The sequence below is a fragment of the Anastrepha obliqua genome, chromosome 3 (assembly GCF_027943255.1).
Source record: "Anastrepha obliqua isolate idAnaObli1 chromosome 3, idAnaObli1_1.0, whole genome shotgun sequence".
In the NCBI taxonomy this organism is placed as follows: domain Eukaryota; kingdom Metazoa; phylum Arthropoda; class Insecta; order Diptera; family Tephritidae; genus Anastrepha; species Anastrepha obliqua.
The window spans coordinates 58,201,132-58,273,220 of record NC_072894.1 but is presented as its reverse complement, the minus strand read 5'-3'; the positions used below and the strand labels follow the sequence as shown (position 1 = coordinate 58,273,220).

Genomic DNA, 72,089 nt, shown 5'->3' with positions numbered 1-72,089 from the left:
CTTTTGAGGCTGTACATGAATTGACTCATTCATATGAATGAAAATGCTGGTCAGCCTGTTCATGTGCCATCGATCGAAAGAAATGATGGTCGGAACTCCATTCAAATAAGCATATCTCTAGAATTTAGACAAATTATAAGATGACGTTTTTTCTTGTGTATTATACTAATTAACGGATAAGATGCATTGGATGTACCTCTTCGAAGGCAATGCGTAAAGGATTGAATGCAAGGTGGTTACTCTAACCAAATATTGTCGGTGAAATATTCTTTAATTCCCGGCTTCTTACGCATTTTCGCAGAAAAAATAGTGCATTGATACCACCCTATGGAAATCCCTACCAATCAGTCATTCGCTGGCGATGGATCGACTTCTCAATGATAATGTGTGGATTTTTCTTCCCTCAAATGTGGCAATTCTGTTTGTCAACATATACACATGGTAGAAAAAGTCTGCGTTCACCCACTGTTATAAAGTATTAAAATAATTTAACGTGTTTATCTTAAAACTCTCAGTTATTTATTTTCACTTATTTCAAAGAAAATTATTCGTAGAGGGTATGAAAAAAATTTTTTGGAGTTTGAGCTGCGTCGTGTTCAGATAACGGGATTGTAGTACAGTTTCTTAAATAGGCTGAGCAGAAAAAGTGTGCGTTCATTTCGAATAGTGACGATTATTTGCATGGCAATTACGTTAAATTTAATTTTAAATCATTCATATAGTTGACGCGGTTAAGAACAAATCTAAAGAGGGAAAAATTGATATTAGAAATACATTTTTTGTTACTATGGACCAAAGGCGAAAAGAAATAGATATTGGTGAAAGGAAAATCATTGTAAGTTTGTGGCAAAATAGTAAGAGCTATCGGGAAATCGCGAAAATTGTTGGGAGGCAATACTCCTCGGTCCAAAGAGTGATAAACAACTTCAAGCAAACGAATTGTTTGGAGTCTAAGCCTCGTTCTGGGCGTCCAAAAAAACTGACGGAAAGAGAAGAACGCAACATAACTATTCTTGTGAAGTCTAATCCACGACTAACAGCAAGCCAAATTTCAAAAGGCATAGAAGTAAAATACCAAAAGAAATTATTGTACATCCAGATAGAGTAAGAAAAATTCTAAAAAATATCGGATTTAACGGCAGAGTGGCCCGAAAAAACCCTTCATATCGCGAGTAAATCGACTTAAGCGGATGGCTTTCGCCAAGGAATACGTAAACAAGCCACTTGTGTTTTGGAATAGTGTGATTTTTTCAGATGAGAGCAAGTTTTGCATTTTCGGGATAAAAGGTCGTAAAATTATTTGGAGGAAAAACGGAACGGCACTTGGAAAGCAAAATCTGGTACCTACGGTAAACCATGGGGGAGGAGGTGCCATGATATGGGGGTGTATGGCTAGTTCGGGCGTTGGAAATACACAGTTTATTGAGTCGATAATGAACAGACATGATTATCTCGATATTTTAAAAACGAATTCGAGGGAAAGTGCAATCAAACTGGGACTCGGTGAAAGATTTGTTTTCCAACAGGACAACGACCCGAAACTCACAGCAGAGATTGTTAGGTTGCGGTTTTTGTATAATGTTCCAAAACAACTTCACACACGCCCACAATCACCTGATCTTAACACCATTGAGCACTTATGGGACGTTCTAGAAAAAAAAAACGAGAGCGTACAATAACTAGCAAGGAAATGCTTAAGAACGCGCTTAAAGAGGAATGGGAAGCCATAAGTCCAGAAATAACAGCCAAACTAGTTGGATCAATGAAAAGACGCCTTCAAGAAGTCATAAAAAGGCGTGGATATCCAACTAGCTATTAATTTTAAAACATTTCTATGATCTTAAGCCTTTTATTTTATTATTATTGAAGTGAACACAAACTTTTTCCGTTTATTTTGAATGGCCTTTTTAATTTTATGTGATCTCATTTTAAATTTGATTTTGTTATTGGTAGCGAAATACGTGTGATAGTTACGTTTAAGTGAACTAATTAAATAAAACTCATTAAAAAAAAATTCTGAAATATTTATTGTTTTGAACTTTTTGCATAGGTGAACGCAAACTTTTTCTACTATGTGTAAATGTATGTAGATAGATTTCGACCTTAGAATCATTTCCATCTAAAAGTATAATTTTTTGGAAAAACTGCTTTCTTAATCTAAGAGTTCTTCAGTTTCATTAGACGATCTTTGGTCTTTGCTCTTTGATGCAAAAAGCGATTAATTTTTTCATGTCATACACTAAATTTTGGACTGATCACAGATTTCATTTCAGCTGCAAAAAATTATCTATATATGTATGTAGGTAGTTAAAATTCCAAACGCTATTTACGAAAGTGCGCTTCTTCTAATGCATTACTTTTATAAAGATATTTATATTATTAGCTCCGGTAAACCTCTGACCGCATTTATGCTGGAAAAAAGCATAACTTTACTCGACACCTCCCAGATATAAGTATACATATGTATGTATGTACAAGGTGGCGCGCAGTTGTAAATCGCTTAAAAATAAATTCAAATATAGTTAATAATAAATTAACAAAATTTCATTTATTTAGGTCAAAATTTTAGGCAACTCAGGCATATTTGAACTTTTCGTTTTTTCTTACCGTGAAGGTCCATTCAGAACTTGAGTTGTTTTTATTAATACACCCATCCACCATTGGATGTGGCAGCATAAACTAATAAAAATAGATACAGACATATACAGCGATGAACAAAAGTATTGTAATGAACAAACTTCCAATTTAACATTATTTTTTGTCCACTTATGACGTGATTTTTAATCACAAACAAACTCGCTAGGTAGAAGGACACATTATCTAATATATTATATTCCCTTTAATTTATTTTAATATCTGTTTAGATTAACACTAATTACAAAAGAAAAAAGTTCTTATTTTAACGAAACGAAAGTATTGGCACTCTTAAGTTTTATCGGGCTTCGTATAAATTTTATTGATCTAGCCATTTTTTTCAAAAGTGCCGGTATATCTTGATAAGGAATTACGTTTTTGTGAAAAATTAAACTGCAAACTGCAGGTACTACCTTCAGTTATTGCGAATTTTGCCTATCTTTTTTTTGAAAAATGATATAAAATAGGGCAAATTATGCCCCAAGATTGATGAAAAGCAGAAGCCGCACACTATACGGAGCATAGTTCAACGCTTCAAGAGCGCATCATCTTTGCAAAGCGTGAAACGTACGTGCGAAATTATCAGGAAGGCAAAAACCCCAAGAATATCCTCCACACAAATCGCTGGGGAAGTTAAGTCAGGTATGGGAAAGTATATTCATCCAATAACAGTCCCGAGGGTATTGTTTGAAGAGAACTACAATTAACGTGTGGCTAGACACAAATCTCTCATTTCAGAAGTGAACCATAAAAAGCTTTTAGCCAACGCTAAGGAATATCTGAACAAGCCAAGAGACTTTTGAGACAATGCAGTCTTTTCAGATGAAAGCAATTCAACATCTTTCAATCTCATGGCCGGCAAAGAGTGTGGAGAAAGCCTAACACCGAACTGTAAAAGCAGAACTTTGGTGCGACTGTAAAACAAGGGGGTGGAAGAGTCATAGCTGGAATTCATTGGCCTCATTATGGATTAGAGATATTATATGAAAATCCTGAAGAGAAATGTCAAAAAAGCGCTAAAAGCTGAAATTGCCAAACTCATTTCCATCCCAACGCGATAATGACCCGAAACATACTCCTCATGGTGTGCGTATATGGCTTGCGCTCCACATTAAACATACATTATCGCATCCGCCTCAGTGGTCTGATCGAAACCCAAATGAACACTTGTGGGAAGCAGAGTTGAAGGAAGCACTGATGGAGGAATGGCAGAATATTGGGGCAGAAACCAGCCAAAAATTGGTTTCATCGATGCCAAGATGGCTGGAAGCAGTCATCCATAAACAAAGTTTGGCTACAAAATATTTATTTGTTTAATTTTACCATTTTGTTATTTTTCTTTATCTTTTAATGAAGTGTGCGAACACTTTTTTTTTAAACTAATCTTAATGAAATATAACAGATAATAAAATAAATGGAAGGGAATATAATAGATAATGTGTCCTTCTGTCTAGCGAGTTTTTTTGTGTTTAAAAAATCACGTCATAAGTGGACAATAAATAAGGTTAAAGTGGAAGTATATTGCTGTGACAATACTTTTGCTCATCAGTGTATATGTATGTATGTACATATGTATATATGTATGTATACTTATATGTATGCTCAGAATGAGGAGTTCATTTAGCTGTCTGTTAATATTGAAAATGAGCTTAAATGGTCAATAGCCATGCGCACCTCCCACATAATGATAATTTTGAAAAAAAGAAAAAAACTTGACACCTCAATTATAAATAAATCAAATTTGGTCATATTTGGAGGAAAGAAGAAACTCACACAAAAAATTGGGTGTTAGCAAAATTTTGAAAAATGGCCAGAGTCACGCTTATTTTTGGGTAAATGCGTGCATCTCGATGACGACTAAACAAATCTCGCCCAAGCTTGGCACATGTATTGTTACTAACTTCATTTAGGTTCTACGTATGTGAATATTATTGATACGTTAATAGTATTTTCATGCGTTCAGACTGACTTTCTAAGAAAATTTTACTAAAATGCGCTCGGGTACATGAAGTTCGGTCCGAAGCGAGTTTAGCACTTCCCTACTTGTTCTTAGATACAGATGCATGTATGCCTCTATTTTATCTCCCTAGTTGTATAGTAAGCAAGCACTTAATTTTTGAATGCCCCCCTTTACTATATCTACGCATGTTTTTATGAGCCAAACATCATATCGTCATCAAGGAATGGCAATGCAATATTTTTTAAAACATACATATATCCATAGACAAAAGCAATATGCATGTAATTTGTTTATGTTTTTGTTCTATTTATAGTCTATTGAGACCGCGTAGGTTTGTATGGATGCATACAAGTTGGTCCAAGCACAAGTATCTTTCTAAAAATAAAATAAAATTTACTAAGCTTCACTACTTTTATGACATTATAACTTCAAAAACAAACAAAGCAAACATTCTCACTAGTTACAGGACACGATTTCAGTTCTGTGACTCATCATTAGCGTATCCTGTAAACCAGCTTATCTAATTTTAATCGTCGGTTTCCAGCTCTTTCTGATGTATTAGTAGTTTGGAGTTTCGGTGTGAAGATTGCTTCGTGATTTTCGGGTTTTATTGCAGTGCAATTTATTAGAAGGATTGTTGGGCTGTATGGCATGGCGCGTCACATTATTATTATGAGAGGATTCAGCACTGTGACTTGAAAAATCTGTTGTTCCACCATGTATGATACTGACAGTAAACATTCTTAGAGCACAAGGTGATCTGTGTCCAAACAGGGTTGGGCATTTTGAACTACCACTAAAGTGCTCTATCACTAATTTTTTTAATGGTAGTTAGAATAAGGGTTTCATTATGACTAAATCTTCAATTCACTAAATCCGCTTATCTCGCTAATTATTTAGTGCACTATGTCCAACTCTGTGTCCAAAGAAGATATAACTTAAAATATAGCCTGCATTCGGGGCACCCTGCATATATGCAAGTGTTTGTTCATTATCATATGCCCTTAAAATAGTGGCGAAACGTCATATTTCCGGCATCTATTCGATACTATGTACAGTCATGCCCACCCATGCATATGGAAATGTGTAAGTATGTATGTACATAGAAATGTCCATATAATAGATAAATGTATTTTATCATCGCAGCTGTGAGACTTACTAAACAAACATTTTCGAGTTTTACTTGTAGCCTATGATCAGCAGTTGACTGCCCAGCTAATTATATTGTTCGCATTTTTTGTGCATGTGTGAATGCAATAGATCATTTTCATTTCCTAATGTATGTATGTACCTAAAGAAAAGAAAAAAAACAAAAACAAAAATTAGAGAGCGACCGAATTTCGGACACGTTTAGCCATAAAAATTCGGTTCGGTTTCGGTTTGAATTAGGTACACAAATAAAAAGCCAAACCCTTCTTATTTTTTATTCTTTGTGAAAAAATTCCAGACAAGAAATTGAGATTTACATGATATCGATGTGACTGGCAGCAATAATAATAAAACCAATTATTTTTCATTAAATAAAGAATTGGATACAAACACATCTGACAGAAATCTTTAGCTGCCAAGAAATTATAACATTTTTGAATACTAGTCTCAGAGCCCATATTTTCTGCCAAAAATTACTTTCAAATATCTATAAGCTCCGCCATCGAGTGTACTGGGCAATTGATCAGTGCCGCAGATCGGCTTTATACAGATTGGATGTGATTGAAACGTGCACACTTTTTCTTATTTTCTATTAATGCAAATACTGGAATTTTCAAAAAGTATAGCTTAGGCCCTAAGAAGTATTCGAATCGGTGTGGCTTCAGCCGGAATTTATCACAGTTCTGCAAAAATTAAATTAAATAAATCTAAAAAAAATAAAATGCAATAAATAAGTATCAAACATAGGTAGAATGAAGTGAAAACAAAATAAAGTAAAACGAAACCTACAAAAATATTATGTTTAATAAAATACTGATTGGCAGGTGTTCGAGTTGGAAAGAGATGGTTCTTACTGTCGAAATGATTTAAAAAACTTACATTTAGAACACCCAGTAGCAATATATTTTCTAAAGTATTGTTATATAATAATTTTTTTTTTGTAATTTTATAATATATAAAATAAATCAAAATAAAATCAAATAAAGTAAATTTAAATAATATAAAAAAATAAAATAGAATAAAAAAGTAGTAGCCAGAATGCTAAATATTTTAGGGTTGTATTATATACATATATCCCCTACAAATAACAATACAATAAAAAAGTGTCAAAAATAAATAGAATGAAGTGAAATCAAAACAAAGTAAAATGAAACAACAAAAATATTTCATAAAGTACCGATTGACACGTGTTCGAGTGGGAAAGAGATGGCGCTACTGTCGAATTGATTAAAAAAACTTACATTTAGGCCACCCAGTATACTTTCTAAAGTATTGTAAATGACCTACACATACGTATGCATGCTATTTTTATAACTTACATATGTATAAGTTATTACTAAATTAAAAGGTTTTCTGTTTTCGATTTATGACAAAAAATAAATATGTACACGTACATATATGTACATATACGTTCGGTACATATGCACATAGAACCTTATACCATTGAATGGTTGTTGATACGTACATCTCTTTCATCCCCTCCCCCGTTTAGTAGTAGTATTGCATATAGGTACACACACATATACTTATATGCATACGTACAAATATTGGAATATGCAATTTCCCACACACATTCCTACATACATACATATTTGTATATATCTGTTTATAATTGGCTCTCACACCCTTTTTGGGAGTTTGGCCGAGCTCCTCCTCCTATTTGTGGCGTGCGTTTTGATGTTGTTCCGCAAATGGAGGGACCTACAGTTTGGAAACGACTCCGAACGGCAGATAGTTTTTATGAGGACCTTTTTCATGGCAGAAATACACTCGAAGGTTTGCCATTGCCTGCCGAGGAACGATAGCTATTAGAAAAAAACCTTTTCCAATCGCTTGGTTTTTGTGTCATGCACTCGAACCTGCACACTTCCGAATAGTACTCACGCACTAAGCTATTCGGCTACAGCACCTCATAGAGAATAGTGGTATATATGTATGTATGTACATACATTCGCATAAAAAAAGTACGCACATATGTACATACGCTTGTAGCAGGTCCTTATTCGTACAAATCTTCTACCTGACACATAAAACCTTACTCCAAACAGCTGTTTGTTACATGTACGCGTAGTACACACACACGTACACATACAGCTTTATATTTCAGTCAGCTGCATAAAAATATGTATGTATATATACCCCATACGTTTGGTGCGTTTCCAACGTTTTAACATTTCTCAGTTCAAAACAATCTGTGGCACTGTGAAGTTCGCGTCTGTGTCAGTTGGAACGAGATGTGAAAGATTCATTTAAAGTTGCTCAAGATGGCACCCGGAATTTGTAAATTAAAAGATCCACTTGGACTTCTATTGTTGTTATCGATCGTACTCTTGGTAGATCTTTGCCGTTCGGATGATTCAAAAGTACGATGCAGTGCAGCGGTCGACGACGCTCTGGTCACGATTTGCATAAATGGTTTCAATACCAAGAATTTGGGTAAGAACTTTGTTCAGTACATTAACTAGTTGGCACAGAAAATACATAAAAAATCCCAATTATCTTGGAATGTGAAAAAGTAGTTTGAGAAATCTTTAAACGTGAACAGAAAATGAGCATCGTAATCGTTTTTTATGTTTTACGCACTCAACAGGTGGACCTCTGCGGCGTCGTAGACAAGCAGGCTTATTTCTGCCACCACATATTCTGCCTAACCAGTTCGTGCAGCTTGATGCAATAATGCATGCGAGAGGCAAACGCAAGCTAAGTTTGAAAAAGATGCTAAAAAAGGAATCTCGTTGGCGGCGAAGACATCAAATTACTGGTAAACGCATGCGTCGCAATTTGACCGTTAGAACGGGCGTTGCGGACGAGTGTTGTAAAAATGGCTGTACATATACGCAAATTGGGTTCTATTGCAAAAGACTTGCGGAAGGGAGAAATTGAGTGTAGTTGTCAACATGAAAAACTGTTCGAAAAATTGTCTGGAATACGTAAACATATTTTTTTCATCATTTCTAAAAGTAAAATGCAAATAGTAAAAAAATAATAATATAGCTATATAATAGTTTACTTAAGGATCACGTCTCTTGTTTAACCCACCTTCAATCAAATGAGCTCCGTGTGAATACATCTAATATTATATTTAGTACCAAAAAAACCATAAACACACAGTCCTTTATACTTACATAGTTATTGTTTGTTTATAAATCAAGTATCATACAGTGTCTTGAAAGTAAATAATAACAATTCGAAAATAAATAAAAACTTAAAAACTATTCTTTGATTGAAGTATGAACAAAAGGTATATGAGGTCAGAAGAATTGTGATGATAAGAAACAAAAACACTTTTACCTTCAAAAAATCGCTTCTGATGAAGTTTTCTTTGTCCAATTTGACCAACATTTCATTGATGAAGTAAGTAAATAAAACCATAAGTCTCAAGATCGATTCGTTAAAGTTCAAAGGCCCGATCTTCCGTCTCCTCGTAGTTACAATCGCGAGCCACATTACTGACGCATTCAAGTTTGCGGTGACATTTGTTCTCTGTCCAGCTCTGTCATAGGCTTATAATAGGAACTTGAATAGAGATCAATCAAATTAGTATAATGTAATACGTTTTGAAAAAAAGGTTGCAAAGGGGGAACAGAGGGGTGTATCCTCATCTTAAAACTGAAAACCTCACCCTCTGGAGACTCATAGCTTTTAAGTAATTTATTGTTAAAGTTTTGTAATTTAGCGAAAAGTTGATGTTGCTAGTCTACTCAAATAAGAGCGAAGTTCGCATGTAGTGGCGTTCACTGGAAGGTTGTTTGGAAATCTGCAGTATTTTTTGCTTAAGTTCAGAATCGAGAAACATTTTCGAAAATATAAACATATCAACTTGAATTTTGACAAGATCGTCGACTAGAAGGATTTTTGTAAATTTATATTATAGAATTTTTTAATAGAACTTTTTTCCACGTGGGTGGCCTTCGACCGTGCTTCAAAAAAAAAACCCTCATTAATTCAACTCCACAGTATTTTTGGGTAGAACTCCTTTCCACGTGTGTAGTAAGGATGCACAATAAGGCTATGTTCAGAAACGCATTATAATGCGCAGTACTTGCAGCGCTGGCAGCACTGTCAATGTGACAATTCATGCAACTGATAGATTTGTTGAAAAATTGCAAATAGATTTGTTGCATTTATGAACGCGCTGTGCAGTAAAATGGAATTGTTACTAAGTTTGGTCATGGACGATGTATGTGAGGAAAAAACCGATAGTCTTTTATTAAATTTAAGAAAAAAAAAACCGTGTAAAGCTTAAAAGAAGGACATATCTTGTCAAAAGTTTAATATCAAAATGGAAAATACCCAAAAATAAGTCTTTTTTTGAAGCCATGATGTTGATTCTCTACCGGATGAATGTTTTCTTTTTTTTATTCGCTTATATGTGATGAGTAAATTAGAAAATTTTCGCTGGGCGATGTTTCTATCTATTTTTAAATCTTTATTAACTTTTTTTACTTCATCTACGACCTTAGCCTAGAGCACGCTCTTTTTCCTCCTTCCCGACGTGAACTCGTTCTCTATGCTCAGTCGGACTCTGAGCAGTAATTTTATCTCCGATGTACTAAAGTAATCACTAAAACCAAGAAAAGTATAATAAAATAAAGTTTAAATATCGTATTTTTCATCAATTTTTGTATTAAAAGCTAAAATAAATAATTATATACCCACTTTTCATCAGACATCGTACTAGCGTATTTATTGGCAGTGTGAAAATTTCTGCTGCAAATAATGCACGACTTTTGATACAAAAATGACGTTTAAGAACGCGTTGCATTTGCAGTACTGCCATATTTGCATTTTTGAACGCACTGCTCACTCTGAAATGGTATGTTGCGCATTATAATGCATTGTTGAACATACCCTAATTCCCATCAGCAGCACTGACTGAAATACTTAATTTTTGTGCATATTTTCTTTTGCAGGCATCCGACAACACTATACTGTTATCAATTCTAATGAATTGTTATTCTCGTTTTAAATTGGAAAGTGACGATATTGGTAAATGCACTTGCAATTAATTTTAATTGAAATATTTCGAATACAGTGTACATTTTGTGAATTTTAGAGAAGTTTAGAAAAATATATATTATAATGGGCCGACCTTGAGTGAAGTTCCCGAGGTCACTTAGAATACCAATAATTACAAAACTATTATAATATTTTCGGAATAATGGGGAGTTATACCTAAAGATTGTTCCTGAAGCACTCTCTTACACTTTGCCTAAAATTGTCTACGTTGCATTATACAGGGTGGGCCATATAGCGTTTGCTTTTTGAACACCCTATTTTTTTGAGAATGGTAACACAAATGACATTTCAAATGTGTTCATAATTTACTTAAAGGTTTAACATGTACGAACGATGGGACGCTATACGCTTGAAAAAAATTGGGAAATATTGAAAACATATTTCCAAAGTGGTGAGTCTTCTTCTTCTTTTCTGATTTTCACATCGGTGGCTACGTCAAATAGCAAAATTGTCGGATTTGGGGCTCAAAAAATCCACACGTTACTGTAGAGAAGCAAATGCATCCACAACGAATCACTGTTTGGTGCAGTTTTTGGTCTGGCGGCATCATCGGGCCATTTTTTTTTCGAAAATGAGCGAGGAGCCGCGGTTACAGTAAATGACGAGCATGACATGCTTAACGAGTTGTTTCCAAAAATTCAACAGGATGAAATGGACGACATTTGGTTTCAACAGGACGGTGCAACTTGTCACACTGCCAAAGTTACACTCAGCCGAAATTCCGATATCAATTGGCCGCCTCGGAGCTGTGATTTAAGCCCGTTGGACCATTTTTTGTATGGAGCCGTTAAGGACAAATGCTATGCGAACCATCCAGAGACGATTCATGCTTTAAAACACGAAATCGAAGTTGTCATTCATGAAATTGGAGCCCAAACAATCGAAAATGTGCTTAAAAATTGGGTTGATCGAATGGCCTACTGTAAAGCCAATCGTGACAGTCATTTGAACGATATTATTTTTCATTCATAAATGACAATGTTCAATCTTCAAAATAAAAAAAAAGTTTGAATAAATATTGATTAGTTTTTTTTATAGCCGATTCAAAAACCCGACCAACGGACGCTACGGACCCTTAACGAGCGCCGTTTGAACTTAAAGATATTTTCACTTCGTCAACAAATACGAGGGACACAGTTCGCAAAGAAATGTTCCTATCGACAGTTAAGGCAATTGGCCGGCCGATTCTAAACTACGCTACAGGGCGCAGCTCGCATCATTACGGATCATATTTGTTTTGGCGTTGGGCTAACTGTACCCAATACTAGGCGCGCAATGGGAAGCAATGGCCTATAATTTTGCATGTTTGACAGCCAATTGGTATTTTTTGTGGCGTGCACCTTCAGTCATCGTTGATAATTTTAGTTTTCCAGACTGAGCATTTCCCATTCCTTGCAAAAAGGATTCACGCAAAATCTTTGCGCCTATTCATCGTATAAATTAAACAATGATTTCAAACAATGAAGAGCGCGTGCACAAGCCATGGAGAAACGATTTCAAAGGCGAGCTCTTTAACAGACCGTTTTTTCGCTCTGAGCGAATTTGATAAAATCAGCTGATGGGCTGGCATCATTTGAGGTGTGTTTACAAAAAAACTCAGATTGTATTAGTGGTACACGAAAAAATCAGCAATAGCACTTCATTGCTCCAAAATTCAGCTGCTGAATATCCAAAGTTCCCCTAACAATTTCCTTTTTCGCCATAACTAACAGCGTTTTCTTTTCTACATGAAAATGTTGCCCTGTGCTGTCACTTTCGAATTTTGTGATCTTTTGTAAAATGAATGCAATCTTCCCAAGGGGCCGCTTTATCGTTTCTCCAAGGGCAAACATAAAGAAATGTGAAAGTGCAACATTTCTTGCCCTCTCTGGTATCGACGGTGTAGATAATTGCCCTATTAATCAGCTGATCAGTAACAAAAGTAGCCCCCTATTTGACTCTTTCTTGCTCACATTAATCGGCTGTGTCCGAGCAGCACAGATGAGGTCTACACATTTTTGACATTTCATTTTAGCAGTCGTGAATTGAAAAAGCGAAAATTGAGATTGTACATATAACTATTAAAATATTGTAGCTGCCCGTGATATTTGCAAATTGAAATTACCAAAATCAGTAAGAGAAATTGACAGACAAAATAGGACAGGTATAGGTATTAGGGAATTAACGAGGTGTACCTTAAAAGAAACTTCAATAAATATTAAAAAACTACTTTTTCTTTTGTTTTATATATTGTATTTATTGAAAATAAGGGAGATCATATTTAATTGCTTCAAGCAGGTACAAAGTAAAAAATAAATAGGAGAAACGTTGGACCAGGAACGAAAGGCACTTCCTCCCATTTTATATTAAATTACAGAAGCCTGCAAAACCAAAATATTTCAATTAACATTTAATGAATCATAAGCAGCATACACAATTCAAACCGGCTTTAATAACTTACCTCACACGCCCACAGCTTCAAGCTGGTTTGTTTTCACTGATGCACTTTTCCAAAAGGCTTTCGATTCTTGCAGCTTTCTCCATTCTTTCCTTGTGTCGCTTTTCTCTGGCTTCCTCCTTCCTAGCAGCAATTTCTAGCATAGTTTCTTGCAGCGTTTTCCTCTTTCTTTGCTTTTCTTTTGCTGCGACCTCTTTTTTTATCATACATTGGCTACTTATTTTTACTGCTCAATGGAATCATCTATTTTGCATATTTTTTCGAGCTCTTCTTCAAACTGTAGCTTTTGGCGTTTTGCACCTGAGGTGCTGTTATTTTCCACCGCCACTTTTTTACGTTTCATGATGGTCTTATACCTTTCTTCACACTGCTTCCAACTTTTCCCATCGAACTCTGCGCCAATTTTCATCCACATGTCCTTTTTTGTCTTTAATTGCTTGAAGGGACCAATGTCCGGCAAATAGGAGGCGTATTTATCCAGCAGAAGTCTCGTTTCGCCGTCCATACTACCAAAAAGGATCGTTTAAATAATTAGCATTTTTCACTTTTTTACATTTGATAGAAAAGTCAAGACATTCTCATTTTACCTGTAATTGTTTTGCTGCTAATAGGACTTTCTTCATTAGCTAGCATTCTTTTATTTTTTTATTTTAAACTGTCCCCCAAAAATTTCTGATTGCATTTCAGGGTTACAGTTTGTGTTCTTTTATATTATAAATGTGAAGGGCTGCAGTAAACCTTAAAAATGGTGGCAGTTTCACAGGGTGAAGTGCGACTTTGAATAACTTTTGTACGTCGGCATGGCAACATTTTTGTGTAGAAACGAAAACGCTATAAATAACAAACCTGGTAAACTATCATCCTTGAGCACAGGATACTGGCTTGTTTGACGGCAACTTCACCCAAAATGATGATAACATAACATGTCAATGTCACACTTAAAATATTGCCTTCGCATTGAATCTAATTTGACATTTATTTTAAAATGAACAATTGAGTGTCAAGATGTGAAGTAAGAAAGCCTGGAGTTTGTTAAGCATTGAGAACTAAAACAATTCAGCTACCGAAAAAGTTTATCAGAATAATACAAATTTAGAGGTCTACCAGCGTCAATTATTACAATCTATAGTTATGAAACTCATTTCAAGTACATCATATATTTATGTATGTATGTATGCGTGTTATGTATGTATAAGGTGAGTTTAGGAAAGGTGTGCCGTTTGAAGGTTTTTTGATCAGTTAAACAAAAAATAAAAATAAAAAATAAAACTTAAAAACTGAATTTTACTTCTGAGAAAAAATGTAACCCTCTCTTGTGGTTTACTTTTGATCCCACAAATAAAACTCAAAAAAGAATAGTTAGTTTAGAGAAAACTTGAAAACTCAAAAATGTTGATTACCTCTGAAAATATTTTTTTTTTTTATGAAAAGGATATAACAGTGTGTTTCAGCTGTCATAACTGCGGTAAGATTATTTTTTGTGAGATGGCGTTTAGATTTCCTTCATTCAAAATTTTAAAATATTCATTATTTCGCTCTTTCATAAGGTTCGAAAAGTTTGTCAGTGATTTTACTTGGATTTAAAAAAAGAGGCTTAAAGTGTCTTTGTACTCGAGCGGGAACTTCAAATCCAACTTTTTCCTAAAGAAATGGGACAGAAATATGCCCTGCGATCAGTTTTAGCATAAATATTATTCTTCGCATTTTTCTAACACAAGCGACAAGCAGGAAGGCTGATAAGGCTAGGGAGAAGGGATTAAGATAATCGAACCATATTCCAAGCTTGTTAAAAACAGTTTGGTAACAAATATGTAAAATACTAAAATCTTGTATGATAACCGCTATGTGAATATACTTGGCAGAGAAGCAGGCTTTAAATTAGATGCAGGCACTGTTCAAGAGATATCGACGTTGTGAAGTTTGGTACTTAACTTTAATTTTCTATGGTCCAAGTTCAACTAGGAAAACTGAAGTGGCCTTGAGCTCACAAGATAAAAATGCGAAAACGGGACCGGTATCAAATTTATCAAAGTGTTTTTTTTTTTTAATTTTATTAGATGCAACTGAGAAGAAAAAATGTTTTTGTTGCTTTTCAAATGCGAGAAATGAAAAATGATATAGATACATAAGCATCATTCAGTCTATAAAAGTAATAGATATTCTTGCATAATGTTGAAAAATCAATGTAATAAAAAGAGCTTAAGCGCCACCTCTTCGATTTTTTTTAAATTCGAAAATAAATAAATACAATAAGTAAAATTTCTGAATTCAAAATAACAAACAGTGCAACACTTCCATTCTGCAAAATAAGTGCGACATTTAATAGAGGAGATAAATCGAGTCATAGTGGATTATAAGAATCAAAAAATTCTACTTTCCCAAATGTCGACTGTTTTCTAGACATAAATATTATTCGCAGATTAATTTTATGTTCGTGTGATTGTAAATTGGTGGAGGTGATGAAGAGGAAATGAGGATCACAATGCGAATCTGAGAAAGCTATTCAGATATGCCATACTGAAGAACGTATAGACCAAACCTTGGTTAAACTATATTTCGAAAGACACTGTTTGAGCTCTCTGAGAGGGTAAATACAAATTTCAGTTTTATGCTCGTAAAATACTTTATTAGAATTCCTATCTTAACAAAACGCTTCCAATAAAATTCTAGACGTGGTGTCCAAGCTCAAAGAAAATAGAGTAGATTGTTACTTATGCTTCCATAGTTTGAGCATCTGCATTACCTTTGCATAAACTGAAGAGACCGATCTTTCTCTCTGCCATTATGAGAACTTATTCAATTCCGGCGTTTTAATCTCTCATAGAAATACTTACTCTTTTTTTACAACCGCCAGCAGCAACTTAGGTTCCACAAGAATTTGATTAGGTTTAAACAGAAACTTGGATTATTTTTCCAGATAAGAAGACGGGTACACTGGTATAAAGATGTATAACGGGCCAAAGATGTATGTTATGGGTTGGATGGATGGGTTTGGGCAGTTTTATATAGACCAATCACCAAGTACCCCTCAGCGATGGGATTAAGCTTGAGTTGCTACTAAGCTCCACCCAGCATACGACTTGAGGAATGTTCGATGGCCGCATTTATTGCTAAATTTTTTGAGAATCATTAACACTAGAAAGACCAAAGCCGTCAATTTGACGGCATCACGATTTCATTCTTAAATATTTTGCAAAATATGTTTTTGTTCATTTTCATATTTTATTAATTTGTTTTGTTTTAATTTGTTATTGTTTGCTCAAATAACTATAGAAAACTTTTAGTATATATGTATGTGGTTTATGAAATTCCTTTAGAAATACCTAATAAGACCGCATACCGTCAATTTGACGGCAGCGATAATAGTAGAAAACAATGCTTTCTACGAACTAAGTATCCGTTTAATTTCAAATTTGAATTCTGTGTAATTTGTTATTGCCTTGCTTGTTTACATTAAACTTAGTCGTTGTTATGCAGACTGACAGAAATTGTTGTTGCATTCAATGCAAACCGACAAAATTGAGAGCGAGAAAGAGAGCAAAACAGGTGTTCAATTGGAATCGGAGAAATGGGAAGAGTAAAAAACTAAAAAATGAGAAAAACGCATTCAGTAGTCGTTGGTGTTTCTTAGTGGGCACTCGTGATTTTGTATTTGAATTCTGTGTAAGTTCTTATTGCTTGGCTTCTTTTCCATACACTGTAAACGTTGATATATTTTAGTGGGTTATAAAAATGCATCGCTGTCTCACTACTTCCCAAATACAACAAGAACTGTCGCGATTGTGTGATACACAAGAAGCTGTATCAGGTGATGAGAGTTTTGACGATTTATCAATGAATCTCTCTGAAAACCTTGATGCAGAATTTCAGCCGGAGCAGGTCACTTCCTCATCAGACGACTCCGAAGCAGATTTCCCTGATAAGGTAACACTTTTACTGTAAATTTGCGCAGGGGTCGAGGGGTTTCACGTAGATCAATTAGTGGCGGACGAACAGGGCGCGGTGGACGTTCATCTAGGACAACTTCGAGGCCAAAAGTCGGTATACTACAGATAGCAAGTAACGGCACAGAATGGACTTGTATTTCGCCGAACGCTTTTGAAGTAGGACGTTGCAGTCAGCAAAATATGCTTAGAGAAATCTCATATTGAAAATTACGAACCAATTTCTGCGTGGAGGCTATTGATTGATGAGTACATTCTTCGACATATAAAAGAATGTATTGGAAAGGAAGCACATGACAAGAGTCAAAATGAAACTTGGAACTTATCTCTAGACGAACTAGATGTCTTTATTGCTTTGATTTATACTCGTGGAGCCTACAACATGAGCCACCTTGATTTGGATATCTTGTGGTCTGAAGATTGGGGGCCACCCGTTTTCAATAAGACTATGAGTAAAAATAGATACATGGAAATCATGAAATACTTACGATTTGATATGAGAAGCACGCGTTCTGTTCGTTTAGCTAATGATAAATTTGCAATGATTTCTGACATGTGGAAGAAATTTATAGATAATGTGTTACATTCCTGGAGAAAATTTGACAATCGATGAGCAGTTGTTTCCATCAAAAACTCGCTGTCCATTTTTACAATATATTGCAAACAAACCGAATAAATTTGGCATAAAGTTCTGGCTGCTGGTGGATGTCGAAAGTATGTATCTATGTGGTAGATTCTCTTATCTAGGAAAAGACGAAAACCGTCCGAACGATATTTCATTACCCGAACATGTGGTTTTGAAACTAGTACAACCCTATTTCAAAAAAGGGCGAAACGTTACCACTGATAACTTTTTCACGTCGATAAATCTGGCTATAAAACTAATGGTCGAAAAGACTAGTATTGTTGGAACAATGCGGCGTGCAAGACGAGAAGTACCACCAATTTGTAAAAATATTCGTACCACACGATATGAATCGTTTATACTGAAATCAGAGACTAATACAACTCTTACTGTTCATCAAGGAAAACCAGGAAAAAATGTTATTATTTTGAGCATAGGAGTTGATCGAAAAAAGCTTCCCGGGATTGATTTAGCAGCTATAAACTCATGGATTCTGTACCGAAAAGTTACGGGAATAAATATTTCTCGGCATGATTTTATCTTACAATTAGTGAACGATCTACGTGCAGAGTATTTGAAAAAGGAACTACTTCAGCTACGACTCAAAGGCAAGAAAGTAATTTTGCAACAAGTGAACAAGAACTACAAACAGTAAGAGGCGGCAATGTCAAGTCAATCATAATTGTAAAAAAAATAGAACGTGTGAAAACTGCACAATATGTAAAAAAGCTGTTTGTGGTAAATGTATAAAAGATTAAAAATAAATATTATTTGTTACAAATGTTACTCGACTTAAGTGCTATCCTTAATTTGTAACTACTAATAAAAATAAAATTTTAAGTATTTTTGTTTAATTTCAAAGCGAAATATACAATAATTTCATGTGCATTCTGATTGAATCTCTAATACCGTCAAATTGACGGCTGCGGTCTTTGAAGGTATAGTTAGATACGCGACCCTTCTAGTGTTAAGCCATTCAGGCCTCCACCAAGCGTATTGTTGGGCCTATGATCAATTAATAAATTATTGTCACCTTCTGATAATATTAAACAAAAGCCAAGTGATGTTATCTGATAAGCCTTAGATGCTAGCTGCTAAGAAGCTACTTTGTATTCTAATTAAAAAAACCGACCTAAATTTTAACTGCTTAATGCATCGCCCAATAAATCTGTCTGCGGATTGTGAAAGAGGATAAGATAGTCGAGCACTGATAATCCTCCGCTTCGAGTGGAGCCACCTATTCATTGTTGCTCAATTGTAGTGTCAACTCGATATATCTAATTGTATTTCGGATGGGATCTATAAATGATATTTTGGTAAGTTCCCTATTAGGAAGACAGGACGTCACTTGCGTGGTGGATCGAAGAATTATTAGCTCCAGTGTTGGTGTGGTGAAGGTTCAAAATTTCATGAATCTCTAAATTGTATATTAAGGACACTCATCTAATGGACACTCGGTATTTTTCACGCATTTCTACCGTCTTACGATGTACACCAATAGTAAAATACAAGGCGTAAATGACAATACCGCCATAGAGAGTGCTTCCTTTTCAAATATTTCTCTTCGTATTCATATTCCATATTTGTATTTGCAAACACAATATTTATTATTATGAAAATTAAACACAAATCTTAATTTATCAACAGCATTTTAAAATTGTATGCATATACATTCACGTACATCCCTCACTTTTCTACCTTTTGTTTAATTCCTTTCGTATTTATAATTTTACAAGCCTAAAGGCCGCGAATTAAATCTTCATATCGATTGCAGTACGATAGGATTTCGTTATAGGTGCATCCCTTGTTGCAACATTCATCATAGACACCGTCACGACGGCGACGTGTTTTGGCCAACGTATCAACATAGCCACCGTGTATCTTGCCTAAGAATGGCGAATTTGCATACGGGAAGGGCAGTTCTTCTACCAGCTCATTGCCGTTATGTTCATCCAAATCCACTAGAATTCGATCAGTTTCAATATTTCCGATAATGAAATAGAAATTAAGAAATATTTATTTAATATCGATTATCGTCGTATGTTTTATATTTGTGCAATTCCACTTTTATCATATTTTATGATATATACTCACTTGATCTCTTGAATTTTGTATTATAACCGTACTGGCAAAGAGTACTAAGTACCGCATCTAAGGCCGGACCACAAACTGTGCGCTGGGCAGTATTTTGCTGCAAGCCTACTATCAAAACAAGTAGCAAAGCGTAGAGTTTCAACAAATTCAGCGCTAACATGATTTAACAAATATTTAAATTATTATTAATAATATTTTTTTATAAACAATTTTTTAAGTGGCACAACTTTTTATTGAAGCTATGTCAAACAATTGATGTGTTTACACCTTCTGCTTGTGCTTTTATACACAAAATGTCATAGCTGTTCACACACACACACAGCTTGGCGTATGTAAATTTAATTCAAGAACAATTTTCTTAATATGTTGCATATTTATGAGCGCACTCATATGTTTACTAATGAGGAGATGTATTAGAACATCTTACGCACAAATAGGTACGTCCACGTGGATTTCTCCAACACAGAAATGGGAAACATTTGATTTCAGCTATGTGTAAAAACAAGCGTCATTTGATTTTTCAGTTCAGTTCATGCAGTAAATATAGATTTTACTATGTGATTACAGGTATAGAGTTTTCCCGTAAAAGCAATTAGGTGCTGATAGGCTACGGCGGCCATGTTGTTATGCCATCGTTTGACAAATCTGTTTTTAGTGCCAAATCATCTTAAATCAGTGGCAAGATAATATGAACAATTTGAGTTTACGATTATCCATCGGTGAGGTGACGTAAATTCGCCCCCAACGTCAGAAGATTTGACTCAGTTAAATTTTCGCTTTTGCGAAATTCGCCTTGTATTTGAGCCAAACTAAGAAAATTCATTATTAAACTACATTTCTGTATTTTGTCTACTTACATCCAAATCCAAAGTACACAAATCGAAATTGATACTTCTTAAGTATGGCAACTGGTTTTGTAGCGTTATATTCATAACATAGCAGCGCATGCCTGATTTTGGTAAATACTTTTTTACTGTGTACTTCTGTGTGGCCCTGCTCTAGTTATGCAGTAGTTCAATATATGCATGTAAATTATATACATACATGTAATACCTATATGTTTAAGTAGAGCACAGCGATGTTTCTGCAATGCGGGCCTGGAGCTGGCAGCCCCAAAAACGCAGGCCGTGCTTTGAAGCGGACGGAAGCAAAAAAGGATTATGTCGATTACGGTTGGTGGACACGAATTATTCTCACAGGAGGTGATTAAGTATCTCGGAGCCATAATTGATACGAAGCTATGCTTCAAGCATGGCGACATCAACTACTACCTAACTCAGATACTCCCCGGACACGGCTGCTTCCTGGAATACCCACACAGTTTCCTCCTCATAAAAATATCTGTCGTTCGGAGTCGGCTTAAAACTGTAGGTCGCTCCATTTGTGTAGTAACATCAAGACGCACACCACAAATAGGAGGAGGAGCTCGGCCAAACATCCAAAAAGGGTGTACGCGCCAATTATATATATATATATATAGATAGGAAGGAACATTGCTTCAAATGGTTTTTCATACGACTAACATATTACACGACGAGTACTGGGATAATATATATAGATAGGAAGGAACATTGCTTCAAATGGTTTTTCATACGACTAACATATTACACGACGAGTACTGGGATAATGATGCGCCTATTTAGCATTATTTAATTTTTTTATAACGGAGCTCTAAGTTTGAATTTTGCCGGACACGAAATATCTTTTGTAAGCTTTTGTACGAACTACAAATATGCAAAAACCACGATAGAGGTCATGTAACCGTTTACCGAATACGAAAATCCCGCCTAAAAAGCTTTTCCAGCAAGACAACGATGGAAAATGCACACCCAAAGTTCGAAAATAGCATCTGACACTAATTTATGCGTATGTCCATCAATGAAGTCATTTCAGGAAATGCAATTGGAAACTAGCAAATCACCAATTCATGAAATGATGCCAAATTCATAGATAATATTCGTGATTAATAGAATGCATCTGTTCAATTCACACGTAGAACGACGTGCATTACCCTCTAGCGAAGAGCCAAAATCTTGTGTTTTGATCACATTTCATGAAATGATTTCGTGAAATGGACAAATGCAATAACGTAAAATGCAAAATGAAATTAAATTGTGGAAAGATGTAGTAGTACCAATTATGGTAGATTTGAGCAATACTTGTAGATGTAACAACTTTTTAAACTCTATGACTGGAATATTGTCCACCTGTTATCCGTAATAATGACTGTGCATTATTTAAAATTAATGATCTAAGCAAACTTTTTTATTTTTTCCCTTACCTTTTGAACTTCTTTGTACAAGTGTGCATATAGGTATTTTTTTCTTCACTTAACGGTTATATTTTACAGCATAAAACTGAAATGCAAATTATAATCCGGTCAAATTAGGCCAAAACGTAAGGGTAAAGCTACCAGAATTCATAACAAGCTGAAAATGGATGAAATTGTTCAAAATATATGTAAAAATAAAATTTTAAAGCACCCAATCGATCTGGCCGTGGGAAAAAAATTGATTCGAGGTCAAAGGTTAAAAATGGGGTTTTCGTGAATTTCTCGAAAACGGTCAGTTTTGTCGCAAAATGAACTTCGACAAAAAATTTAGATCATAAAATGATCTACAAAGAAAGTATCAATGATTTTTCCCCTAAATACCACCGTTTCTAAGATATAGCAAAGTAAAGAGTTGCAAGTGTTATAATATGTATAAGCACGCCACGTATCTCATTTTTTGTAGCTGTAATATAAGTAAGCACCTATCTATTCTTTCTATCGGTGATTTTAACTGAGATTTAAAATATGAAACATACACATAAGTACATATAAGTACATATAATTCTCAGAATATTAGGTATAATGAAACCCAGTCGCTTATTTTATATGCTAGTGTAACCTTGAAACGACAGCTGCCCATCTGTTCAATTGTGTGTGTGGCTACGATCGTATACCTGCTTTGCGTGGGAATTCCCCCTAAACGAACGATACATTTTTTGTAGATAATTTTATGATCTACATTTCTTGTCGGAGTTCATTTTGCGATAAAACTGGCCGTTTTCGAGAAATTCACGAAAAATCCATTTTTTTAACCTTTGACCTCGAGTCATTTTTTCCCCCCCGGCTGGATCGATTGGGAGCTTTAAATTTTGTTTTTACATATGTTTCTAATTTTAGTAGCTTCGAATATCTAAATTGACCGGACTATTAGGTAAATGCATGTATTTCGATGCTCACTTAACCTTCGGCAGACACAATGGGGTGTGAGTCACCCAAAATGTTTGACGGTTTGTACTTTGTTTATTTCTAACATTTTAAAATGTATCGTTATCTGTATTTTTTTTATTTTTTTTTTTATTTTTTTATTACAAACATTTAACTATATATAGGTACACAATGTTTGTTAACACTACAACTAGTTTAAGGGAAACTAACAAGCAGCATGATTTTAACAATTTTGTGGGGTTTTTATGAAGAGAATTTTAAAGTCTCTTCTTTACATTAACTACCGATAAGATCATATGGTTTTTTTCGCTGGAGTTGTCGGGTTAGGCCTGCGGTGTTAAGAAGTTTGCTGGCTTCCTCGTTAATGTGCCTCTGGAACCTCATAGAGTGGGCTTCTGCTTGTATTTTAATAACTTCAGCGACCGTAGGAATGCAGAGGTCACGATGAATATCTGCATTGCGAACGTACCAAGGTGCGTTGACAATATTTTTGATAATTTTATTTTGAAACCGTTGAAATATGTTAATATTATTTTGACTGGCACAGCCCCAAATTTGAGCGTCATAAGACCACACGGGTTTGATAATTTGATTGTATATCATTATTTTGTTATATATGGAGAGTTTTGAATTCCGTCCAATGAGCCAGTTAATTTTTAATATTTTCAAATTAAGTTCGCTCGTTTTATTTTTATATGCTTCTTCCAACGTAGCTTAGCATCGAGGGTTATACCAAGATATTTGGCAGTATTTGCGTACGGGATTGGAGCGCCTAGTAGCATTATTGGGTGATGGTTTACTTTTTTATTGGTAAAGGTCACATTAATTGATTTGTTACTATTTAATTTTATTCGCCAAATTTTCGTCCATTTTTCTACTGCGTCTATAGCGATTTGAAGTTTAGTTGCAGCTACTTCGACGGTTTTTCCTGTTACGAGGATTGCTGTGTCGTCAGCAAAGGTGGCGATTGGTATATCTTTCGTATATATGAGGTAAAGAAGGGGTCCAAGGATACTTCCTTGCGGCACGCCAGCGTTTATTTTCTGCAATTTGAAATACTCATTCCCTTGTTTTACGCGAAAATACCGTTCAGTTATAAACGATTTCATAAATGCACTGTATTGAAGTGGCAGGCATGAGTTCAATTTGTTGATAAGGCCTTCATGCCAAACCTTGTCAAATGCTTGTGCGAAGTCCAGGAAGACCCTGAGCATATGTTTTTCTCTTCGAACGATTTTTCTATTTCAGCTGTAATTCTGTGCACCTGATCTATGGTGGAGTGTTTACAGCGGAATCCAAACTGGCGTGAAGCTAACAGATTGCGAAATTCAATTATTGGTTTTAAGCGATTTAGAATGAGCTTTTCTAGTAGTATTGAAATTTGTGGCAACAAGGAGATTGGGCGGTATGAAGAAAAAATATGTGGATCCTTTCCTGGTTTGGCAATCATAATGGCAATCAATTATCTGTATTTTAGCAACTACGTTTTTACTCCACGAATTCCTCAGTAGTTGGTGCGCACCGAATTTATTCATATCTAAAAAGTGATTGGGTGACATTTGCCCCAATGTGTAGTTCGCGTCCTTTTTTTGCATGTACAATCAATGTCAAAAGAAAAAGATAAAAACTTTTCCACCTCACTTTCTTTTAGAGGCCAACTTCCAGACCATATTGCTATCATTGCTCTTTATTTTTATATAATTTTCTGAAGTTTATATATTTTTCTGAAGTCCAAGATAGTTGCCCTATATATTTTTTTCTATAGAACACAAAACCTATTTCTGATAAAAATTCCTTTATGTGAATAAAATCCAGGCATGTTATTACATTATATTATCTGACGTCCTTGACTAAAATAAATTAAACAATTAATTTAAAATTTATTTTATCTAAATTCTAACAGAAAAATATAATTCTGTGCAAAACAGTTTATGAATTGCGGTGAAAATTTCCCAGTATTTCGTTTACTTAAAAAACTTGGGGTGTCTACCGAAGGTTAATCAAACTCCGCACCACATTTAGATCAAACTTTAATGGTATTGAAAACACGGTGGCTATTTTTCATATGTTAAGGATTAATTTCTTTCAGGTACAATATAATCTTTATATAACCTTCATTTTGTCTTTTTTGCGAAAATTAACAAGCAGTCCAAATTCAATTTTACTAAAACATTAACGGTTTTATAAAGTTTGTCCCTCTTTCCTTAAAAGATATGTGCGTAAGTACTTGTATGCAGAATCTATGCAGTCGAAAAAAGATTTCGGAAAGTATCAGTGTCACATCGTCATCAGGGAGGAGCAATGGCGGAGGGAGTTTACAACGCTTGGCAGAGAGAGTTTACAACGCTGTCCGCTGCTGCGTTAAAAATTGATGAATGTATGTCCATCAGGCAGCGTACTGCTATAATGTCAACTGTCAATGGAATGGAAAAACAATTAGGATATTTTAACAAGATGGACATTTGCTACCCCCACTTTCAACCAGATTTGTCTCTTTATTTGACAGGTAGATTCCGTAGCAGGTACTTATAAAATATTAGTGGTTTACTTTTTTTACAGAGTTTCCATGAAGGATTCTTTCCCTCCACTCGCAAATTTAATCGTGGCGCAGTTTGCTCGGTTTGTCCCACATTGCTAAACTAGCTCATTGAGGACTCTCTTACATTTGATATGACCTTTAGGAGAGTAAATGATTTGTAAATGATCAATCCTACTACCTACCGCATTCCTAAGCTTAAGCCCCTTTATTAAAATAAACGGCACTTAGTGTTTCCCGCTTGGATCTCTTCTGTGGAAAATTTGTTTGTGAAACAGAATGAAGGAGTAGTAAAGCGGAATGGACGCATATTTTTTGAACGCCATCTAGAATTTTTGTGTATGTAAATCTAATGACTCCTTTGTCATGGTTGAGCTGTGCTCAGCTCGATTGTATTAGATCTGTCCTGCTTTTGTAGAAGTACATTCTGCCAAAAAATATGGGGATTGTTCATTTAAAAAGCGCGCGTTACCCATATGTCTAACTTTTTTTTGCTGGAATGTTGGTACAACCGCCCTCTAGAGTGTCGCAGAGTTTGAGCGTGATCTGTCAATTACCTTGTTTTTGGCATTTAAATACATCAGTCAACCGCGGGTGTGGATAAAAATATTGAACAAAGAATTTATCTTAAATTCTGTGTTTTGAAAGCGATTTCGTGTGCCGAATCGTTGAAAATGTTGCACAAAGCCTATGGCGAGTGTGCTTTATTATCTAGAACATCATAACAGGTAATGAGACGTGGGTATACGAGTTTGACACGCAAGCCAGTCAACAGGCGGCTGAATGGCGCTACTCACATGAGTCGAAACCCAAAAAACCACGTCAAAGTCGGTCAGGAATGAAATTGATGCTACTCGTTTTCTTTGATTATCTTGGTTTGGTGCTCGGGGAATTCGTTCCGAATGGTTGCACGGTAAAAAAAGAATATTATTTGGAAGCTATGCGACATTTGATAGTGAATGTGCTTAAGAAACCCCCCAATTTGTGGAAAGAAAACTCATGAATCTTGCACTATGATAACGCAGCGTCTCACAAGGCTCAAATTGAGAACACTTTTTTGACCAAAAACTCGGCAAATATCATCGAAGAACCACGGTATTCAACGGATTTAGCCCCTTGTGACTTTCTCCTTTTCCCAAAACTTAAATTGCCACTCCGCGGACAACGCTTTGAGTCGATAGAGGCCATTATGGAGATTTTGCTTAAGGAGCTGAACGCATTTGAAAGGTGATTTGATGACTGAACTAACCGTTGCTTCGAATGATGCTTATTTTGAAGTCGAGAAAATAAATTTTGATGATTAAGCAATTATTTTGCGTTTTATGGAAAAATTTCTGTTACTTTTTACAGAATGTTTATGCTAAATCCCTCTTTACATTTTACTCCAGAAATAGCCTTCTTAGGCGCTGGCCATCCAATAGCGAGCCCATACAAAATAATGTATTATATTATGCCAACTACATGATTTAAAAAATAAGTCTTTCTAGGATCCCCAATATGATTTTTATGTTAGCATGAAGTTTACTGAAAAATCTTAAATCTTAGCCAGATCTCCATTTTTGAAAATATATAACCTGCAGTATAGAGAGACAGAGAAAAAAGTAGACAAGAGGAAGTTCTTTGAATAAGTGCTGCTTGAATGTGTATGTACAGCACAATATCTTGATACATACATAGGTACTTGTGGATAAGTACATCTGTATATATGCAGAATTACACAGACACCAATTCAAACGTTTTCGTGCACAGATTAGACATTCACCAATGAGCTAAAAATCTCGACTGTCAACATTGAATTTTAGCTTTTCAACACACATTTTACGAAAAAATTGCTGAGCTCAAATTGGACAACAGAAAAGTGTCAGTCAGTTGCACGTTCAAATGGTTGGCGAGGAAGGGGCAGAAGAAGGTATGAGTAGTAATATGATAAACCGCCAACTGGAGAACTGCAAACAACGAAGGGAAGAGAACGGAGAATGAAAAATAGCCAATAAGTATGAAATTAATTTTAGCTATCTGTAAAAGGCGCACCAGAGATACCGAGTTGCTTGGGTAAAGTAGAAAGGACACCACCAAGAATATACTGAGAAAAAAGCAACAACACAAAATCGAGCAAGGCATGAACGTTGTGAACAGGATAGTTACATTTGCCAGATGGCCAGCAAAGCATAATCTGACAAACTGACTGCAGCAATGTCAACGTCAATTACAACACTGAAAAAAGTGCCAAGAATGGCGGTACTAGCGCGAAAAGCATTTGCTGTTGCCCGTGCCAACGTTTAATGTTGCGGGTAATAGAAGTAGAGGCTGAAGTGGGGGCAGGACGGCAGCAATGGTGGGAATAGCGCTGTGGAAAGCACAGCTGTTATTGGCCAACTATGCAAAATTGTATTTATTCTTTGGCAATATTGTGCGGCAATTTATAACAATCGACACTTGGCCAGACATACAATTTTCATTTAAATTGATACACTAAAATCGTCTGAATATTTTGCAACTGCGTTTACAGATATTGCAGTTCTGTAGCAGAGGTGCTTTCCCTTATTTTTCCAAATTTGCGCACATATTTTATTTATGAACATTTCGTTTTAGACGAGTACAAATACATAAATAACAATTTAGGTAATTGAGCTATACACGAACGATAAAGGATATATGAGACAGCGTATGGTAAATTTTATTGTGTTTCTTTTTCATTATTATTATTATTTTTTTTTAATTATTTTCATTAATTATTTTTTTATATTTCTGCATTGCAGCATATGGCTCAGAAGCATAAATAAAAAAACTTTTAGCAACGAGTGATTTACATTGAATATTTTCAAGCGTAACTTCTTCTTAGCCACTCTCCTCATAATCTCTTGCGAGAAGAATTGTTATTCTGATCCAGATAAAATTTACAAACAGTAAGAGACCAACTCATTGTAGGTGCAACCCTTGCGACAGCATTCATCATATACGCCATGACGACGACCACGTTGATTGGCCTTCAAATTAACTTGTCCACCATGAACTTTAGCCAGGAAGGGCCATTTTGCGTAGGGGAGCGGCAGCTCTACTCCGACTTCATTGTTGGTGTAGTCATCCCATTCCACTGGAAATACAGAAATTGGCAATTTGACAGGAATTAATAGTTATTTAAATGTAGGAGAATTGGCTTATGAGGACATTCGTTATTGCGACTTCAAGTGGTCGGATGGAAAAAGAATATATTATGAGAAATTTGCTTTTTATTATTTGCCATGAAAGAAATAACGTATTATGGCACGAAAGTGCAGTTCCAGTCGGTTCTTTTATACACACTCGTATACTCGCCCGGATGAAATTATTTTGCCTGGACTGCCACGTTGCTATTCAGACCGATTCCAGCCTTCAAATTCAGCAAAGCATCTGCCTTTCCGAGCAAAGCTTTTTTGGATCAGCTAGACATTCTTACATTAAAATCTTTTCAACAGGCAGTCAGATGGCGCTTGGCGTGTTCAAAGGATAAATTCTGCGGGAGAAAGGCGAAAAGGATGTTGACGCAGGAAATATTTCAGCTATGATTGGGTTAAGAATATGGAATGCCGAAGTGCTGGGTATTACCAAAAATGTCTGCAAGTGTCTAATATGCAACCCTGATAGCTCTTCAACTATTCTCAAAGTAAAAACGTGAGTTTTACTAACGGAGTGATGATGTTTGATTTGAATGTATAAGTATACCTATATAGCTGTCGTTAGTACCTGGAACAGTGAGCAAGAGTCGACAATTAAAGGTCAAAATGTCGACGGAGAAAATGGTTAAGCAGATGTTTTGAAAATTTAATATGCATAAGTAAAGTCTTTTCCAATAAGAGGTGTTATTCCCGTTTCGTTGCTTATGTGGCACTTAGCGCCGTCTTGTTGAAAATAAACGTTGTCCAGATCAATACCATCCAATTCTGGCCATAAAAAATCGTTAATCATCTCTCGATAGAGCAATCCATTCACTGTAACTGTTGCTCTAGTTTTATTTTCGATAAAGTAAGGTCCGATGACTCCGCCAGACCATAACCCGCGCCAAACAGTCACAAGTTGATGATAGAGAGACTTTTCAACAATAAGTCTTGGATTTTCTGAGCCACAGATCCGACAATTTTGCTCGTTGACGAAGCCACCGAGGTGGAAATGGGCCTCATCACTCATGACGTAAGATGGAATTCCTGATCATTTTCATGCATTTCATTGACCTAACCAGCAAAAACACGACGTTGTTGATGATCGGTCGGCTTGTGTTCTTGTGTTAACTGGACTTTATAAGCCTTAGGACCCAAATCTTTATGCAAAATACGGTGTAATGTCGTTTGTGGAATGCCTAATTCCAAAGAACGACGAGGAATGGACAAACCTGGGTTTTCTTCAACATTTTCGGCTAGAACAACAATATTTTCGACTGTTCTTGAGCGACGTGCACGGGTATTATTCTTCACATCACTAACTTGTCCCAACAGTTGGAATTTTTTCACCAATTGCAGTATTGCGGTCCGACAAGGTGCTTCACGATTACCCAAAAACTGTCGAGTTTTACAAACTGGCTCTGCCAAATTTTCACTATTTTTATAGTGAGTTTTAATAATTACAATGTGTTGTTTAAGCGTGTATCGTTCCATTTTTATTAATGGCGTAGTTTCTAATTGTCAAATATCAAAAAATCACAGTTTCAAAAGTGGCATCTACCGAAATAGCGGGCTATTCAAAATAACACCTGTTATTGGAAAACCTTTTATTATGTACAAGTATGTATGGGACGTGACAATGGAGAGATCCTATCTACATAACTCTGCTGCACATCCGGCTGAAATTGAGGGCATCTATTGATTATTGCCTTGAATGGCATAGCTCTGTGACTTAAGAAAACTCAAGTTGTAACGAACTGAAGACGCACGCTTTTGCTAAGTAATTCACGTTACCTTTGAGGGAGATAACCAGAACCTCAAATCGTGTATTAAAGTTCCATTGTGTGCACGTGCTACTTAATCTTGTAGCTTGCTATGTTGAATTGGCATCACCGACCGCACAACAAATATGAAGTCAACACTTAGAAGTAACCCAATACACTCCGCTTTCAGTGTTATTATAAATTAATTTATTTGTACTAGTTTTTCACTTTGAGATAAGACTACCTAAGTAACATTTTTTTTTTTTTCAAAACGCGTTTAGCAGTAGCAGAAGGCAATATTCGGCTTCATTAGTGTCTTCTCGATATTTATCTTCTAACTCATTTAACCGTTTATATGCAAGACAATCCTTCATATTATACTCGGCCGAAACACATATTATTCTTCTCTTAAAACACCTGACTGCCTTATCTTACTTGCATACTCTTTGACTTACTTGACTTTTTAATTTTCGTATTGTAACCATTAAAACAAATCTGATCGAGCGCTTCTGGTAACGCTTTTCCGCAAAAGCGCTGTGAGCCTGAGCACTGTTGAAACAGTGTCGCCAACATTAGCAAGGAAGCGCAAAATTCCCACCAAGTTGGTTTATACATTTTGCTAAAATAGCAACTCTTTGCTTTGGCTGAGTTAATCAACTGGTTGAGTTTGAAACTAGGGTACGCGCTTTTATACTCATAATACATATTTATAATATGTATGTGTGTACATTATACAAACATATTGACTTTGTACTTACTTTACCTACTACATATTTGCTACGTAGCTACAGAATTTCGCATGATGTGCATGTGATGTCAAATAAATTATTGCTCCTGTCATCTGGTACGTCTACAGCTCATAAATGAAATCCGTTGCATATTTATGAGCGCATGGGAGTATACAAATTTGAGTAAGCTACAAACTCATATGGAGCGAACAAAGCAGCGTTGGCAATATTTGCAAAACTTCGAAGGTATGAGCTCATCTGATTCCAAGACTGAAATCAAATAAGAAAGGAAGACAAAATTTGGTTCGGACCGAACATTCTATACGTGCACACATTTTAGCAAAATTTTATTTGGGCTGGCTGTTAACTTTGCAATCACACAAACTCATAGTAAATGACAGCTATTGCTTGTAATATTAGATGATCGGATGGAAATTTAGACTTAACATGTTGTATAAAGAGTGGGCGCCGTAGTCGAATGGTTTGGTGCATGACTACCATTCTGAAGTGTTTAGGTTCGAATCTCCGTGCATGAAGCATCAAAGTGAAAAAAAAGGTTTTTCTCGCCAGGCAATGGCAAACCTCCGACTGTATTTCTGCCATGAAAAAGCTCCTCATAAAAAAATATCTGTTATTCAAAGTCGGCTTAAAACTGTAGATCCCTCCATTTGTGGAAAAACATCAAGACGCACATCACACATAGAAGGAGGAACTCGGCCAAAAACCAAAAAAGCTTGACTTTTATCCGACCAGAGTTATAAGAAATAGAATCATTATGCCTCATTTAAAACAGAGATATCAAGAATTTTTGTTCTTTAAAAATTATCGTTACATGGGAGATGGGAGGGGCTATTGACCGATTTGCCAACTTTTAAAGCCAACATACCTTGAACAAAGTTTCATTAAAATATATTAATTTTTGATCGAATTATCGCGCACAGATCATCTTGGTTTAATCGCCTCCATTCGTAATTTTGAGCACTGTGGTAAATACAAGTCTATCTAAAGGGTTTTTCAATGAGGGCGGGTAGATGTTGAAATCGTCAATCGTGGCGTTTGCTGTGTGGCACGTAGCGCCGTCCTGCTGGAATCACATGTCGTCTAGGTCCATATGGTTCAATATGGGCCATAAGAAATTGGTTATCATCGTTGTGAAGCGCTCGCTATTGACGGTGATCGCCTCACCAACGTCGTTTTCAAAAAAGTACGGACCAATGACGCCGCCGGCCCAAAATCCACACCAAACGGTAACTTTTTGAGGATGCTTTATCACCTGGTGAACCTCGTGTGGATTGGTGTCGTCCCATATACGGCAATTTTGTTTGTTAACACAGCCACTCATCCAAAAATACGCCTCGTCACTAAAAATGATTTTTCGCCCAAAACTGGGGTTCTCTTCCAAACGATTCGAAGCCCAGTCAGCGAACAAACGGCGTTGTCTATGGTCATCAACTTTGAGCTCCTGGGTCAGTTGGATCTTGTACGGGTGTAGGCCCAAGTCCCGACGCAAAATTCGACAAGTTGAAGTCTGCGAAAGGCCAAGTTCTTGTGCACGGCGAGTAATAGACTGCCTCGGATTCTGCTGTACACTTTCACGGACCGCGGAAATATTCTCGGCTGATCTTGCGGTCCTTGAACGTACGGGTGTTGGCTGATTGTTTACTGACCCGGTCGTCCCAAATTTGGCCACCAAACGTTGAAGAGTCGACTTTGAAGGGCCACCACGTCTACCGAAAAATGGGCGCAATGCGCGCAACGTTTGCGTTAATGAACACTCATTTTGATAATAAAGTTGTATCATTTGAAAGTGCTGTTCAATCGTGTAACTTGCCATGATGATTTGACATAAACAACTGAATAATAAACAAAAGATTTGACAGATGTCACCAAAACAAAATGGCTGCCACAGGGCGCCAAAATCGACCCGCGCCAATTGAAAAACCCTTTATATCTATCTCGATACCTTTATGATGTTACATGCACCCGTTATGTAAAAATAATTATAATACCCTTGGTTGCAAGTGCGCCCTAGTGTAGAAATCATTGCGGCCTTATCCAAACGAGTCTAATTGAGATGTAAAATTGACGGTGAAGGGATAATAGGTGTACTTTCCTAGAGGTCTTGATGGCAGAGGAGACGCAATTTCTAAGCACCAATGACTGCTTCAAGGCATATTTACTTGCAAAGGCTTAATAAACACATACAAGTATATATCAAATTTCAGTATTCAAATACTAGCGTTGTTTGCTGATATCGGGATCTTGAGATATTCGTGTTCCTTCCTGGGATACAACTTTCTTAATTTATTGAAATAAGCATTTGGTTTTTTACTAAAAACTTAAAATATTTTAAGGTATCTTGGTGTAATATTAAAAGAAAGCTGCTGAAAATCAGAGGTGCAGTTTTTGAATGAAGTTTGGGTGCTTTATGACTTAAGATGTGTCAGTAGGGATAACAATCCATTAAAAGCAAAGTATTTTGACAGTTAAATAAATTCATTGGACTTGAAATCTGTTGCATTTTCTAAAATTGGCTATGTAGCAGGTAACATTCTGTAAGTTTGATTAATGTCAAGCTTCTGTTAACAAGATTTTATGCCAAACACTATTCCGAACAATTCCTACACTTGAACAAGAAACTATTACGTATCTCAGGATTTATGTCATTAATCCACTCCGAGATTAATTAAATAACAGGGTCTCGGGATTGTCATGATTTAGCGTAATTATGAAAACAACTTAAACTTTTTTTAAATATTTTTATGTGAAAAGGGAGAAAACTGATCGAACAAACGCAAAACACAACGCGAGGCTTTTGCAAAAAAGGCATTTAAGAAGTTATATACGGGTGAGATGGTTCAGCTTTCTAACAATTAGAGATGTCTAATGGCGTTTTGGCGGCTGCCGTATGAAAATGGAAAGTAAGTTATGTGTAGTAACCGTCGCCTCTCCGCAGGGAATGGCCAAAACTTCTGTCATAAAAAACCTCCTCATAAAAAAACCATCGGCCGCTCGGAGCCGGCGCAAAACTGTAGGTGCTTCCTTCTGTGGAAAAACATCAAGACGCACACCACAAAAAAGTGCAAAATTTGTTGAGGAATATAACAGAGTAAAACGAGACTGTCCCAAATTTAGTTAATTTGCAATGGATTCAATTGAGTTGGACGTATTTGTGGGCATTATTTTACATTACGACGTTCACAATTACAGCGATTGATAAGTGGTGAATTTGTGGGCTCTAATGCTATTACTACAGGAAAGGGCTACAAATGAATTATTAGGTAAACCTGTAAGGGCAAAAGCTACTTGCGTTATACCTACGCATATATCAATTATGGAAAAATTAATAGTGAAAAATGAAATTATGAAAATCATTATGCTTTAAAATTATCTCCCCATCCTATCTAAATAGAACCATAATGATATTTGTAAAATGAAGGCGAAAGGTCAGACGAGTAAGCAAAATTAACACAGCGGGTTAGTTGAAGCAAAAGACTTAGATTAGGTTAGGAAAAGAAATGGACGGTTGCTCAGAGATGAGCCCATACGATTAGTAGGCACTCACTGAATCAGTTTTTCAATTCAGAAGCCTGCTGAGAGACTGCCCTCATATAAGTCTAATACAACGTCACAGTGTGATGCGATTAAAAGGAAATTTAAAAAATTCAAATAGTGGTTGGCTGCTGTCCAATAAATTTAGTATTTACATTGCATACTTAAAGACTAGAGGAATGATAAGTTGAACTCTCTTGAACAAACCTCTTTTCTTTTATCAACGAAGTGGCATATATATTTGTCACCTTTACATGACAATTTTGAGAATACCATCAACCATCCTAGTGTTGCTCAATTCAGTTCTTTCATACATCCAGAGCAGGACAACAAACCGTGCGCTGGGCAGTGCTTTGCTGCAATCCTACTAACAAAATAAATAACAAAGAATCTTTAACTAATTCAGCGATATAATGACGTTCCATTGTTCTAATTCTTTAACTGCTATCACTAATTTTTCTTGAAACTTAGTTAAACAACTGATGCAATTTGCAGCTTCTGACTCCTCTTTTATACCACTAACAAATTATTGGAAATAGTTTAGTTATTTGTACATATAATATAATAGTATAAGCACAAATATTTGTATGCCAATTTAATTTAGTTCACGCTTTATTGCCTGTCTGAAGCATGCATAGAAACCTCAACTAAAAATAAATACTTGTGAACGCACACGTGGCTCTGCACGTGGAAGAATTAAATGGAATATCGATGTATTATGCGCATACGTTTCCTTATGTATATCCTGAGCCGAAAGTTAGGCGTAACGAAAAGCCTTTTAATGAACATTTGATGGGGTCCAAGTACTGAAATTCAACATTGATTTTTACATAAATTTTAATATCAACTCCAAACCACAATATGGTGGGTGGAATAATAAATATTTCTTTTAGTGAAAGCGAGAAGGTTATATGTGTTAGTGTTTTCAGTTGGAGTCAGCGTGAGTGCACGCAGTAAGTATAAAATGTTCACTAAGTAAGTAGTGCCACTTTAGTATTTTAATCAGGTCAAAACGATAAATGAGTAGAAGATATGATTATATGAAAGGAGCTAGAATACTTCAAACACGATGTTGCAACATTAAACCACATACAAATTAGGGTAATGTAAAAACGAATTTCCGCATGTTGCGTCATAGAAAGCAAGCAAATAATATAGCATTTCTCGCTGCAGATGCAATGATTGATAATAAACGCATTTACCAACTTTCTTTTTGTAATTAACCCAATACTAAAAATGAATTGTTATTGGAAGTAAGAAAACAATAATAACAAGTTTTCTATTGAAAAAGAAAACTCAGAATAATGCAACATAATTCATTTCGTAACTTAATTCATAATACGACTGTCAGTATATTTTAACTTTAATTAAGTTGAATTTACAGTAAAATAGTACCAATAAATTTGGGCGTAGTATTCAAATACTCAAAACTAGGTTTAGGCAAAAATACTATCATTTTGTTGATAAGTTTGATTATTTGATAGTCTCATAAAATGTTTGCACATTCCTTAATAAATATTTTAACAATCAACCACGTTAAATTTACTTTAATTTGAAAAGTGATACCATTTGTTTAAGAGTAATTACTTTGAGTGTTACAAGGGTTACTAACAAAATTAGTCTCATTTCGAAATTTATTATTTATACTGGACGTATTCTATTTTACACGAATCGCAAAAGAACATTCACACTCGAACTTGAATTAAAATTTTTCAAATTCCTTCATGACCAATCACAATAAAAACATAATTGAGGTCACAATAAGTTGTTTAAACTAAAACATTATTTCAGGTTTCTCTATTTTTATTCAAAACATGGCTCTTAAAAATTTAATTACATCATTTAAATGTCCAACATGAGCACGTCTAGAGATAAAATCCGCCTAACAGTCGATTCATGAATGCCTAATGGTTGAGAACGTCGAGAAAACGATGTTCAAGATTGTTCAGCAACACTTTGCCTTACAGCAGCGATATTTGCAACAAAACGTTCAGCTTTTGATCAGCCAGTTATTTTTCCTATCCGCGACCGATCCAGTTTTTTGAAAGTTTTTCAACAGCCTATGAATTGTCGACTCAGTCGGGTGATTATTTCCACCAAAAAAATCAGTTTAAGAAAATAATCAGTTTCAATAATTTGAACGCGTTTGTGAGATTTGTGAGTTGGATAGCAGTGGAGCTAACAACGAAGAATGTAAAGGTTACAATAAAAATTTGCGCCACTCAAAATATTATTTATATTGGCTCTCTCATTTTGTATGTTTGGCCGAGCTCCCCCTCCTATTTGTGGTGTGCGTCTTGAAGTTGTTCCAATATTACTTTTTTACTTTTATTAAAAAAGGTATTAAGTTATTTTAAAACATTAATCATCCAAATTTTGCGTATTTATGATTTGTTGCTTTGCATGTAAATCAGCGTATAAATGAGTGTTCTTTTACAACTCATGTAGAAAAGGATAACTTTACCATGAAAATGAATAATCTACATCCACCAAGAGCTCAACTACAGTTGACAACTCTGTTTAAGTTTCAAAATTATTGAATGTTTACAAGTTAATGAAGTTAACTGAAGTAGCCACAAATGGTAAACAGAATTGCCTGCATTCATATGATGAAGTAACTACTCAGAAAAATTGGAGTTAAAACAATTATTCCGCCTACCCGATCACTGTAGTATATTTCAAACGGAAGTCACTGATATTAAAGAAGGACTCACGCGATAAAAACGAGAGTATTATTCACAAACGAAATTTTCATTTACTCAGACAGTCAAGCAACAATAAAAGCGCTAGAATCTAAAACGCATCGTCAAAAACAGTCATAGAATGTTTTAAACTACTAAAAGAGGTGTCTCAATATTACAAAGTACACATAATTTGGGTACCAGGCCAGAGGAATATAGCAAGGGAATGCAAAGCAGATAAACTTACTCGAATGGGTACAACTCTTGCTATCCAATTGGATGAAACGTTGATACCTTTGTCCATTGCCACTTGTAAGTTACCGATAGACAGAGAAACTAATAAAATAGTAAATACAAAATGGCAAAACCTAACAACATACGAATTAAGCAAATTGACATGGCCGAAAATCAACAGTGGTCGTTCCAAATGCCTGCTAAAATTCAATAGACAGAATACAAGAACATCGATAGGTGTATTAGCCGGTCATTGTCTAAAAGGTAGCCATGCAAGAAGGCTCGGAGTTCCATTATTGTAGAAGCTGCTACAATACAGAAGAAAAGGAAACTATTAAACACCTCCTTTGTGAGCGTGAAGGACCACAGTATGGTTTAAAAGGAATTCCATAGTGTAAGGAAACAGTTCCAGTGGTATCACAATGGACCTACGACTGGTCAAAGTGTGTTATTTTGGCAGCCACCAGACCTGCTTACCCATGCACAGAAGATCATCTCATGTTTATTGTTTCCTTCCTTAACAGAACTCACTCTACTCGGGAACATAGGGCCTCGAAAAGACTCAGTCTTGTGTTGGTTTCGTTAATCTATTTTGCTTTCTGATAGGGTAGGTGATTAGCCTACCGCTACCAGTCCTAAGTAGTGGGAAGACGGTTTATTACTGTTTGGAGCGCCATCTGTTTAGCAAATTATTCTGCAAGAAGGATGACACAGATGGTTGAGTACTTTGCTAAATTTAGTGTATCTGCGCTATTACCGCGATTGCCCGTTCCTCTTGTTGGCATCACTGATGCAATGTGTAACACAATACAAGTAATACGCTGACTTTTGTGCGGGTGTAAGGATTGGAAGGATAAGGTTTTTGGGGTTTAGGAATGAAATTATTTTTTTTGCTTTTTTTATAGAAACTAGAAAGTAGGTAAGTTTGGAAAAGTGCGAGGTCCTTACTTGACGTGGGATTCGTACTTACAACCTCTGGGATGGCAAGCTAGTGCACTTACGCTAGACGACCGAGGTCACTTATATATTTACTACCCCAGAAAAAAAATTACATTTGTGTTACGCGATCACTGTTAACTTAACATTTTCTGTTAGACCAGCAAATTTGTGTTAATTCCGCTATCAAAAATAGTTTACAAGTGATACAACAGCAATTGCCAGAAGTTTGAACATTTAAGCGCTATGTTTAGCTACAGAAAACCGTAAGAGGCATTTAAGGCTTTTAAAAACAGGTTTTGAATCGAAAAGTTTTAGCGTATATTATATTTGTTTACGAGTATTAACATGAATTTATTTTGAAATATTTTTCAGCAATTCCAGTAACAGGCATAAAATCAATCTTTACGGTTTTATATATACAATTCTCTATAAAACATATACATATATACATACATACATATGAATGCTAAGTATTAATAATATTTCTGCTAAAGTTAAATATGTAACTTTTGTATCACATTTGCAAAAAGGGCATCCTATTTACGCTTGGTAGCCCTTTTTACTCTAACCTCCTTCATTATTCCAAAACCGGCATCATTATTTGTATAGAAACACATTGTCAACTTATTTGCAGTATGAGAATAACTCGCTGTATTTACAAGACTTGCGGCAACATTCGTCATATACACCCTCACGGCGACGACGGGTCTTAGCTAATGTGTCGACTTGGCCACCATGAAAATTAGCTAAGAAAGGTGAAGCAGCAAAGCGGAAGGGCAGCTCATCTTCCAGCTCATTATTGCCATGGTGATCCCACTCCACTAGAATTTGATAATTTTAAATTCATTTAATTTTGAAATGACATTGTGTATTTTTTACTTAATACAAATTATAACAAAACTGTGAATAGACTTAAAGAAAAAATTTCATTACTTTTATAATTACAAATTTACTTACTAGACTTCTTGAATTTTGTGTTGAAACCATTTTCGCAAATGGTATCGAGTACAGAATCTAACGCAGGACCGCAAACGGTTTGTTGGCCAGCACTGTGTTGAAAACTTGCTAACGAAATCATCAGCAAAGCGCAGATTTTTAACAAATTCAGCGACATCATATTCGATGTATTGTTTACGAGATTTTATATTTTATTAAATAGAAGGTAATATGTATATTTAATGAACTCTCTGCGATACCTATTGTTGAAGCTGTGTAAAATAACTGATGGAATTTGCAGTCGCCGACTGTGCTTTTATACCAGCAAATCGGCTAAGTAGTTAAATACTAGCAAAAGGTGCAAACAAACACACACATTACGGCCCACTTTCTCATTTCTTAGCATCTAAGGAAATCAAGGACGTGAAAGGTTAAAATAATCGTGAATAATTTTTGCAGTTCATGTGTTGCATATTTATAAGCGCACATGTGGGTGTGTGAGTTCGAATTTACACTTTCATATACAGGCATAAGGTGGGCTTTATGTAAATAATGCAAAAAGGTTAATATTAACATTCACTACAAATTTATTCCCATATCACCTAACAACTGCGAGATGGGCCATGCTTAACACATTCTGCATTTTGCTACCAGGTTTTTCATGCAGAACTATGTAACGTAGGAAATTAATTGGCTACAAGAAGTATGCATTTTTGATCAACATAAGTAGATGAGGGTGAGAATTATTAAATAATTAGCGAATAGAAGTTAAGATTTGGATAATCAATTAAAAGGCATTCATAGTCAATATTTTCAAATTAAGGTACGGAAAAATTGAAAGATGGATAAAAGAATACAAGAATAAAGAATGGCAGACAAGAAAACGTTTTCCCAATTAATGAAACTCCAAGCAAGCTGTTTAAATATTTGGTTGAGGAATAAGTTCATACCGTTTTAATATTTTCTTTTATTTTACAACAATTTGTCTTCTGTTTGGGAAAGGGTAAGTATTCATTCGATAGAACTCTTTCTGCTGTACAAAACAATTTTCAGTGCATTTTTGAGTTATTTATTTTTTTATTAGTTTTGAGGCTTAGAAATGGAGTACCCAAATAAAAATCAATATTTTCGACACCTGCTTTTCTTTGCTTTTTATTAAGGTCAAAAGGCTGCAGAAGCAGCCCGGACATTGGCGACGTGTATGGAGATGATGTCATAGGCGAGTCTCTAGCACAAAAAGGGTTTGCAAAGCTCAATGGAGACTTTGACGTCGATGATACGTCTTGCAGCGGAAGGCCTTCTGGATTCGATGGAGAACGTCTCAAAGCACTCAAATCGCTGAAGATGAACGATCGCCAAACCAGTCGTGAATTGGCGGACAAAATAAACTGTGAGCATAAAACGATTCTTAAGCACCTTTATTCGGATTTACCGACAAATTGGTAGCCTGAGTGCCTCACGAGCTCAACGAAAGAATGAAGAAAGTCGCCTTCAAATTACGCGGTCATAAACAGCGCTTTTTGTACCGAATCGCTATGAGAGTTGAGAAATGGTGCCTATACATCAATACGAAACAAAGAAAGAAGTGGGTGGCTTCAGGAGATTCGCCAAAGCTGAGAGTCAAGCCGGATCTTCAGAACAAGAAACATGCTCTACAGAGCTCTACCGCGTGAATGAGGCTTTTCGACTGAAAATACCTGATCGACATGGTCAAACCATACTCCTTCACGACAACTACAGATCCCAATGGGAGGTCCTTCACCTTGCACTGACCGATTACCATCTATTCCGGTCCCTGTCAGATCATATGAAGGGCGTTACATTCGATAACAAAGAGGTCCTTAAAAACTGGCTCAACAACTTCCTTAACACCAGACCAGGCAATTTTTGGCGGATGGGCATCAACAAATCGTTCCAGAGGTGGGAAGAGATTGTAAACAGCTAAGGGAAGTATATAACTGATCAACTTATTGAAATAATTATTGTTTTTTATGTAATATAAATAAAAGTTTTCGGAAAAAACGCTACAAAATGATTCCCCAACACAAAGTTAGGGGTAAAAGTAAATACTTCTGTTCAGTTTTTAACTTGTTTGTTTTACTAAATTAAGCTATAACATGAACTATAATATGTGACCCGGTCTATGAAAAGGTACCTTACGTGTCAAAAAATCATTTTTCAATTTTTTGTTGATTCGAATAGTGTGCGAAAGGCTCTTTAAAATGGTGAAAACCAGAAAGTCATAATTTGTTTAAAAGTTTGTTAAAAGTAAAAAAAAAGAAGAGTACAAATACGAAAAAGATTGATTTTTTTGTCATGATACAAATTAGAATAACGAAAACAATAGTTTGTGCAAATTAAAAACTGAACCATTCCTGGACAGTCTGAGGTGTAATGAATACGATACTGAAGTCTGTTTTCAAAAAATTTGTTACAAAAAATGTATTCATAACTTTATAAATGGTGGCACTAAACTCCTCGTCAACACTCTTTTTTCACTATTTTGTGAACAAAAAACTAACAGAAATTCATGATTCAATTATACAAGGTTAAGTAAAGTTTGACAACTGATTTCGGATGCTACTTAATCCATTGATGCAATTTGGAAGCAAGGGAAAAAAGGGCATACGTTTATCCCCTTTCTGAAAATGTAGTAAAAAATTGAAAAAGGTCGTTGTAAGCCATAGAATAATTTTACGTTATTTTATAAGTGGTACTTAATTATTTATATTTTTAACTTAACTATTCCCATAGATTTGTGTCATATATGTATGTATTTTGACCATGCATCGGATAGGAATCTATATATGCCATTTGTAAACCTACACTGAAGTAATAAATAACACAACTTGAGAATAGTGGAAACTCTTAACGAAGAAAAACCACTTTTATTTCGTCACGTCCGCTAATCATACATTTGATTTTTTAAGGAGATTACCTGCAAAGTTAGAAGTATAAAATCTGTGTTAAAAAAAGATAAATTTATATACAGTCACTCACATTCAAAGTCGGGCAGATGCATACGAAAACTTCTAGACATAATATCTATGTTTTGATGAAAGAAAACACGTTCTACCTCTTTCTGTTTTTGCACAAAAATTGTTTTATTTAAAAACAACAAAAAAAATATATTCCAAGTTGCTTTATTAAATGTTAATGTATAAAAAACTGAAAAAGGCCACTTCTCTGTCTCACATTTAAAGTCGGGCAAACCATGTTTTGCAAATATGCATACCGTTATTTCTAAATTTTCTATACTTGTATTAAAAGTTATTGTTCATTGTTGCCTTGTCAATCATTGGGTGAGTTTATAAAAGTATTTTGCAAAATGCCGCGTAATGGTAAACAGTCTACATTGGAGGAACGCAAAATAGTAATTCAACTGCACTTAGACGGAAAATGTGAGCGAGCAATATCGAAATTGATAAAAAAAAGCAAGTCAACAGTGCATTATTGCTAGATACAATGAAAATGGTTTCATTGCAAATAAACATCGTGGAACCCGTCCAAAGAAGCTTTCCTCTAAAGATGAGAGCATGGTGCTAAGGGAAGTGAAGAAAAATCCATTCATTTCTGCTCCAAAGGTAAATCCCGAAACAATAAGAAGACTTCTTCGAAAAAATGATTTTCACGGACGAGTTGCGCGGAAGAAGCCCCTAATAAGCAAGAAAAACCAAAATGGCCGGCTTGTTTTTGCTCGCCAATATATGGCTAAGGATTTCGATTTTTGGAGCACTGTAAGTGGGGGAAAAAAATAACAATTTCATGATTTTAATATTCATTCTTTAGGTATTATTTACTGACGAAAGTAAATTTAATTTATTTGGATGTGATGGAAGGGGCAAAGTGTGGCGCAAACCGAACAAGGAGCTGGAAGGCAAGAATTTAAGAAAAACGGTTAAACACGGTGGTGGATCTGTAATGGTTTGGGGATGCATGGCGGCGTCAGGAGTTGGAAAATTGCATTTCATTGGTGGAATAATGAATAAACACGTTTATTTAACAATTTTAAAACAAAATTTGAAAGAAAGCGTGAGAAAACTAGGCATCGAAAGTAGTTTTCAATTCTACCAGGACAACGATCCCAAACATTCCTCATATGACGTCGAGAGCTGGTTGTTATATAACTGTCCAAAGGTAATAAAAACCCCTGCACAAAGTCCCGACCTCAATGCCATTGAGCATTTGTGGGATGAATTAGGTCGCCGGATGCAGGAAAGGCAGTGTACATCAATTCAACTCTTGAAAATTGCTCTGCAGGAAGAATGGAATAAAATAAGCCCTGATGTTTGCAAAAAGTTAGTGGAATCGATGCCAAGCCGGCTACAAGCTGTTGAAAAGCAAAAAGGTGGAGCAGCGAAGTATTAATTTTGCGTTGTGTACAAATTTTTTCAAACCTGCGCATATAAATTTTAAGCAGTTATTAACAAAAAATCAGATTGATAATCTGCAACAAAAGACTTACCTAAATGTGGCTATGTAGCAGCTATTATCAATGTAATTTTCATAGAACTTTCAATAGAATTGAAAGATGCGAAAGTCTAAGCAAAATGGAATAGGCAAAACAATATTGCCTGCTAACTTTTTCAGCAAAAATTTTAATTTCTACGCTTTGAGTACTTTTTCTTTAGAATTTGCTCTGAAATAAAAAGAAGCTTTTCCAAGAGGACAACACGGATTTATTAAATAGCTTCAAGATGGCTAACACAGGGTGAAAATTAGGCTACTTACATCACCTTCATGATTCAATTATACAAGGTTAAGTAAAGTTTGACAACTGATTTCGGATGCTACTTAATCCATTGATGCAATTTGGAAGCAAGGGAAAAAAGGGCATAAGTTTATCCCCTTTCTGAAAAAGTAGTAATAAATTGAAAAAGGTCGTTGTAAGCCATAGAATAATTTTATGTTATTTTATAACTGGTACTTAATTATTTATATTTTTAACTTAACTATTCCCATGGATTTGTGTCATATACATATGTATTTTGACCATGCATCGGATTGGAATCTATATGTGCCACTTGTAAACCTACACTGAAGTAATAAATAAAACAAATAGTGGAAACTCTTAACAATTGCAAAAAAGTAGTTGAAAATTTTTTATTTTGCAAAAAACAAAAAGTGCGAAACAGGTTTTTTACTCAAAAATTCATTACTCAAAAACAACTCATTTTAGCTACTGGGCATTCAGCTTAATTAAAGTTTGAGGTGTCCTCTTGATTTGGAAAAAGTTTAAAAAAAAAATACAATTTTTTTTTCTTTTTTGCAAAATAAAAAATTTTTAACTACTTCTTTGCAATTGTTTCTACATGAAGCCGCTCGTGTAAGTAATTACGATCATTTTGAACCCAGAATTATTAAAATCGGTTCATTTTTGACTAAGTTATGGGCATTTAAAAAAATTTTTTTCTTATATAATTAAAAAAAATCGAGCTTGAGCCGAAAAACAAAATTGCCGATAACTCTTGAAAAAAATTTTTTTCGGGCGAACAAAAAAATACGTTTCTCATTATTTTGAGCAGAGAGCAACATATTTCAGTTACATCGAAATCGAAGAACATGACCCGAATAGCCCGGTTGAATTGAAATGGTAAGCATCTGCTGTAATTATAACTGAAAAAACGAGTATAGAGAGCATGGCAACTGCTAATATGTAAAAACAAAAACATTTATGCGTTATATTATTTATGTTATGTCTGCGTTAAATTTATTCTCTTATTTATCATTTATGTTTTTCAAACTCTTTGCTTTGCATTGTAATCATTTTTATTTTAGTATCATTTCTATTTCGTTCATCTTATTGTTACTTTTCATATTCTTGGCTTTACAATGTAATCTTTTTTATTTTGATCTCATTCCTATCTATCTCATTATCCCTTTGCTTTATTTAACACTAGAACTACGAACCGGTCAAAATGACCGGTTGGAACATTTATTTCCCTTTTCCTCTTAAATATTCCAATTACATTTTTTTCGATAATGTCATGATTTTTATTAAATTTGTGTATAGAATAATATTATAGATTATTTTGTTCTTACGCTTCCAATTTTCAGAGTGAACTATGTGTTATACCTAAATACACGAACCGGTCATTTTGATCGGTCATAAAAATATCATGAATACTTTTTGTATATTTTTGAAATATTCTTTTTGAATATGGAAAATTCCCGGAATTCAAAGATTTTGCGTTTTCCATATATTATGCGAAAATTTGTATAACTGTAATATGATATATACAGTTATACTAAATCCGTAATATGAATACAATTTCTACAGTCAGTCTGTAACCCCTATACTGATAAGTTATCATAAATCGTAGCATATAAACATTTCAATTTAGTATTCTTACTTACCGTGTATAGTTGCAAGTGGCAATAAATTGAATATTTTTTATATTTCTTTATAATCTCACATTATTCTTGCATACATTGTAAGTGGTTTCTGATTGAATATTTTTTTCATTATTAGAAAGGGAAATAAAATTATAGTTTTCAGTTAGAAGTTATTACCCTGAAAATGGGTCACATTCGAAAAAAACAAAATTTCTTGAAGATATAACAAATATATGCGAAGATATATCCGAAGTTGTCTGCAAATCAACAAATATTTCAGCGGTCCAGTTTGATAAAGAGAAAATCTATGTATCCAGTGATAGTGAAGAGGAGAACATACTCAAGGTATGTAAAAGAAAAAGTGTAAGATATCCGTCCTATTCCGATGAGAGTGAAGATCAGCAAACTGAAATTGCTAATGGAACTATTTGGAATGAAATCAAAGCTGGATCCTATCCAGGGAGAAAACCAAAACATACCATTTTCAAACAAAAAGTAGGACCTACAGGATATGCAAAAAAAAAAAAAAATTGTAAAGAATGTTGTGAGTAGTGCTTTTTTGTTTCAATTAGCAGAAGAACTTTCAGGAAAGCATGAAGACTCATTGGAACTGGAATACTTGAACAACCCCTTGAAGAGTCCTGAAAATTTGAACATACGAAAAACTTGTCAAATAGGTTTATGCAATGAGAATAAATCCGCAAATATCTGTGCTCGTTGCCAAAAGTATGTTTGTGGCAAATGTACTTTTAAAAAACTTTTAATATGTAAAAATTGTAGTACATAGAATCTCTATGTTATGTAATTTTGTTTTTTATGTTATGTAATTACAATAAATGAATAAAATATGTTTCTTTTGCTTGAAAATTTAATTATCTTATGAATTTTTAGTTTTATTTCTAAATTTCAACTGTTTTGTGTAGTTAAACAAAAAAACCGGTCAAATAGGTTTATGGTAAATCTTCGTAATTCTAGTGTTAAACTCCTTCACCTTGCGTATACTCCCAACCATAAACTGTCAATGTGTAATGCAATAGCAAAACAAGTAGACAAAGAACATGCAAGAGGATTGCTTAAACTCATTTGTAATCGCTACAATGGGTTTAATGTCTGTCAGTTGAATGCGCGAAGTTTGAATGCTGAAAAAATTGACTATCTAAATTTTGTTTTTGATAATTTGAGCATTGACTTAATATGTATTACAGAGACATGGTTTAAATACTATATTGATAATAATGTATATTCCCTGTGCGACTACACTATTATTAGATGTGATAGGACTACGAAGACTCGAGGAGGTGGCATTGCTTTATATTTTAAAAATAATTTTAAATGGAAAGAGATCTGTAGATCAGATCATTTTCAAGAAGTCGAATACATTTTTGTTGAAGTTTATGATAACAATACCAAATGTCTTGTTGCATGCATTTACAACCCTAGCAATAGAAATGACCTCTCAGTGATATTTGATAAATTAGCGGAATTCCACATCTCCTATGAACATATTATTGTGTGTGGTGATTTAAATGTAGACCTTCTTTGTGATAATTTTTCTTCCAGGAGTTTGATAGATAGTTTCCAATCATTAGGAATTTCCTTAATCAATGAATATGCTACTCGCTTTGCACCCCACTGCAAACCAAGTCTTTTGGATGTATTTTGCGTCAGTGACAGAGATTACGTCAGTCATATTGATCAGCTTCCTATGGCTGGAGTTTCCGACCACGAGTTGATATTCTTATCTTACAACATCCAGTTCAACAAACACAATCAAGTAAAGTAGATATTTTTTAGAGACTTTAAGCTTATTCAACATGATCTCTTAAATAAGGAGGCTGCCGAGCTTAATTGGAATATGTGTCGGTTATTCACAACAGTGGATGAAAAACTGCAACATTTCAATGCTTTAGTCAGCTACCTATTTGATAGGTTTGTTCCGATGCGTAAAGTTAAATTAAAACTTGTTAGATTACTCATTGTTCCTCATGTATCATACGCTGAATTAGTATATTGCAGGCTTGATAATAATTCGAAGCAAAAATTGCAAAAAGCTTTAAATAATGCAGCGCATTTCGTGTTTGAAAAAAAAAATCAAATAAATTGAAATTGAAATTGAAAGATGCGAAAGTCTAAGCAAAATGGAATAGGCAAAACAGTATTGCCTGCTAACTTTTTCAGCAAAAGTTTTAATTTCTACGCTTTTGAGTACTTTTTCTTTAGAATTTGCTCTGAAATAAAAAGTAGCTTTTCCAAGAGGACAACACGGATTTATTAAGTAGCTTCAAGATGGCTAACACAGGGTGAAATTAAGCTACTTACATCACCTTTAATTATTGCTTCATGCATCACCTTTAATTATTGCTTCATGACAGAAATTATTACATAAACGTAGTAACAGAAAAGCCACGAAGTAGAATAAGGAGACGTAACGCAGCTGTCAACTGTAAAATTGTCTATTTGACATCATATTCGTATTCAGTGGCTTTAAAAACCTTTACAAACATGTGTCACTTATTTATAGTTATTGTTGCTATTTGGAAAACTTAAATTATTTGTTCTATGTTTGGAGCGCCATCTTGGATATGCCATTTAAAATGTTTCAAATTTGACACCAGAATCGTACTCAGTACTTCGAAAAATTTTTGTCACCGGGTCTTATAAGTTTTTTTTGGCATGTCGGTACAAAAGCTAACTTATTTTTTAAAACGATTTCTTCGATTTGCATTAACTTTTTCTTATTTATTTATATATAAAAAAAATGTTTTTCACTGCTTCTGTGATTTGATTGATACCGGATTGAAAAATATTAATATTTAAAAAAGTTACAAGGGTTTTTAGAAGTTTAAATTTTAACTGCTGTTTTCTCGAAAACTTGTTTTCGCATGTAAGGTACCTTTTCGTAGGCCAGGTCACATATAAGTATGTTTGTATGCAATATTTTAAATAAAAATTCGTCTAAATAAAATTGAAAGTCAGCTACTTAGCAGACCATTATTCGGCCCTGAGCGAATTTAACAGAACCAGCTGAGGGTATGACATCACTTGTGGTCGCGAAGCAGTTGGCTTACGAACAAAATAAGGTAGTGTTAGTGATATACAAAAAACATTAACCAATGACACTTCTGAACAACGACGGCTTGGACGAATGTGTGAATATGTGTGAATTGCACCTGCAAAATTTCGCTGGTGAATTCCTCTGTGACGTGGGAGCCGAAATCCTCTTCACAATTTTGTTGTTTCTCATTATAGTTATTGCCCAAACCTGGGAAATCTATCATATTTGCATATGAAGATATAATAAATCAATAACATACAGCGCACATGCACACAACCAGCAGTTTTTAATGCTTCTTTTTTCAAAATTTTAATAATAAAAGCTAAAACGATCAAAGCATAGTGAACGTAAAGAATTCAAAGTTTTATAACAATAAGACAGAACTTTAATCAGTACAGCCATTTCTAATTTGTTGCAGTTTGAAAATTTGTTTTACAACATTTCATCAAATTTTTCATTTGTAGACACTGCATAGACATAGTAAGTTTATGTAACTTAAGTCGAACGAAACCTTCCAAGAGAGATTTGCTTTAACCTGTGCTAACCGGAAAATCCTGTACGTAGGTACATATGAGTATTTTTATTTATTTATTTTTCATACATTTAAGTCTAGGAAATTTAAACCTAACAGACTACGATTGATATATTATATTACATATATTTAAAAGCGGCGGCCGCCGTAAACGAATGGATTGGTGCGTGATTACCTTCGGAATTCAGAGAGAACGTAGGTTAAAATCTCGGTGAAATACCGATACGAAGAAAACATTTTTCTTATAGCGGTCACCCCTCGATAGGCAATGGCAAGCCTCCGAGTGTACTTCTGCCATGAAAAAGCTCCACATAAAAAATATCTACCGTTCGGAGTCGGCCTGAAACTGTTGGTCCCTCAAGACGTACGCCATAAAAAGGAGGAGGAGCTCGGCCAAACACCTAAAAAGGATGTACGCACCAATTATATATATATTTAAAAACCACTATAGTATCGAGAAGACAATATTTAAAAAAGGAACTATTGGAAGCGAAAAATTAAGATCAGCATCCTTATAGTGGAATTTAATTTACGTGTAGCGGGAGTAATGGGAGCATGACTGGCATACTTAGTTCTAAAGTTTTCCCATGAAAAGTTTCGAGCTTCCTAAGAGATCGCTGGGGAATATTATATCGGTTCCTTTCCAGCTCGTAGGGACAATTGATGGCTCCAGTAGTGATATTATGAGTAAAGGACGGACTCAGTATAGACCTGCGAATTTCTTAGGACTTGAGACTTATATGCATGAGTCGAGCAAAACATGATGGCATGGGTCCAGTAAAGTTCAGAGATCGATATGCCTCTGAAAAAGTAGCTTTTCGCATCAGTTGTGCTTAATCTTTAATTTTTCGGCCCTAAAATGAAAGTCACTATATCACAAAAAGTATAATAGTGGTTAAAAAAAGTCACTTTATGACTTTTATGTCTAGTATGATTTAACAATAGTTCAGTATCTTATTTTGTGGCGCTAATATTATCTGCAAGGGTCTTTAAAATAATGTAGATATTTTCAAAAACATGATTTTCTCTAAATTTTTGCCAATTAATTTGTTCTCAAATCCGCATATTCTTAAGCCAGGCCATAATCGCTTAAGCGATTTTTCGTCGAGTTTAACATAGGGCGTCGGTCGTTTTTTCTTCGTGATAAATGCTGTCAGTTAGAAAAATGGAGAGTTGGAGCGTTTGTATCCATTCAGACGACATGTTCCAGCCACCAGGCCGCTGAATCTTTATTTGTTGCACCGTAGAGCTCAATAACTCATTGCTCCATCGGTTACGATACGCAAAGTCGCTAAGACGCAAAGGTCCAAAAATGGTCCACAAAACCTTTCTCCTAAACAATGTCCGGTACGCCTCATCGGATGTTATCATCGCCAAAGTTTCTGCGCCGTATAATAGGAAGGGACTGATGAAAGATTTATAAAATGTGATTTTTGTTGGTCGAGAGAGGACTTTACAAATCAGTTGCCTACTTTGACCAAAGTATCACTTGTTGGCAAGACAGATTCTCGATTGGACTTCAAGTCTGACTTTATTATCGGTGCCGAGGCTGATGCCTAAAATAACTAAGTCTCTTACAACCTCGAAAACATAACTGTCAACAGTGACGTGGGTGCCGATACGCGAGTGTGCCGATTATTTGTTTGATGACAGCAAGTACCTCGATTTGTCGTCGTTTATGACCAGACCTGCTTGCTTTGCTTCTTTATACAGTTCGGGAAAGACAGAACTAACAGCGCGGTTGCTACGGCTTATGATTTCAATTATACGCTCTCATAAAATTTTGTGCCTTAGCGATTAATTTCTGCGGCTCGCACGATCTTTTCCAGTATCAGGTTAAAAAAGTCACACGACAGCGAGTCGCCGTATATAAAACCTCGTCTGGTATCAAATGGTCGATAGCGTGAATGTCTAAAAGAGATTTTGCTCTATTTTTTTTCTATACTGATCGTAATGCATCCACCAAATACCGCCATTAAATTGGGTTTGCCCTCAGCGCAGGAAGAAATACAGAAATCAATGAAGGGAATACAAATGGAAATAAGACCTGTTGAAATAAGTATAATTTCAAAAACATGAAAATTAAAGCACAAGCAAATATTTATTTTTAATTTATCAATTTTGAATTATAAAATATTATACACTTGCATGTGCATAACACAATAATATTATACTAATAATCCACTATTAGTTTATCCTTTTGTTTAATTCCTTTCATTTTTATAATTTTAATAGCCTAAAGCCCGCGAATCAAATCTTCATATCGATTGCAGTACGATAGGATTTCGTTATAGGTGCATCCCTTGTTGCAACATTCATCATAGACACCGTCACGACGACGACGTGTTTTGGCCAACGTATCAACATAGCCACCGCGTATCTTGCCTAAGAATGGCGTATTTGCATAGGGGAAGGGCAGTTCTTCTACCAGCTCATTGCCGTTATGTTCATCCAAATCCACTAGAATTCGATCAGTTTTAATATTTTCGGTAATGAAAAAGAAATTAAGAAATATTTATTTAATATCGATTATCGTCACATATATTATATTTGTATTATACCACTTTTACCATATTAAATGTACTCACTTGACCTCTTGAATTTCGTGTTAAAGCCGTGCACGCAAAGAGTGCTAAGCACCGCATCCAATGCTGGACCACAAACCGTGCGCTGGGCAGTATTTTGCTGCAAGCCTACTATCAAAACAAGTAGCAAAGCGTAGAGTTTCAACAAATTTAGCGCTAACATGACTTAACAAATATTTAAAGTTTTATCAATAATATATTTAATAAACGATTTCTTAATTGGGAAAACTTTTCTTGCAGCTATGTCGAACAATTGATGTAATTGCAACTTCAGCTTGTGCTTTTATACTCAAAATATCACAGCTGTTTACACCCACAGTTAAATGTATGTTAATGTAGCGCATACCTTAATGTATCCATGTGGCAGTAGTGGTGGTTGAGGGCTAAAGAAGCAACAGAAATATTCGTAATATATTGCATATTTATAAGCGCATATGTGGGTTTATTAATGAGAATATCCATCGCCTTGTTAAGAAAAAGACTCCCACATGAATTTCTTCAATACACAAGAGTTGTTTGCTTATGTTTCTATTTTCATACATACATACATAGTTGCATATGAAATAAAAACTTAACTTTTAACTTTAAAGTAACCCGTGTTATGTGTTTTGTTCAATAATTAGATATGAAAGTCACTATTTTATATTAATCTAAGTATGTACTTATATATAACATATATGTACATACAAAGTATGTCACTTTTCAAATACATAGTTGGTTTTCATAACCTTTATCCCGCGTTCTAAAAATTTAAATAAAAAAAGCAAGAATGGCCAGTATTTCGAACAAATGGTTTATTGTTAAACGTGCTGCTCATCGGCAACAAAAAAGAAATGCAAAAAAAAAAATTTCTACTGGCTGAAAAAAATTTTTTTCTATGGTCCTGATTTTTTCATTTACAATTTTCACGGCCTTAGAAATATGGAGCAAACATAACAGCAGAGAAGGGCGAGTTTTGGAATGGTGTGCCTTAACTTAGTATGGAATTACCGACCTAATATTTAAAAATGAAAGGATGACGGCAGTTTTCTACAATTCCAATTTAGAGCTTTTGCACAGGGCCGTGACTTGTTACAAATTAATGCACTAATACATACAGCAATTATTATGCAAAGCTCGAACCGCGGCAAAAATATTGAGTCTTTAGACGTATTAAATTAGTGCTCAGTAAATGTTGCGGATGGCTCTCCAGGAAAATATATCAGAATGAAAAACTATTCCGAATTAATTTTAATTTTTAAAATTAAATTAAATCATGCGATCACATCAGTTAGTCCACGATTTTTCTTAAATACCTTAAAACACTTTGTAACTCTTCTCCGAATCGAACTTTTCAAGTAATCGTAAAGAATGGTGGCCATACCCACTTTTAAATAAAACCAATAACAGTTTACAACCAAAACGTCTTTTAACTTAACATTTTTCTAAAAAATTATTACTTAATTTTCGTACTAGTCGAGACAAATTAAGTTGTCATTTACAATTACCATCGAGCGAACTAATCAGTAATCACTTTTCTTAGAATACAAGTGCACTATTCGCAAAAGGTACTTATTTGGTTGATTATTTTGAAAACAAATTTGCAAAACAAGTGGGAAGGAGTGTAGGCGCAACCGATGAAGAAAATGTATTATAATTTCTTAACCCAGTTTTTTTTAAATACTCGTCAAAGATGAACAATAGCAAAGAGAAAACACGCAGTATTCTACAGCTTTTTTTTTTGATAAAGGTGAAACCACAAGCTAGGCTCAAAAAACTGCTCAGCAAACAGTTTCTACAAGGATGCTACCGAAGGATTCATCCATGTAGACACCTGTTTGAACCAGAGCCGCCTTTTAGACACGTCAGGAGAAACCTTTTCAATTACGCCGACGCGATCCAGGACAAAACAAATCGGCAACTACTAGACTACTAGACCAAGAAGGGTTTTTTCATTCTGAAATTTGCCATTGCCTGCCAGGGGGTGGGTGCTATTAAAACCAACTTTTTCTGTCATTGAATAATTTATGCCCACAGTGAGTATCAAACCCGAGATAAAGGATTATTCTTTTCAAAGGTGTTCTTCTTGAAAATTCATACTGATTTGACTCTGCACTTCGAGGAAAGTATTTTCATAATATCATCGGTCTACACATCTAGAAGATGTCAGGTTATGGAAGTAGAGGTAGAATACCGAGATGAAGCTAGATCAAATTAAGGCTATGATGCTGAATCAGAATGAAAGATTAGATGCACGAGGTGTGGAAAATAAGATCTGCATTTTATGGCGCAAACATAGCATTTAAGTATATATTTTTTACAGAATTATTGCTTCAAAAAGTCATAAGTTCATTGTCAAGGTTTTGTTCGAATGCAGACGACGAATTGTTTTTATATCGCAATTACTCTTAGAAGTGAACTACCCCATCACAACTTAAATATCACTTACCAAATTAAGTATTCGATGCGGAAATATCTGTATGAGAATTTTAAAGATTGATTTTAACAGTTTATTTAATGTATAAAAATGTAAGTGAAAAAAAGATATTACACTCATCTTAATATAATTTTTTTTGTTCCATCAAATTTTTTTTGTTATACTTTTTTAGATAAATATATTACATTTGAGACACAGTTTGATTACATTTGCTCAAAGATTAAAACCATTTTAGTGCCCCCTAAAAATCTATCTTTCGTATTTTAATTTGATGAGGTGGGGGATAGATTAACAATAAATCCAACAAATTAAATTATTGCTTTTGTGGTATTTGTTTGGTGACAATTCGACCTCAATTAAGTGCTTTCTTCAGCACTAAAAATTGTAAATAAATATTTTCGTTGATAGCACATTAATAATTACACACAACTTATACGCCTGGTTGTGCCTAGTCGATTAATTATTTATGCGGAAGCTGTAATTGAAAAAAAAAACAAAAAATTATTGTGGTCGCTATTGAAAAATATTTCACTAAAATTTGTCTCTAATTCTTTAAAGTAGGGATTGGCAGCAAGGCATTTTACCTATATGACCACCAATATTGGGTATTACATACTCTTTTTCTTTCAAATAATGTATGTAGTCGAGTGCTGCATTAGAACTATCGATACGGATAACTATGGTTTGTCAGCCAAGAATGGGAAACAGTGTTGACATTTCTGTTCAGTAAGATTTGGTAAGTCATGATGAATCGTGTAAGGCCAAAACAATGCTTATAAATTGTGGAAATTTACTTTCAAATGCATCTGAAAATCTTGAAAATAAAGCTGCTCGTGAAGTTCATAAAGCGAAGCGTTGAAAAAGGCGCCGAAATGTCGTTTCGTCGTAGTTTTACGTAAGGATCTTGACTTAAGTGCCTATAAAATGCAGCTCGTGCAAGAATTGAAGCCAAATGACCATCGGTTGAGTCCCATTTTTGCTGTCTAGCATTACTTAGGTTTATTTTTCAGATTTATTAGAAAAAGTGGTCATTTTCAGAACATAAATGCAAACGCTGGTGTTTTCACTTTGAACAAAACAAATAGCTGAAGCGACAGCACATGACAAGGCTGCAGCATACTTTAGTTATTGAAGCTAACAGTTTGAAAAGACGTAGAAGGTAGTATTGCACAGCAATAGCAGCAAGTAATTTTTTAGTAATAAAATCAAACGAATAATCCGCTTATTTATATAACCAACAGCGAATTAGTGAACTCGAATAAGTCGACTCGAGTTAGCGAAGCGCTAGTAAAAAAACACTGGCTTGCTAATCCTTAATGTATGTACAGATGTATTTGATAAGGTACGCTGGGATGTTGGCGCTTGGCTAGATTAGTTTGCAGGAGAGATCACTCCACGTAGAATCGTTCAGGGGACAACTTGAAAACCATTTGCGTAGCGTGACATAATGAGGATGACCAACACTTTCTGTGAGCCAGTGCCATCATTGGATTGTAGATACTTCTTCCAATAGGATTTTTTTGACATATCACGCAAGACTACTGTAAAACTACGTATATAATTTTTCTCAGCACGCACATTTCATCATGAAAAGATTTACACCTCAACAAAGATTACAAATCGTGTAATTGTATTACGAAAATCGACCCTTTGTGAGAAGTGTTCATCGCGAGTTCAGGCCAACTAATGGCCGTCTTTTGACGTTCTTGACTTCTTCAAACATTTTGCTGCAGATGCTTGGACCTTTAGGGTGTAAACATACGAATACCGCTTCAAATTGTTTTTCACACGTGAAACTTCTTTATAAAAGCAACGTTCGCTTCTTGCACAACGCGTATAGTGGAAGCGATACGCCTATTTGCAGTACTTGAATTTTTTTTATAACGGAGCTCTAAGCTTGATTTTTGCCGGTCCCATTTTCATTGTTCTCAATCACCTTTTTATAAGGGTATACCAATTCTAGAGGCAACACCTCTACTTCTATAGACACTACTATTTTTGTCTCTTTTTTTACCGTATATCCGTTCCGATCTTAATGTTGTACTTAAGCCTTTAATTCTTTAATTTTTTTTATATTTTGTGTTTATATTTTGTTATTTATTGACACCGGAAAACCTAATTTTGACATCTATTCTCTAGTCTTAAATAAAATTAAACCGAATTTATCTTTATAAGTAAAAGATATCTCAAGTATGAACTGAATTTTCCTCGAATACGGCTTTTATAAGTGTTCCAACGTCAGCGCCACCTAATGGGTGTAAATATATTCGTTTAAAACAACTTTTACAGTGAACTGAGAACGAACTGTTGGTTCAGGAAGTGGCAATGTTAGCCATTTTACATAAGTTAGAAGGAATTAATTTAAATAGGAAGAGAAGTAAAGTGAACACTTTAAAGAAAATAATACGAAAAAAGCACGAAGAACCATCTATGGATGCTCAAAATTTATTCGTTTTAACTAAGAAGAATTTGTGCAAGAAGGGTTTTGCAAAAATAAAGATTTTTTTCCTAAGAGGTGCTGTATTCTTTTGTGGAAAACTATTCCAGAGAGATTTTGCGGTTTATCAAAGTTCATTATAGCGATTTTCCACTGTAAATGCATACCTTGATAACGCATTACATACGTATATGACTTCATACATCTCGGTATAGAGTTTTAACATTCATGCTGTATCCTCCAACTTGAAGTCTACTGCGTGTGAAGAGGAAAAACTTCGCTTGTGTTGCAAATCTTTTGTTAAAGGAAGTGAACTTAAAACTTTTTCAATTACGCTTTATGCGTTAATTAAGCCAACAGCAGTGGAAATTATACAAATAACAACAAATATTTAGTTACAGCGAGGCAGCTATTTGGTATACGTCTGTATGTGTCGTTGTGAATGAGTAAATGAGTGAAAGAGAAAATGAGGGTCGAGTGTTAATGGTTAAGTTAACGAGAAAATGGGTTAAACCAATTTAAATTTTTGCGTATAAAAAAAATACGAAAAAATTAAAAAAAACATACAAAGAAAAGTAATAGCATAAAGAATTTATTCATTTGGTTTAAATAGAAAGTTGAGTCTTAGCGTGTGTGGTTATGTGTTAGATTGTGTGAATGCATCTACATACGTATTTAGGTATAACTACACTAGAATCTGACTGGATGTCTATAGAAATTTCGCAAGACAGCTATGTTGATTAATTAAATTAAGAGTTAACAACTGCGTACATAAGTGGATTACGTAAAATGGGAGCAGACACGCCACGTGTATGCTTACGGTGCTGTATTAGTATGATACTTGTAGTTTGACCCTGTTAAGAAATCCCAGTGGTATAGAGCTTATGAATTTAGTACCGTGACTAGTACGGTTTTTCACACCCCTTTCCTTAAAAGCAATAATTGAATTTAATACGGAGATTTGCAAGAAATCAAATGCGCCTCGCTGCAGTATTTTTCAATACAAGAAAAACAAAAAAAAAAACATTAAAGTTCCATAAGATCCAGATGTGCCGACGGGCTTAATATGAATTTTACTTATATAATTTACTTACGATTGTATGTAACAGCATGAAACAATCGAGATAGGTATAGAAATATGTGTATAAGTTTGAACCGTACCGAATTTAGCTCTTGCTTTCCTGTTTACAACTATTTTCATTAAAAGCTATACATTCAGAAATGCAACAGCAATAATATAAGGTTGTCAAAAAAGTTTTGTGGTATTTCCGCAAGCTTGTCTTTGCAAGCGCGTAGTTATAATTGTATTCGTCGCATCGGTTCACGCTAGAGCTTTTTGGAAAGCTCTTTTCACGTGCTAACACATGTTTGATTAATTGTTGTTTGCTTTTAGTCGTTCGTGAGTTATAGCGTCGCAAATATGGAGCAAAATAAAGAGAAAATACGGCATATTTTACAGTACTACTACGATAAAGGCAAAAATGCATCTCATTCTGCCAATAAAATTTGTGCAGTTTATGGACCCGATACAGTTTCCATTTCCACCGCACAACGATGGTTTCAACGTTTTCGTTCTGGTGCAGAGGTGATCGAAGATGCGCCACGGTCCGGAAGGCCTGTCGTCGAAAATTGCGATAACATCGCTGAATTGATCGAAAGAGACCGGCATTGTAGCAGCCGTAGCATCGGCCAAGAGCTGGGCATGAGTCATCAAACCATTATAAACCATTTGAAGAAGCTTGGATTCAAAAAGAAGCTCGATGTATGGGTGCCACACGACTTGACGCAAAAAAACATTTTTGCCCGTATGGATGCATGCGAATCGCTTCTGAATCGCAACAAAATCGACCCGTTTTTGAAGCGGATGGTGACTGGCGATGAAAAGTGGGCTACTTACGACAACGTGAAGCGCAAACGGTCGTGGTCGAAAAGCGGTGAAGCTCCCCAGACGGTGGCCAAGCCTGGATTGACGGCCAGGAAGGCTCTTCTGTGTGTTTCCTGGGATTGGCAGGGAATAAGATAGCAATAGATGTTGTTACTGTGTTGAATGCGAGGGCAACTGTCACTGCCTCTGTATTTGTAGTGCAGAACCTTTTCTTGCTAGCTCATCTGCTATCTCATTAATCTCTATATACCTATGACCGAGAACCCATATCAGAGTATTTAGAAGCCAATGACCAAGCGATTCTCGTTCCTCTCTGTACTCTAAAACTAGTTTGGATGAAATGGAATTGGTATCTAAGGCACTCTTAGCTGCTTGACTGTCTGAAAAGATAGCTACTTTTGCGCTAACTTCTTAAGGGGGGGGGTAGGGTCACAAAATCGAAATTTTTTTTCTTCACTCATCTTATAGTAAATCATTTCAAGAATGTTGTGTCAAAATTTTAAGTGGATCGGAGCAGAATTCTCAAAGTTATAGCCTTTATAGGCACTCTACCTCGAATGCGGAGCATCGATAATTTTTCAGTCACTTTTTCAAACGCGTTTTTCCCGAAACGACTTCTTAAAAGTCGGTGCCAATCACAACTCCGAAACTATTCAACCGATTCTTTTCAAATTTGGCACACGTTTTCTAAATCAAAAATATCTCCCCCCCACTGTTTTTTTTTTATTTTTTTTTTAAGGTTGTTTTTCATTTACAAATATGGCGAAATTTTTCGCCAAAAATGCTCGTTTTACGTTTTTTTGCCAAAACTACAAAAATGAAAAAAAAAAAGATTTTATATCAATTTTACGTCATACTTTAACTGAAAAATTCGACTTTTTTAGTTTCAGATGATTCTACGACGAATGCCCATTGCCACCGCAGAGCACCTCTCGAAAAACATATCTCCAAAAAAACTCTGTCATGGGCTTATTTGTCAATATTTTATTATTAATATTTTTTAAAAACTTATTGAAAAGATGTACAATAACATACAACTGAACTAAACTAGCGCTAAACCCTACCACCCCCTTAAGCGCGATAGACTACTAGCCAGATTGATAGGGTGATCGTTAGTATTCTCTAATATTCTCTCTCTGTGAACTGTAGGAAATGTTATATTACATTTTCTAAATTAAGACGAAATAAGTAAAGTGTAAATTTAAATTAAATGCAAATTAATTGTTAAAATAGAATATAATTGTTCAGCATTCATCGTCTTTTCGTGGCATATAAGAAATACTTCATTTTTTGATTATTATTAATTAAAATAAATAAATATTGCATACATTTACATAAATGTAGCCAATGGCCAAGCATGCCTCAATCTCAGAATCTTCTTCAAACACAGCACTGATTTTCAAGCACGACAACTAATTTTGTACAGCCTTCACGGAATTGGTCCTGAAATCGGAAAATCAACGAAACACAGTAGCACAAGATAGTACATCCGCGGAAGTTCATTCAAAGTCATCGCACGATTTCATTATATAGCATTTTTTGTCACAATGGATGTTCCAAGTACTTGTAGATAACACAATAAGAATTTGTTCTCAATGAGATTACCATTAAAAATGTTGAATCTTTCGATGGCAATGTCACATTGGTGTTCCCTATACTTTGGTATAGTTGCAACCCGCATAAACTTGACGCCTTTGATGGGCACCCTTTTGCGACTATGGACGTGAATTGAACATATTTCTATTATAGCTAACTACTTAAGCTTCCAGAATGCTTCCTTAAAATTTTCTATCCATTTATGAATATGACCTTTTAAAAAATATTCTCAAGAAAGGAGGACGAAAGAAAGGATTTAAAAATCTACACCTTCGATTGGGCATCTTGGTCTGGCTGGACCTTTGCTTTCTTTCGCAAAAGGTGGGATATCATTGCTTTTGCAACTTGCATACATCGAAAATCGTATGAACAATCCAGCCGTTATTTCAAAATTCCCTAGTCCTTTGGCTGTGGAATAATTTTTCAAAAAACGACTGGGACTTATATTATATATTAAAGGTGGAAATCAACCTGGCTTACGCCGGTCCTGAACTCAGATCATGTAAGGATTTAAAAGTCGCACAGACCTAATTTTTGAACAGCTACTTTCAAAATTATACCTTAATCCAACATCGAGGTCGCAAACTCTTTTGTCGATATGAAGTCTAAAAAAAACTACGCTGTTACCCTTAAAATAACTTAATTTTATAATCCCTATTAATGAGTCAGTAACTCATAAATTAATGATTTTAAAAGATTAAAAGTTCGTTAAATCTTAATAATTAATGTTATAAAAATAAATAAATGTAGTCAAACAACCAACCGGAGCCGGTACACTCACAGCGAAGAGAGTTTGCCGTCTTTGTCTAAAACGAGGCGAAAAGCTTCGACGAAAAGCTCATTTCTATTGTATTATGTGCAAGAATGCTGTATGTCAGCAGCACTCAAAAACCTCTTACACATGGTTTGCTTGTTTTCCACTGAATCCATATATAAATATCATTTTATGTTTTGCTTTAAACTTAGATGCAATCAACTTTTATTTCTTCAACCTTCAAATGAGTCCAAATAAAGAACAAAACAAAAAAATCCGTGCTTTTATAAACCAAAATATTATATTTTCAGCGATTATTTTTGAGAGAAAAATTCGGCATACGATTTTTGGACCTTTGCACGTTGGCAACGGCAAATATCGCAGGCGATGGAACGATGAGCTGTATCAGCTTTACGACGACAAAGACATAGCGCAGCGAATAAAGATCCAGCGGCTACGTTGGCTGGGTCATGTCGTCCGAATGGACACAAACGCTCCGGCTCTGAAAGTATTCGATGCAGTACCAGCTGGTGGTAGCAGAGGAAGAGGAAGGCCTCCTTTGCGTTGGAAAGATCAGGTGGAGAAGGACTTGGCTTCACTTGGTGTGTCCAATTAGCGCCGGTTAGCACGAGAAAGAAACGACTGGCGCGCTTTGTTAAACTCGGCCAAAATCGCGTAAGCGGTTATCGCGTCAATTAAGAAGAAGATGTCAAACGGAGAGTTGATAAACCTTAATTAGTTAAAAGAATTCTACATACAAGAACTGAAGAAAATTTCTCCGAGAGCTTAGCAGATGCTATTATTCTACATTTTCTTTAATTTATAATAACAGCGCTTATACTAAGCATCGGGGGCATGACCGCGTTCCTCCTCCTCTTTGTGGTTTACGTATTGATATTTTTTCCAGAAATGAAGGGACTTACAGTTTTATGCCGCCTCTCAGTGGCAGATGGTTTTTATGAGGAGCTTTTCCATGTTGACTGTTTTGCCCTTGCCTCCCGAGGACCGTGCGTTGTCAGAAAAAAACCTTTTCTATCATTTGGTGTTTTATGCACGGAGACTCGAACCTGAGCACTTCCGAATAGTAGAGTATAATGTAATAATACAATAGTATTTTAACTCCTTCATACGAGTTATTTGCCGGTGAAATGGTTTTGCTCACTTCGCTTAATTTCAGTATACGAGTGTTGATAAGTCATGAGCGATTTGCAAATTTTGTCAAGAATTTCTTGTTCAAATATGCACACTTTCTTTCATATAATTCATATATCATAGAATCAAATTCTCACGGTTGGATTCATTTTCATATCCACATATAAACATTTCTCTGCCCGCTTTGTCTATTTCATCAGATTTTATTGTAGTACAAATAATTTGATGAATTCCAAAATTCTGGCTTCTTGTCAATTGAAGGAATTATTTGTGATATTTCTACCAGCATAAATACCAACCAGTGCACAGTCATTCGTTTGGAAAGAGACAAGTGGAAAAAAATTCAGCAACTAATAAATAGTTTCTAGAAATGGACTATTAATTAATAAAGAATTAATTGAAAAGAAAAATGTTAGCTTCAATATTAAATTAAAATTTTAATTAACCTAGTTTCATATTGCAGTTAAAATTCATGATGCTGAGTTTTTAATAGGAACAATAGAATGTGAAGTAAGCAAACACTAGGCTTATCTACTATACAGGGGAGCTCCCCTTTCATTCCCTCAGTAAAAGGGCAGCAGCATCTACCTTTGAAACCCGGCTCGTAACGCGAAGAGAGCTTTTTTCTAATAGCAGTCGCAATGGCAGGGGTCTCAAAATTTAGCTAATAAAGTTTACTTTAAAATACAAAATGAAAAATTTTAAAATCCAAGATGGCGGCCACAACATGGGGGCTAATTTTTTAAAACTACTCAAATCCACTTAAACCCCTGAGTAACGAGTTTCATGCGAATTCATGAGTTTTTTCAAAAATCCGTCCGCCATATTGGATCCGCCATTTTGAAATTTGGAAATCTAACACCAGATTTGTAATCAGCGACCCAAAAAACCCCCGAGTAATATTATACATTTTAAGTGGATTTGAGTAGTTTTAAAAAATTAGCCGCCATGTTGTGGCCGCCATCTTGGATTTTAAAATTTTTCATTTTGTATTTTAAAGTAAACTTTATTAGCTAAATTTTGAGACCTCGTACAACTCTTTCCGTTGAAATGAATTTTTTTGGTATAGGTTATTAGAATGAATTTAATGAATTTTGATTACATTTTTAGCCATATTAAATGAGCCATCTTGAATTTCGTTTTTGGCCACTTTGTATTGAAAAGTAGATAAAAAGAGCTAAATTTTAAGACCTATTAGAACTCTCTAGGTCAAAAACATTTTTGGACAGATAGGGGTCTCCCGTTGAGAAAGAATGCCCCATATATATATCCTATTATTTCCCTTGCTTGGCGAAGAGGCTCAGCGATTGGTAAACTCTTCTTAAATAAATTTAAACATCTCCGGCATGCGAGGGCTGAGTCTAAAGTCACCAGCAATATCACAGCAACTTCCTTCTGTCCTTCCGAAGATACCCAATCTACCTTAATCTGCATGTTAAGTACAATGAAATAGCGATATCAAAAGTGAATTAGGAATTAAGAGCGCCAGTGACTTTTGCGATAAATGAGGAATTAATAACAAAATAATTTCATCTTACATATTTATGCTGTAACCAATACAACCAATGCCAATTAGAAAACTAAGTTAGGCCAAGTCTTTCTCTATCTTTCTTTTTCAGCGCTGAAGAACCTAGCGAAAACAGGGCAACAGCGTCTTTAATTACTGCTACGTCGCTAACACGGAAAGGTGAAAAGGTAAGAAAAGTTGTTTCTAATAGCGGTCGCCCCTCGACAGGCAATGGCAAGCCTCCGAGTGTATGTCTGCCTTGATAAAGCTCATAAAAAATATCTACCATTCGGAGTCGGCTTGAAATTGTAGGTCCCTCCATTTGTGGATAACATCAACACGCACGCCACAAAGAGAGGGAGGAGCTCGGACAAATACCAAAAAGGGTGTACGCGCCAATTATATATATAGTATATGTAACACGGAAAAGTGTATAAATTTTCAATTGAATTTTTGTTTGTTTTGAGAGACCTCCTCATGAGACTTTGTCATTGTCCAAGAATTTGCGCGAGTAGAAAGAGCCATAACTAATGGTTTTCTAATTAAATAGCCGCTGCATCCTTTTAATAAAAGCTTGTAAGGGATAACCGAAAATACATACACAGCCTTCATAGTCCCGTGATGTCAACCCTATAGAAAATCTTCGAGCAATAGTTAAGCAAAAACTCAAACAAAAATACATATGGAAAGTCAAACATTTGTCAAGCAGATTTGGAGCAGATTATCTCAATAACTTGCGCAGAAGTATGACCCGAATATGTGAATCCATTATAGCTTGGTGACGAGGCATTTTATTTAATGTATTATAAGCCCATACAATACAGTTTGCAGGAATCGAATTGGTCAATTACTTCTTAGTTATGGCGATCACGCTTTTATTATACAGACTGTAAGTAGCACGACTGCTGAGCAGATGGGGAAATCATTCAACTTTCAGAACTACCCTCATCGTTAGATACCTGCGACGTAATTAGATTTTGAAGCTTGTCCCTACAATTTCCCGATGCGTTAAGTGCACTTTCAACCAAGATGTAATAGATGAGGCCAATAACTATTAACCGCTTAGCAGCTTGTACAAAATTGGACGTGAAAACCAATACCATATACAATTTATTGAAAAGTCTATACTACCAATTATTTATAATGTTGCTGAAACATATTACAACAATCGGGAGCTCTAATAGTAGAACATATAGCAAATCATTTATAGAATACTTTTCCTCCAGATTTTCTTCCAAATTTTGCCAATAACGATATAAATTAATAACGAAATAATTTGAAAGAGAACAAATGGTTAATAGGAAGATTTGTAAATACTTTTGCGTAAAAAGTTGAAGTCTACAGGATGATTCACTTGATGGGGAATCAATCGAATTGCACAGAACATCTTCAACTAATTAATATAGATATCCCATATATAACGTGAAGGCAGCCGCATGTCAATATTTTCTTCCTCCTTTATATGCTCAAAAGGCTTTTCTGATATTCGCCCTCGAATATTGTGTCTTACATAGAGGAAGAAGAGGAATATAGATCTTTATAAAGTTTTTAAATGGAACAATGAAAGAAAGAACAACAAAAGAAGAGAACACTTATCCCCTATGGTTATGAATCCAGTTCTTACTATGTCCTACGGGCTATTTAGATCCATAAATACTTAGACATTTTCGGCCATATTTCGACTAAGTTGTGTACCCAGAGGAAAACATAATTAATATTTCAATACTGAATTCATATCGATGTGTAAGACGAGTAAAGTTCGTAAATAAGCTGAAGCGTTAAAAATCTCCAGCTTTGATAAACAGCAAAATTTAAAAATTGTGATGGCAAATATAATATACAAATTTAGCTGTTGGTTTGTCGTAATCACTTGCAAATTCCATGATGCCGGACTATTTGCGCTTAACTTAACTTGTGAACTCCCGTTTGTTTGAACTCAGTGTCTCCATTTAAACACGGCTTTTTTCCATTAAATTTACCTTTTTTGTGTTCTATAATACTTTTAATAAAATTCGTTTTTAATAAAGAATACTTAAAGATATGATGACGTTTTCATTGCGAAGTTATATTTCATGGGTTAAAAGCTGAAAAGAGTTCAATTGATTCCTTAAATAAACTTTGTAAAGGGTTTTTCAATAAGGGCGGGTAGATGTTGAAATGGAATAAAATGTCGTTTGCTGTGTGGCACGTAGCGCCGTTCTAATGGAACCACATGTAGTCTAGGTCCATATGGTTCAATATGGGCCATAAGAAAGTGGAAGGGCCACCACGTCTACCGAAAAATGGGCGCAATGCGCGCAACGTTTACGTTAATGAACACTCATTTTGATAATAAAGTTTTATCATTTGAAAGTGCTGTTCAATCGTGTAACTTGCCATGATGATTTGGCATAAACAACTGAATAATAAACAAAAGATTTGGCAGATGTCACCGAAACAAAATGGCTGCCACAGGGCGCCAAAATCGACCCGCGCCAATTGAAAAACCCTTTAAAAGAAGTACCTTTAACATCTACTTATTCCTTTTGCCCCTTATTCCAAGTTTCCGATATCCTGAAAGGAGAAATGGAGCTACTGCCTCAGTAAAGTAGCACAAACCAATAATTGCTCGGAACTCTCTAGAAACTAATGAATTTTTTCTCTTGGGTTGCTGCCGTTGAACCACTTACATTTTGATAAAAATCAAGCCTAAGGGGCGCTTCCATTTTGCGCTTTCTAGTAGTGATTGGATTTTACCATATGAGAAACTTCTCAGAAGACTCAGGTTTAACCTCATTTGAAAGCTACGCATGCAAACTGAATTACTCTGTTCATTTGCTATGCCACACCCATATAATGTACAGCTTGTTTGCCGGTCATGGTGATGAGCGAATTATTACAGTTACTGTTGTTGTACTAACATGGTGATGAAATCAAATGAATGGAAGGCGTACACAATGGGCGTATGTCGAATATGAATGTGTGTGTGTGCAAATTATTTTACTTAACAAGATTGATAAGTGAAAAAGAGCATGCGGGAGTATTGAAAATAGCAGTCGTTCTACGAAAACTCTGAACGTGTGAGTGAGAACCAAGAATCAACCCTGCAGGGAGCAGCCAAATTAATATGGAAACATTCTAATTCAAATGCTGGTGTTTAACAGAAGAAATCATAATACATAGTTAGTCATTGACTAGATTAATGCCAGTAGTAAAATTGTCAATTTGTCTGCAAATTAGCTTATTTTTTAGTTTAAGGGGTTTAGCTTCTCCAGCACTTTCATATATTTTCTTTTTTTTGCTTTAAGAGTTCTTTTACAATCCAAGAGTACCTTTTTAATGTTTAAAACTTAATAGAAAGTCTAAAATAGCGCCTATAAAACCAGTGAAGTGATGAGCGTCGAACAAAAGATGAGTAAGAACGACAACTTTAATCGAGTTTTTCACGAAATACGTTTTTCCGCGCTTTCGAAAATAACTCAGAACTTAATCGACTTAAAATTGTACGCGGCTATTCTTTAACATATTGGTCTTTACATGCGCCTAAAATTTTACATTATTGATGAATTTATTTATAAAAAAAAGCGGAATTTTTTTCTTTCTCACTTCGAATTGCGCATAACTTGACAGTTTTACCCTGTGGCAAGAACTCGTGATGCACAACGCCCTGCAATCGAAGAAAACGGTAAGCAAAACTTTTACATTCGACCGAACTTGGCGCGCTTTTTTCGGTCTTGGTACGTGCGGCAGCTTCCATTGAGATGATTGAGCTTTGGTTTTTACGTCATAACCATAAACCCACGATTCGTCACCAGTTATGACCCTCTGGAGCAAATTTGGGTCGTCGCGAACAGAGTCCAACAGCTCATTAGCAAAGTTCATGCGATGCTGCTTTTGGTCGAAATTGAGCAGTTTTGGTACGAATTTCGCGGCGACCCGTCTCATTCCCAAATCATTGAAAAAAATCGAATGGCGCGAGGCAATCGATATGTTTATGTCCTCAGCAACTTCTCTAATGGTGATTCGACGAATGGCAAATGCCATTTTCTTCACTTTATCAATTTTTTCGTCTGTTGTTGAAGTTCTCGGGCGTCCGGCACCGGCATGTCGTCGTTCACATCTTCTCGGCCTTCTGAGAACATTTTCTACCACCGATAAACGTTGCTTTGGTCCAAAGTAGCTTCTCTGTATAACACAGTCAACTTTCGGAATGCATCCGCGCACTTAATTTCGTTTTTCACACAAAATTTGATACAGGTTCTTTGATCCATCACGTGCATTCAAAAGGGCCGAACTCGTCCGCATGAGTGAGAGACATGACTACCAACATATCGTCACAAAAAAATCGAAATTCGAAATTCGCGATACTTTTTGAACACACCTCGTATGTTCCTAAATGTGAATACCTTTTTTGAGGAATTTGTTTAATTTTTTTGGAGTTGCTTGTAGAGTAAGTTTGAATCAATTTTTGAAGGCTTAAACAGTTACTGTACCTGAAAGAAGTTGCATGAAATATCTAAAACAGAAAATGCATTGGTGCTCAAGTCTTAAGATAGTTACTTGAAAAATAACCAAAATGCAAAAAAAACAGAAAAATAAAAAAAAAATTTAAATAATTTCACTTCCTATTGAGCGATAACAGGAGAATGACGGGTTTTAATAAATAGAAATATTATCAACTAGAATCCTCATAATTTTCATTTAAAAATGAACAAATGGAATGAAATGGTTTTTTATATTTTGATTGGGCCAAAGCTGATTATTTAGAAACAGCAACAGATTAGCATTTTCTTAGCTAGTATGAATTGGTATTTTAACTCACACTTTACTGATGCATAACCATACAATTGCCATTTAGGAGGGCGTCGCTGTGTTAAAAATACCACTTTCCAACATGGCAAAGAGATAGAACACGATCTGGTTGGGCTGAAAAGTGAACTGCTGGTTTTCATGCTCACAGCTAATACTTTTTCCTACAGGGTATGTTTGCCTGTTTATACGGATGTACTCGTATACACACGTACATATGTACACGCATTCCATAAATTTCTAACGTAGTAGTCAAATTGATTTTCATTTGCCTTGTCAACAATCTTCCATTCCATTTGCTGGAAGATTGAGAGATCACATGTCCTTGAAAGACTCATTCTGAAATTGCTCCTTTATATGCCGCATGCAAGGATGTATGTAGAAGCTTATAAAATTTCGTACAGTTACTTGAAAGACATTTAAAGCATTTAGTTTTTCGAAACTGCTAAAATTCATGTAGTAATTTCCAAATTGATACCATCTTAATTAAATTCTCTGACATCGAGTGAGCTTAACAGATAAACACATACGCATGTATTTGAATACCTACATATGTATAAATACATTTCCCCGAATTTCGATTTATGTTGTGTACAAATATCAAATAAAGGTATTTATTATCAATATAACATTTTAATCAAAGTTCACTATTCATGCGAAAAAGCAAATGTGAATAACAATACAAATTATAATCGAATTCGGGAGTAATTTGAACTCAAATATATCTCATAGTTAGGAAAGTGAATGTATGGAAAGGCAAAAGTTACATGCAAATTCTTAAATAAAATGTTAATAGCGGGAATAAGAAAATAAATATATTTTTTAAAATACTAACAATACTTATATATACAAGGTGAAGTCCAAAATAAACAAGACTGAGCTAAAATAAGACCGGGAGGAGCTTCGTTCTGATAACTTCAAGTTCATTTAGACACTGTTTTGCGCGATCTAAAAGATTTTCGAAGTGTGTTTTAGGTCATTGACCGGAAAGTCGGTACAAGACTTTTGGATGGCCTCTACGAACGCAAAACGTTCCGAAAAGGTAGAACCCACTGGGAGCCATATCAGGCGAATACGGTGAGTGATTGATGGTTAAAATGCTATTTTTAGTTAAAAATCAGTCACAAAAGTGCGTCGATAAGATGATGCATTATCATGCAATAAGCGCCAGCTTCCTCCTTCGCTGTATTCAGAGCGAATTCGACCAATGCGATGCAACAAACGCTTTAAAACGTCAAGATAGAAAATTTACGGTTTGGCCGTTGTGGGCAATTCCCTTGGAATCATAAAAACAAATGAGCATCGAGTTGATTTTTCACCTCTCCAAACCCGTCTGGATGGTGGCTCGTTTGCGGCCTTCCATTTGGCACTTTGGCGCTTAGTTTCAGGTTAATGTTGGAAACACTACGTTTCTTCATCAGTTACAATGTTGTAAAAAAAGTTCTCGTCTATTCTCGCCCTTTAATGAGGTCTTTCGAATGTTTACTTCTGAGCAATTTTTGGTCCTCAGTTAATTTGTGCGTAATGAAACGTGCACGGTCCTTTCGTAAGCCCAAATGATCACTTAATATCCGATAAATCGATGATTTGGAGATATTCAACTCCGATTCCATGAATTTCAACGATGATTTTGGTTCATTTTTGACAAATTCACGAACAATTTTGATGGAGTTTTTGATGATTACTGATTTTGGGCGGCCCGTATGTTCATTTTCATTTATGTCCTCACAACCATCTCTGAAACGTGTGAACCACTCATGAACTTTGGCACAAGGTAGACAATCATCGCCATAAACTTCTTCCATGAATTCAAATGTAAATGTTTTACCGATTTTAAAACAAAATTTGATATTAACTATTTGTTCGAAACTCATTTTTGTACCGATGACACAAACATACTGACACTGTAGATGCATTAACTTCATTTCCACTGAACCGAATGTCCCAAAGCTTTCCCTGGAAGTCAGCTAGGGATGTAACTTCCAATGCACTAACTCATTAAAAAGATGGCGCCATCAAAAATATTTTTATGACATCAGTCTTTTTCATATTGGATTTCACCTCATTATGATTGTATCATATATAATTGGCGCTTATACCATTTTTGGGTGTTTCGCCGAGCTCCTCCTTCTATTTGGCATGCGCCAAATGCTTCTTCACCAAAGGAGCTTTTTCATGGCATAAATACGCTCGGTGGATTGCCATTGTCTGTCGAGGTGCGATAGCTATTAGAAAAATTTCGAAGCGACGCAATTTCAATTTAATATTTATTCTTATTTCTTAGATTTCGATTTTTCTTTTTCAAGGTTAGTCCTTAAGAGTCTACTAATAAAACATGTTTTATGATTTTTCTTATTCTATTTTAAGTTAATAATTTTTAGGAATCTGGTGAAGAAATTTCCTTCTTCTTGTAGAATTTTCCTTTATTTTCCTTTCCTTTTTTATATGCGTACATTATTAAGTCATTCTTTATTTTAACAATATTTGCATTACTTTTCATGCTAAGTTTTTGCTTTGATTTTTTATAAAAATATGTTTACCAACATTCCAAACTTTGTACAAAATTAAATAGTCTCCATTATCAAAATATTGGTAATTTCATTGACTCCTTTGCGGATTATTAAAACGAAGTATAAGTATATGGAATAGATAATCGTATTTATGCTTCGAAATATTTTCCTTTTCTTGCCACTAGCTTTGACTCAGAAAAACTGAGTCCTTGAATCGAAAAAAATTTTTTGCTTTATTCATAAGCGTGAAAATACTGAATACAGTAAGGCCCAGAGGTAAGACCTACACATTTAGTATTTCTAAGTGCATATATCTTCACTGGTTTTGCCTACATGAGATCGAACCTATCGACATATTGGTGGATAATTCACGCAGTTGCGGTTAATATTGCGCACATTTTTGATTCGGTGTTTTGTTTCAATACCGCTCCCCTATGCTAAGTCTGCATCAAATAGTGCCTCCAATCCTATATATCTGAAAACTTTCCTTCGTGGATTACCAAGTATCGTCTAACCGAAAGTATTTAAGAGCGTTCGATGACCATCAGCAACAGTTTTCATCGTATGGAATAATAAAGTTGAAATTTCCCTTAAAAGATGAGTATTAACACATAAACTGACACTTTTGAGGTGATAAATTTATGAAGAAACACAAATTCACCTTAATATCTTTAAATCTGTTTATATCGGCTAGCGCTAACCCTTGAAGAAATCAATGGGAAAACGGTGAAATGTTGAACTTATGTGCTTATATATTTAAATAAACCATGTGTGTCCCACAGCTCATGCACAAGAAGCACATCATAAATTAAAAAAAAAATATTCTTAATTCCTCAAAATTAGGTTAGGTTATACAGGCTGGCCGAAGCCACGCAGAGACCATTTTGGTTCATAGCTATACCAGATTAGCGTCGTTTTTATTTTTTATTTTTCTTTTGTTAACGAAAATAAGCA

The 72,089-nt window shown here is 35.2% G+C and overlaps 5 protein-coding genes across 5 annotated transcripts; 1 reads left to right on the top strand and 4 right to left on the bottom strand.

The window, feature by feature from the left end:
- The first annotated feature begins 7,950 nt into the window (after positions 1 to 7,950).
- Positions 7,951 to 8,777, top strand: LOC129242919 (uncharacterized). Its single transcript, XM_054879853.1, has 2 exons — positions 7,951 to 8,179; positions 8,334 to 8,777. The coding sequence occupies exons 1-2, from the start codon at positions 8,008 to 8,010 to the stop codon at positions 8,624 to 8,626; spliced, it is 465 nt and encodes a 154-aa protein (XP_054735828.1). The 5' UTR covers positions 7,951 to 8,007; the 3' UTR covers positions 8,627 to 8,777.
- A 10,621-nt stretch (positions 8,778 to 19,398) lies between these two features.
- Positions 19,399 to 20,095, bottom strand: LOC129242798 (probable insulin-like peptide 3). The gene is made up of 2 exons (XM_054879647.1): positions 19,863 to 20,095; positions 19,399 to 19,729 (listed from the first exon to the last, which is right to left on the bottom strand). The coding sequence occupies exons 1-2, from the start codon at positions 20,020 to 20,022 to the stop codon at positions 19,506 to 19,508; spliced, it is 384 nt and encodes a 127-aa protein (XP_054735622.1). The 5' UTR covers positions 20,023 to 20,095; the 3' UTR covers positions 19,399 to 19,505.
- An 8,398-nt stretch (positions 20,096 to 28,493) lies between these two features.
- On the bottom strand, positions 28,494 to 31,155 carry LOC129242774 (probable insulin-like peptide 1). Its single transcript, XM_054879606.1, has 2 exons — positions 30,968 to 31,155; positions 28,494 to 28,709 (listed from the first exon to the last, which is right to left on the bottom strand). The coding sequence occupies exons 1-2, from the start codon at positions 31,125 to 31,127 to the stop codon at positions 28,513 to 28,515; spliced, it is 357 nt and encodes a 118-aa protein (XP_054735581.1). The 5' UTR covers positions 31,128 to 31,155; the 3' UTR covers positions 28,494 to 28,512.
- Positions 31,156 to 39,270: 8,115 nt separating this feature from the next.
- LOC129242965 (probable insulin-like peptide 1) lies at positions 39,271 to 39,764 on the bottom strand. Its single transcript, XM_054879941.1, has 2 exons — positions 39,604 to 39,764; positions 39,271 to 39,467 (listed from the first exon to the last, which is right to left on the bottom strand). The coding sequence occupies exons 1-2, from the start codon at positions 39,761 to 39,763 to the stop codon at positions 39,271 to 39,273; spliced, it is 357 nt and encodes a 118-aa protein (XP_054735916.1). The 5' UTR covers position 39,764.
- An 11,977-nt stretch (positions 39,765 to 51,741) lies between these two features.
- LOC129242021 (probable insulin-like peptide 3) lies at positions 51,742 to 52,313 on the bottom strand. The gene is made up of 2 exons (XM_054878583.1): positions 52,094 to 52,313; positions 51,742 to 51,965 (listed from the first exon to the last, which is right to left on the bottom strand). The coding sequence occupies exons 1-2, from the start codon at positions 52,251 to 52,253 to the stop codon at positions 51,742 to 51,744; spliced, it is 384 nt and encodes a 127-aa protein (XP_054734558.1). The 5' UTR covers positions 52,254 to 52,313.
- Positions 52,314 to 72,089: the final 19,776 nt, after the last annotated feature.

Excerpts from the sequence above, each read along its gene's own strand:
- LOC129242919 (XM_054879853.1), top strand. The coding sequence starts at position 8,008 with ATGGCACCCGGAATTTGTAAATTAAAAGATCCACTTGGACTTCTATTG. Across the intron at positions 8,180-8,333 it reads TTTCAATACCAAGAATTTGG|GTGGACCTCTGCGGCGTCGT; the intron begins GTAAGAACTTTG and ends CGCACTCAACAG.
- LOC129242798 (XM_054879647.1), bottom strand. The coding sequence starts at position 20,022 with ATGTTAGCGCTGAATTTGTTGAAACTCTACGCTTTGCTACTTGTTTTG. Across the intron at positions 19,730-19,862 it reads TACAAAATTCAAGAGATCAA|TGGATTTGGATGAACATAAC; the intron begins GTGAGTATATAT and ends ATCGAATTCTAG.
- LOC129242774 (XM_054879606.1), bottom strand. The coding sequence starts at position 31,127 with ATGTATAAACCAACTTGGTGGGAATTTTGCGCTTCCTTGCTAATGTTG. Across the intron at positions 28,710-30,967 it reads TACGAAAATTAAAAAGTCAA|TGGAATGGGATGACTACACC; the intron begins GTAAGTCAAAGA and ends CTGTATTTCCAG.
- LOC129242965 (XM_054879941.1), bottom strand. The coding sequence starts at position 39,763 with ATGATGTCGCTGAATTTGTTAAAAATCTGCGCTTTGCTGATGATTTCG. Across the intron at positions 39,468-39,603 it reads CACAAAATTCAAGAAGTCTA|TGGAGTGGGATCACCATGGC; the intron begins GTAAGTAAATTT and ends ATCAAATTCTAG.
- LOC129242021 (XM_054878583.1), bottom strand. The coding sequence starts at position 52,253 with ATGTTAGCGCTAAATTTGTTGAAACTCTACGCTTTGCTACTTGTTTTG. Across the intron at positions 51,966-52,093 it reads CACGAAATTCAAGAGGTCAA|TGGATTTGGATGAACATAAC; the intron begins GTGAGTACATTT and ends ATCGAATTCTAG.